At 43.8% G+C, this 72,089-nt stretch overlaps 1 protein-coding gene across 1 annotated transcript; it reads right to left on the bottom strand.

Annotated features, from left to right (window-relative positions):
- Window positions 1-30,862: 30,862 nt before the first annotated feature.
- On the bottom strand, window positions 30,863-34,174 carry sox4a (SRY-box transcription factor 4a). Its single transcript, XM_070921299.1, has one exon. It carries the CDS (start codon window positions 33,964-33,966, stop codon window positions 32,851-32,853), a length of 1,116 nt encoding a protein of 371 aa, XP_070777400.1. The 5' UTR covers window positions 33,967-34,174; the 3' UTR covers window positions 30,863-32,850.
- Between the last annotated feature and the right edge of the window lie 37,915 nt (window positions 34,175-72,089).

Genomic DNA, 72,089 nt, shown 5'->3' with positions numbered 1-72,089 from the left:
CTCCATCCCAAAAAAACACACACACCATGGGACACAAGCACCCCCAAAGGGGGGTAACGGGAGGGCAGTGGGAGGGTAAAGTTCATCTAAAATCGCCTCACCCCTGGGGAACCACCCGACAGGCTGCCCTGAGGACACACACGGGGCAGGGACGCTGGAAGTCAATCAGAGTTGGGGGTGCTGAGAGAAAGTCCGTCTATATAAAGAGGTCATAATAAATGCTGAGTGACTTTCATGGTTTTTGAATTGAAATTTAAATGGATTATTTATATCTAATAGTTGACAACGTTTCACATTCGAGAACACTCAAGCATGAAAACGGCAGGGAGATGATGAGACAGCGCGTGCACATGGGCGAAAGATGATTGATCAGTTCATCATACAGTTACAATAATGCAGGGTAGTGAGGATACAGCCATACACACAGGAGACGAGTAGACGTGGATACCACCGCTCGCTACCCGCGTCGGACCCGTTCATATGAGACCGTTGTCACTCTGCTTGTCCCTGTTGGCAGAGAATCCAGTTTAAATGAACTCCACTGATAAACCTGAGAATTTACATTTGGCTTCATGATCGGAGAAGGTTTCTCTTTCGAGTTAACCACCAAACACCTCGATGTGAAAGTGAAACCTCTTTCCCGCCACAAATACTGGTGTAATACACTTATACAGGCCACTAAAGAAGGGGGAGAACAAGTTTGAACAGATTTTTTTTATTATGTCTGATTTAAGGGGTAGCTGCAGCCCCTCAGCACCCCTACCTCCCAAGTCCGTGCCCCCGGGGGATCCATGAGCACAGATCAAAGCAAACAACATCTTCGCCTCTCAGGTCTTTACCTTCGATAAATTCCAAAGGCATCGTCTCTCTTGTCCTTTTCTGCGGAAACAAACTGTCGTCTGTTTGACCTCTGACCTCTCTTCCTCCCGATGTCACACCTTCCCCCTTCATGCTCGCTCCTCTTTTTTAATCTCTCTTCTCGCCGTCTCAACTTGGAAAGAGAAGTGATGGAGGAAAAGGAGGACGAGGGGGAGGAGGAGGTCAGAGGGGTTTAGCGTGTCGGCGCAGGCCTCTCCCATAGGGCTTACCTCATCCTTCTTTCCGTTCCCATCCCTCCCACCTCTTTCTCTCTGCCTTTCTTTATTTATATTGCACTTTTTTTCCATCGCTATCCCTTTCTGGGTTTTTTTCCTTTGCAGCAGAACTCTTGGCTGCATGGCTGATAGTAGTGATGTCGTAGTACATGAAAAGAACAATCCCTGACTTTCGTCATCAAGACCAAGATCATCTCCAAAGGCCTGGTCACACCAGCATTTAAAATCAAATCTTGTCATTCCAATGGAATCACCGCAATTAGTGGAATTGGTCACGGGCCAAAATAAATCCAAGATCAACTTCAGTGAACCTCAGTGACAAAATTGACCAATGGCAAGTCGTCTTGCCAGGACTGACCTTTGAGGGAACTGAGAGCCGGAGAGTCCAATATGGAGGGAGCTATCATATCTTATTAGCTGTGTGTCACCATGCAATTTCATTTATCGAACTCGGAGTACACAGTTTTCCACAACAGAGATATGGTTTACATACAGTCCTGAGACGGGAGTCGATGGTGCAAATACATGTTTTGCATAAACTGTGCGAATGTATTTTTACATTAGCGACCGAGCAGATGAACTTCTGCTAACTGTTGGCTAGCTGACAGTTAAAAAGCAGTTCGCAGACTGCTACTAGCGCTACCATGTCCTGGCTTGCTTGCTAGCGTGTTAGCAGCTCACCGGGTAAACAGCGCGTCCCATAAAGGTTGAGTCTGTACCGCAGCAGCCCAGGTTGCTGCATGTCATCCCCTCTCTCTGTCTCCCATCTTTCCTGTCACTATCAAATAGAGGCAACAAAATATCTTTAAAAAATGAAAAAAAATTCTGGTGTGACAAGGCATTTAGAAGAAAAAAAGAAAATGTAATAACTAAGAAGTAGTTAATCTGAGTTCAGGTGGGTTTATCCTGCGCTACATTCCTGGGTGACACTAAAAACAATGAGCTGCTTGAATAAGTTTGGCTGTGGTTGCACCTCTCTGAGGAGCTTCATTATCACTCTTCAAAGCAAATGTCACTACAAACAAAAAAAAACATCATTAGTCTCTTTTTTCTTTCTGTGGCAGAAAAAAAACATAATCATTAGTGTGTTTCGCTATCTTTCTCTTTCACCATGCCTGCAAGACAGCTTTTCTTCTCAGCCTCTACTGTAAAAGGTATGTTGAACATCTCTCCTTTCTGCTCACACACACACACACACACACACGCTAACTGATTAAAACCATCACAAACTACTCACATTTGCATAGATAGCAAAAACAAGTGATATGAAAAGAAAAGTTATTGCTGCTATAGCTTTCACCCTGACAAAACACAGAACGCTATATATGCTAATTAGCCATTTAATATGAATGTCTAATTAATGGTATGCAAATGAGACACTGCCATTATTGGACCTGTTTGATATGGGGATGGACGCGGTATTGAAAATCCTTGGGAAAACAGACATCCGATGGCGCCGCTCAACACACACAGGAAATCAATTTGGTTAATTGTCAAATATGCAAACATGTAAATTGAAGTCATGCATTGCCATGGCCGAGGCACCTAACCATTGTCCCTGGAGCATGAATGTGAGCATGGGAGCGGGAACACACACACACACATACACACTCCTCTTATCTCATCAGCCCTTTAATGTCGTTGGTATTCAGTGCTCTGTCCTCTGACACAAGACATGCCACTAATTACCAATTCCCATGATAAGAGCATTGCCCATAGAATACATGATGGAAGATGAAGGGTCTGCCTGCTAGGCCACAGCTATTGAACATTCTGACTACACACCACTTTGAAAATTGGCTTTCAATCAACATAGTGAGGGCTGCTTAGCTCTGCCACAGTTAGGAACCCTGTGCTGTCTTCCCACAATGGCCCTCTAAAACAGCTGCCATCCAGCCCATACAGACAGCCAGTGGCAGAGGACAAATAACTGACAGTCTCCTTCATAAAGTGTGAGGGCGCAACGTTCTCATTGTCCCAGAGCAAGGATGTCTGGCTGCGCTCTGAACTGCATCACCTTGCAAAACACCATAAACATTCATCAACAAGCATGAAACAGAGAAAGTCGCAGCATCGTTGGCATTCTCCTCCACTCACTGTGACTAAGATGAAGATAAAATGCAGGAAGAGTAGACATCACACTAAAGATTTGTTTTCTTTCCTTCCTTTTTCTTTTCTATTTTTTTTTTTGCAGTGAAAGTTAATTGAATTTGTATGTTAATGAGGGCTGTGCATAGCTAACGAGCTCAGTGTGCGACCCATTAACACATTGAATGATTGTTATGCCCGGGGCAAGAATCACCTATATAGGAGCTCAAACAGGAAGACAAAGAGCCAATCTGAATACATTACGGATTCATTTACATGTTCATCTACATTACGTACATGTTACGCTGATATTTGTCCCTCAGTTCAATCACAGAGACCCGACTTAAAAGATCTTGGTGGGCTGAGAGGGCAGAAGGAAAGGAAAGAAAGTGTAAGGAGAGAGGACAAGTGGGCCAGAAAGCTGTGTGGTCATTCAGAAATCCACAGTGAAAATTTCACTCCTTACTCATTGAGTGTTTTAGCTCAATGACAACAAGTTCTCACCTTGTTGGAGATGAGGAATTGGTGTGATTCAGTCGCCCTCCTCATCACCATGACAATGTGTGAAGCACAGTGAGATCTCTCAGATACCATTACGATGAAAGCAACACTTCTTTAAATAGCCGCTCGCTGAGGAAAAACAAACGCATTGCTGTTTATGCGTAATCGCAGCCACTTACTTATTACCACCACTGCCCTAATAAATACCAGGAAGTCTAGTAGTAGAGGTGTTATTTTGTTATCTAACATGTCATCAATGTGGAGTGTAAAAAGGCCTCACTTTTCAGTAGCCGGCAAAAACAGGCTTAGATGTTGGCATCTTTGACATTTAAGTCCAGCCATGCAGTCCTTTCACTGAAGTTGTAAAACCATGGCACATTATCAAAGATATAATAAAGACCTTGCTCACCATGATGTTCTCTGTTCTGTGTTCTCTCTGAGGTCTGTCCACCACATTGGTCCATATTGAAATATATTGCCATGATGTTCAAGGTCACCAGAAGATGAGGCCTAAAGAGTTTGCTGAACCCCTGACTTTTCCTCCAGCATCACCATAAGGTGGACAGATTTGTTTTTTAGTGAAATGTCTCGATGCCTGTCTTTGATGGATTGCCATGAAATTTGCTAAAGATATCCATGGTCCCCTGAGGATGATCCTGACTTTGGTGATGCATCCTTATTACTTTGGTGATCCCCTGACTTTTCCTCTATCGTCATCATGAGTTTGTGGTTTTGGGTTAAATGTCTTGACAACTATTGGAAGGACTGACATAAACTTTGGTACAAACATTCGTGTCCCCCTGAGGATAAAGTGTTTTCATCCAGCATCATCATCAGGTCCAACGGCCTTTGGTTTATGACCAAATACCTGCAAAACTAATAACATTTCCATCAAACTGTGCTTTGTATTTAATGCTAATTTGCAAATGCTAACAAGCTAAACTAGTTGAACATGGTAAACATTATCCCTAAACATCAGCATGTTAGCATTGTTATTGTTAGGATGTTAGCATGCTGATGTTAGCATTTAGCTCAAAGCACTGCTGTGCGATTGTGTTTAGACTCTTACTCTTGCACAAAAGTAAGACTACATTTTGTCATGTAAAAAAAGCTAAAGGTCACTTTACTGCCGGAGATAAACAAGTCATTTTTCATCAGCCTTTTACTTGCTCCAACATCTGCCGCAGTGACAGACACTGAACGCTGTACAGATATTCCGTTTGAAATCAAAGAACAGCATCTACAGTGTAGCTGTTTTGTTTGTAAATGAAACTTCATGTGGTAAAGAAATTAAGGATATCCAAATATAATAAAACATGCAGCGTAGAGGCCTTTACAGGCTGTCAGTCATCACCGCAGGCGTCTCCTCTGTTTATAGGAATTACTCTAATATCTCCTGAATGTAATCAAATGAATATCAAATGACTGTAATCAGTGTTTTTTGTGCTTCAAATGAACTGCATAGCATTAGGACTGACAATGCAGTGTATTCATATGTAATGTATTCATGTGGAAAAGCTAAACCGAAAATGTGTAGGCCATATACAGAACCATTCTCGCTCTCTATTCACTCTGCCCTCATCCACTCTCTTGTGTGATGACTTGATTGGGATTTGACTCCTGCTATTGGACTGTTGCGTAAGGCCACTGCAGCACTTGGATTGCAAAGTGAATATGAGCCTCTTCATAGTTGCTGTACAGCAGATAATAAGGCTTCCTCTCTGAATAAGTCTAGACATTTTTGCTCCCCTGGGGTCTTATTCATATCGCGGAGACATAGACAGGCTAATCACCACAGGCTTTCATAATGCACACACTCAAAGCACATCAAGAGGAATGGAGTACATGGAAAGTTCAGATCAACCTGGATGTATCATTCATTCCTCTCCCTCTCTCTCACACTCCTCCCTCGCTGTCTCAGCTGTTATATAAATTTGCTGTGCATCCACCGGCTCTGCCTCCCTCCCTCCCTCCCTCCCAGATCTCGGTTTTCCAGCTTAATGGCCGAGTGTGTATGTATTGACACAACTCCTCAAAGCCACACAGCAATGTGAGGGCAGTGCAGTCCAGCTGGGGGTCAGCTTAATGATAAGGTTAATGAGGGTGGCCGGGACTCAGGCATGTCTCTGAGAGCTATTACAGGAAGAGGGGAGGAAATGAGAGGAGAAGACAGCAGAGGAAAGGTAAGAAAAGGAGGGGAGAGGAGAGGAGAGGAGAGGAGAGGAGGTGAACAATGGGGAAAGCAGAGGGAGCAGTGGGACAGGGAAGTAAGGAGAAGGAGGGAGAGGAGGATGACGGAGGATAGGAATGGAGACGAGACGACGGGAAAAGTAAAGGACAGAGGAGGAGAGGAAAGGAAAGAAGAAAGGAAATGGGGGAGATGAGAAGAAAAGGAAGGAGAAAAGAAAAACAGAGGAAAGGAAATGAGAGGAAAGGAGATGAGAGGGGAAGAGAGAAAAGTAAAGAAAAAGACAGGCAAGGGTTGAAGGGACAATAAAGGAAATGAATGGAAAGAAGAGGACAGGGAAGGAGAGAGAAGAAAGAAGAAAAAGAAGGGAGGAGGAAATGAAAGAAAGTTGAAGAAAGGCTTGGGGAGGAGAGAAGAGGAAATTAAAGAAAAGACAGTAAGGACAATGAAAGAAGGAAAGGGAAGGGGAGGGAAGGAGAAAGAAGGACGGGGAAGGATAGGAAAGGAGAGAAGAGGACAGAGTGGTCAAGGAAGGAGGAAAGGAAAAGAAAGGAAAGGAAGGGAAAGAAGTGGACACACACAGACTTAATCATTCACTGTCAGTAAATACCCCCACTATGCTATGAACTTGTGGTTCATTTTACTGGATGGACAATAGAAGGAACTTAATGAGCACATGTGTCTCTTAATCATCAGCCCAGTTGCTGGTAAAGAAGCTGTCATGCTTCCAGCAAGATGCTGGCAGTCACACACTTGAGCTGACAAACACACACACACACACACACACACAAATGTCCGTTCAGTGCACATGCTCCTCTCCTTACAGAGCATATGCCCCTGCCCAGACAGCCCTGTAGGTGTAAATCCTCAGCTGACAGACATATTGTAGGTGTCCGGACAGAGATTAGCCCATTTCCTTCTTTAGTCTGGAAAAAATCCTGAATCAGCTTGAGAATACTGCTGATGCTCATCTCTAATAGCCTAATCTGCACTGAACTCTTAGTCTGTGCATGTGTGTGTGTGTGTGTGTGTGTGTGTGTGTGTGTGTATGTGAGGGTGTGTGTGTGTGTGAGTCTCAACTGCCTCTTTTTTTGTGATTAACCCCAAGGAGTTGTGGATGTGTGCTTCAGATTTTAGTGAAAAGTCTCTCAAAACAGCTTATGCTACGGATCAGACCAATGGAGAGCATTCAGGGATTTTCTGTTTTTTTTATTTTTTTATTTATTAATTTCCGTTTCCATTTAGGTATTTGGCTGATGCTCTTAAGTTACAAGCAAACAAAGGGCAAAGTTCAGGACACGGGTGGCCTTGTAATATTCCACATTTGAGAAAAAGCTGATTTATAGGGAAATAAATACTGTAGAATAAGACCAAGATCAAGCAGGGGAAGTGAACAACAGCATAACAACAGGAGTGCACATTAACAACACAGATATATCTAATCACAAACAGGAAAAAGTCACCTAAGAATTTATTTTTAACAAATGGTTAACAGACTCACTGACTGTGGCTGCCCTTCCTTGTCTGACAGCCAAGATGAGTGAAGCTTGTCCATGACCGCACTGACAGCACTGACAGCACTTCCTCCTTGACTACCCTCTATCTTTTGGATCAATAACTCAAAATGTTACTATCTCTTAAAGTCATGGTATTGAGCTCTCAGTTGAATTATGTGGGGGGGGAAGACTGAATCATCTGTTCATTTCTACAGTATCATTTCTGTTTGTCTTTTCCCTTCATTTGCTTTTTCATTCCTCTGTTATATGATATCTGAAACCTGGACCATGATGCATCGCAACATTACAATCAAGGTGACATATTGGTTGCTGATTGGCCCAGAGGTCGATTGTATCACATGATGACGTGTTTGCTGTTGCCACGGTCATGTATGTGACTCATACACCTCAAGGAATTTAAAGTGTATTTGGGTGTAAAGGCTGAAAGCATGAAATCAGGTTCACATAGTTAGTGTTAGAGGGATTTCTCCATGATGTTTATGAGACTCAAACAAATCTTTAGACAGGCATGTTGAACTGTCCTTGCCTTTGGTACATCTCATCAGCATGATGTACCAAAGGCATGTAGAGATCTCTTAGTTCCATTTTTGGTGTTTTCAAACTGGAGGGTAAGATAAAGGATTAGATGGTCATTGTAAAAGCAATGTGAAAGCATTTCATCATCATTCCTGGGAATGCTTTCAGAGATGTTTTTTACCCACAGTGATAAAAAGAGTCCTTAAAGTCAAACTGAATTTTTTATCCTCCTCACTTTTTGTGAAAGAAAAGTTAAACAATGATACTACATCTATTTTATATATTTTTTTGAAAAGCCATTTCTGACATTTTTGTAGAACCAGTGTGTAAGCTTCAAGGTGTTTCCCATGGTTTGTGAGGCAAGGAGGGGGTCCAGCTAGCGTTAGCAGTCTCTCTTTTAACGGCCCAGATGTGGTGATGACAAATGAAACTATCAAAACTCACAGCAACGAATAGTCCTGTAACCACAGTGCATCGTGCATTAACCACTGAGCAGGTGAACGTCTGGAGTCATGGAGAACTGTGAGGAGTGCTCAAATGAGATGGGACTAAGCAACAGCTAACAGCTAGATAACTGCCTGTGTGGCCGTTAGAGTTGATGTGAACAAAATGCTTTAGTGTCCACCCCGACAGATATTGCATCTATCAAATTACAGTACCAAAAATGTACACCCCTTTGATTTTTAAATGTCTCCTTTTTTGTAATTACAATTTTGACCAAATATGTGAAAAGTCAACACAAGCACTGGGGACATATTGATTTTCTAAGCAAAAATACATTTCAGTTCACCTTTAAAATTGGTGTTTTACTCTCCTTCAAACAGTTTTGACCTTGTGATCAGCTGTCGTTTGAAATCCCAGGCCTGCTGCGAAAGTCTTGCCAGGAAGGGGAAGTTAATAAGGAACCCCACTCCGTCCTCTCACCAGACACTTGTGAATGCGTCCTTGAGCAAGGCACTTAACCCCCAATTTTAGCATGTGAGTGGCTCGGCGGCCCGAAATGAAATGCAGCAGGGAGCTGCCTGGTATGAAAGTGTGAAACATGGCATTGCTAAAAAAAAATAACATGCATGTCAAAGTTTTCTCCATTATATAAATTTACTTTGATTGGACCATTTGACATGCTACCAAATGTGTGCACAAGCCTGACTGACCAGCCTTAATGCCCAGGCGGGATTACACACACCACCGGTCTGTTGGCTCCACAGCTCTGGTCAGGGCCTATTGAGAGGAGATAATTGAGTGTGTGCACATAGACTCGTATACAGTGACACCTCATATGAGCAAACATAAAGCCTGATCAAACACGTGAGCACGGCGACACAGAATGCTGAATGGCTTGCTATCTGTTATCTTCTGAGTGTGTGAAAGCTCCGCGTATCATGGCGCTTTTGCTTTGTACGTGTTAATGGGACTTGCCGATCAAATATCCTCTGATCATTGCGGCAGGAATATGAGGGTGACGTGAAGTCAGCTGACCCTCATACATCACAGTGTACACTGGCGTCTTTGTCTGCAGGGAGGTAATACATGCAAATTTGTTTTTTACCTTTACTCAGTGAGGGTAGATATACATATACTACGACACTTTTTCACACATACTGCAGCTGTTGTGCATATTTTTTCCACTTTTCAAAAGAGGATAAAACATTTTTTTTTAAAACAGGGCTGGCATTACGAGGAGATCTGCTGTCAACTTTTATGGTGAGCTAATGAGTGGAGCACATCATATCCCTGTATAACCTACAAACACTGATGTAAGATGTTTGTGCCTCATTTTCCACATAGCGTTGGTTATGCACCGTTGATTTAAGACGTCTTTCCCATTATAACACAGTGTAGAATGGAAGCTAGCAAGCTACCTAGTAGGGTAACTACCTTTCAATCAGAAGTGGAAGCTCGCTATCTTCTAACATTAGCACTGAGAACCCCTGGATGTTTCCTTTCGTTCATGTTATTTCATATATATATATATTTGCTGATCTGCTGCTGCTGCAAACTGTTGTGTTCGTCCTACATTATAGAAAGAAAGGGAGTCTAGCTAGCATTAGCTATCTCTCTTTCATGGGTCCAGATCATAGATTGGATATAAACATGGACGACATGACAGATCCCCAAAAGTGAAGCCAAAACATCTTGATCGCTCCCTGGTGGCTAGCTACTGTATTATTCATAAACTCCGCCCCCTCCATGTTAGCGGATGGGACGTGGGCCAAATTAAGAAATCAAAGTACGTGTCAAATACATTTTTCCCAAAGAAGGTTTCTGTCATTTTGTGTAGTTCTTATCATGCTGGGTGTATGGGCAGGACCTCGATATCGCCCACTGATCGCTACTGCGCGGACTCCACATGATGTCACCATATATTTTGGCTTCATTTTTGTACAGTGGGAGGAAGTGGAGATGCGTCGTCCATCTTTATATACAGTCTATGGTCCAGATGTTGGAACAGCAAATGACCAGACTGTCAAAATTCACAGCAAAGGTTAGACCTACCTGAGCACTTCAAACCAAATTACCCAGTGATGAATCCCGACAGAGTAACGTGGGGGGTTCTCAAAAACAGATGGGAGTAAGCTAATAGCTAACAGCGTAGTTAACCGGCAGTGTGGCTGTTGGAATTTAAGTGATATTTTTAGTGCCCACCCACACATATCAATCAGATTACCAGTATCCACGTTGTCAGTTCTAACCAAAAATTCACCCCTCCTGGAGAACAGTAATGTGGAAAAATAAACAAAACTTAAATTTCTTCTTTTTTTTGTAATTATAGTTTTGACCAAATAAGCATACAAGCCAAAGCAAACACAAAAATGTATTTCAATTTTAGTTCGACTTTAAGCAACTGTGTATAAGTGCCTTGCTCAAGGGTGCCTACGTGGTAGCTCTTTATGTGGAAGCCATCATTTGCATTTTCCCTGCAGTTTTTGGGTTTAAAATCAGTGACCTTTTGATTACAAGTCAGCCTTTATAACCATTACATGGCCCCATATGCAGTAGGTTCATGCGGCATAATACCATGAGAAATAGGAAAAGAAGGTCAGGGTTAAAGAAAAATCAAATATCCTTCCTGGTTTGGAAGCTCTGGGAGCAGCAGTGTGTTTGTCCACTACTGTCAGCGACAGGATATGACAACATAAACTCGTTGTGTGAAACTGATCCTGCCTCATCACACTGCTGCTGAGCAGTAAGAGCTAGATGAGTGAGCCGGATAAATATTTATGGCTCCATGACTGGGCCTATCCTGCTCACCGGCCATCGGCAGACGGGGGTGTGAGAGTCTGATGTGGGAGGAAATGGACTTAAAAATGATTAGGGTTCCCAGTCAAAAAATAAGACTGTATAAGGGGACCAGTCTAGATGAATTACACCCTCAGGGATTTCACTCCAGCCTGGATCTGATAGAATCAACTTTAGCTGTTACAGAGTCTGAGAGGAGGTAACTCAGTCTGACCCGGGCATCCAGAGGACTTGGAGTGTCTTCAAAACCTTTAGAGGGACAAAGACAGAAACATAACAACACAGCATAACAGCCTAAACACAGGGAGAGAGATAGATGAGGAGAGACGGTGAGAGAGAAGGAGGTGATGAATGGTGTTGTTTTTCTCTGTAAGGAGGATAACTGTATCCTCCTCTGGGAGCAGCCGAGCCAGAGAGCGTCTGTGAGCACCAGTCATGTGTCTCGGAGACAGCCAATGGAAATGTGGGGATTTGGTTCATACGCGAGTTTACTGGGTCAGAGTCAGAGCGGCGGAGGAGGCAACAGCCAATTGGAATGCGCAGCAGCGTCTGGAGGATTAGCCAATGAGGTTGGAGTCTGGTGTCTGGTACCAGTTGATGTCTGACAGTTAGACAGACTGTATCTAATTACCACAGCCGAGGCTCAGCATGGGTCTGTGTGCACGAATGTGTGTGTGTGTTGGTGTAACTGAGGAGAGAGGGAGTGAAAATTAGAATTAGAAAGGAGGAAGGTGGTTTGGAGGTTTTGGCAAAAGTTGAAAACAAGGCATCAGATCTGGAGAGCTGCCACATGAAAATGAAATTGTGCCAAAAAAACAGGATATAAATATACAAGCCCTGAATTCAGAATTAACTTATTAAATTAGCCATATTAGGTAGCGATTCATCCCATTGCTCTACATGCCTATTATTGAATAAACTCTGGTACAGTGTGTGAACAAAGGAAATGTGTAATGGCTGGATGTGTGTGTGTGTGTGTGTGTGTGTTGTGTGGATTTCTGTATATTTCTACATTTCCTGTATGAATGAATGGGCTCTGAAAAGAGAGTCCAGTTTCCCACAGTGTAATGGTCTATTATTGTCTCTAACACATTGTTCCTCTCACTATAGGCAGCTTCACCCCATTCAGCCACTCTGTCAGTGACTGGACAAGACAGAGGCTGCCAGGTGTTAATGGCACACACACATACTGTACGCACATACATATATTATGCATACACACACTCATGTGCTCAACCTCAGCCAGAGGTGAGCAGAGGTGACAGACAAGTGCAGCTGGTTGCTGGGTTTTTCCTGTTTTGACTACTTCTGTCTGGGCACAAAATGCTTTACACACACACACACACACACACACACACAATGCTACTGTGTCACACAATGGCATTACGTGGAGGCTGCCGTGGCCTCTTTTTCCCGTCTGCTTACTTGCAAGTTTTGATATGTGGTTCCTTAGCTGTGGGAGAAATGACATCGAATCGAGATAAAACAAGCTCACTTTACGCACCCTGAAGTGAAAATACTAAATTCGCTTTCTTGCCAATAGTTGGATGGTAAAATTGATACCACTCATATTTAAGATATGAAGCTACAGCCAGCAGCTGGTTAGCTTAGCAAGCAGAGTGAAAACGGGGAAACAGCAAGCCTGGGAAGTGTAAAAAGGACAACACTTTATAAGATGAAGATGAATGATTGTGGGACTTGTAACAAGCCTACCTTCCTCCAAAATATGACATCATATCCAATTTCTGTATCAGTTTTGTTGCCAATCAGAAATGTCAGATAATGAAGAAGACATGCCATCGTCATGAACAGACAACAAATTCAATAATCAATTCCTACTGAAATGTATTAATTTAGAACATTTCTTAACAAAAACTCATAAAACAACATTGTCAGACCGATAAGAAGCAGCAGTAAACATACAAGCAGATTAGCTTGTAGGGGCCCATTAAGAGTCTTCCATTTCCTGTCTTTTTGCTATGCTAAGCTAACAGGCTGCTGGTTGTAGCTTAGTATTTAACAGGCAGATATGAGAGTGGTATCAATGTTCTCATCTAACTCTCAGCAAGAAAGTGAATAAGCATATTTCCAACTATTCCTAAGTTAGTATTTTCACTTCAGGGTGTGTAAAGTGAGCTTGTTTTCTCTCAGTGCAACGTCATTTCCCTCAACAGCTAAAGAAGCACATATCAAAACGTGCAAGTGAGCAGAAAAAAAAAACAGTCTTGACAATAACTGGTGTAACTATAAGAGGCACAACTGGGGTGGGTGGGGGGGGGGTGCATTCAAGTGAGAAAAAAACAAAAGACCATGTGTGAACGCACATTTATGTGTTCATTTGTCTTCCTGTGTGTGTTCCGACTTTGATCAGTGACAGTATACAGAAGTACCACATCCTAGCGTGACAATACTCAATTTGTTGTGGTGAAGTGTAATTAAAACAAGCTTGTGTTTTATGCCGGCCAGCGTTGGCATCAATGCGTCAGGGTTCGAATCCATCTGGCCGGGGATCTTCGTGTTAACTCATCTCCCCTCTTTACCTCTTTCTTCATCTCTCTCTCTTCCTGAAGAGAAACTTGGACCATTACACTAAGCAGCAAAAAGCCCTGATCGAGGATCAGTATTAGAGAGATGAAATAATAATAATCCTGTGTTATCCAGTCAGTAGAGAGAATCAGTACTGGTAGTGCTCCAACCCGGCGAAGGGCTGTTGTTGTTATTCTTTGATCAGACCAGCAGGGATAACAATCTATAATTCATAATGCTCAGTCTAGTCTGGGAACACTAGGCACTGCACCTTTAATTATTGATCAAACAGAACAGATTTAATATCAATCACTGAAGCATAGGCAGAAGTGAGCAAAGTAGGAGAAATGGAGGAATCTCTCGGGCGCTGCCGTCTAACCCTCTAATGAAAACAAAAAAGAAATACAGTACAGTTAATACTCTGGTGCTGGTGTGCAAACAGGAACTCAGGCTTAGCTTGGACACTGATTCCCTGAAACTACGACTCACAGGATACACGCTCTTTGAAGGCTGATACTGAGAGTTGGACGATGTGAGCTGCCAGTACTGAGTACTTTTACAAATCATTCTACATTATTCAATGTTTTCCATTAATCTGATACCAAAAGAGGTGGAAAAACCTCACAGGCAACATACTAGCCACTGAAAACAGATATAATACTGCTACTGATACTTCAATTAGTATGGCACTATAGTACACTACCACTACTAGTACTATAACTACTACTACCGTAACTACTACTACTACTACTGCTACTATAACTGCAGCTTCTACTATAAATATTACTACTGTTACTATGTCTGCTACTACGATAGCAACTACTAGTGATACTATAACCAATGCTGCCACAGCAACTACCGCCACTTCTTTTACCACCACTGCACTGCTATTACAACTACTCCTACTATTACTACTGCTACTACTAGTGCTAGGCCTACACTACTACTGCTATTATTACTTCTGTTATGAATACTTGTACTGCTGCTACTAGTATTTCTGCCTCTGCAGCTACTATTACTATTGCCATTACTACTAATACTAATACCATTATTACCACTATTAGACTCCTACTATTATTACACTCCGACTGGTACTCCTCTACTACAATAACTAATACAGTTACTATTGGTACTACCACCACAACTTCTACAACTACTACTACTACTACTGAACTTACTGCAACTACTTCTGCCACTGCTACACTAAATATCATGTAAACCCACAGTATTCCTGTGCGTTGCTTTAACTCTAAATTGAGACATCAGGACGGAGAGCAGCACAGCAAAATGGCTTTAGTCCACTGAGTAGAAGAAATGTGCAGCTGAAGTATACTGATTACACTGGGCCTGTAAGGGGCTTGCAGCTGTAGAAGTAATTGAACGCACACACACACACACACACACACACACACACACACACACACATACACACACGCACATACACAGTGCGAAACCCCAACATATTTGCAGCTTCCTGCCTTTTACTGTCTATTGTTATATTTAGTGACACAGCTCTCACAGACCACTTTCAACACTGAGGGTGCAATTAGAAACGGACAGACGTTTTCTTACACTCGCAAGTTTGACACACACACACACACACACACACACAAACACAGGAGAATTCCTGCAGAGTTAAGGGGCCCTTGCCGTCCACTCAGTACAGGAATGCAAGGAGAAAGAAAGAGAGAGAGAGAGAGAGAGAGAGAGAGAGAGAGAGAGAGAGAGAGAGCGACTGGGACTTTCCCCAGGATCCCAGAAAAAAGGAGGGAGAGAGGAAGCAGACAGTGGGAGCGACAGAGGACAGGAACAAATACAGGAGGAGGGAAAATGGATGGGTTGTCTTGTGTATGGGCTCGTTTCTGTTTCCCACAGTGGAAATGACCCAGTTATTACTGCAAACTGTGTGAAATAGGCCTTACAGCATGAAACAGAAGAAGATAAAAACCATGAGAAATGTATCTGAGAGACTGTATGGCAACTTTCCCTCCACTGCACTGAAAAGCCGGGGAAGCTGTAGGAAGCTGTCTCACTCTCAATCTCTCTCCCCACTGCTGTCTGGCTCCCTCTCTGTGTCCGTATGTCTTTATGTCAAGGTTAATGGTGTGTCTCCAGAGCTTACTGCAGTTGCCACCGGTGTTCCCATTGATCCCACACACAGCCACCGACGCTGCGCCCCATATGGCACCGCTGAGGGTGTGTGCGTTTGTGCGATAGGGATCAGTAGCCTTGATTGTGACTCAGTTTGTGGCATGCGTGCATGAACGAGTGTGTGTGGTCTTCTCTGTGAGCCAGCTGCTGGCATTCAGGGCTGCATGTATGTGTGTGTGTGTGTGTGCGTGTGTGTAACAGTAGAAGAAAACCTCTCTGACATTAGCAAACTTGCCATGTCATCTCAATCCAGGGAGGCCTCACTGTGATAAAAGAACAAGGAATCCTTTCACCCTAGTGTGTGTGTGTCCACATTAGTGCATAAACATGTGTGCACATCAGTACGTGTGTGTGTGTTTAAGTGTGTGCCTTTAAATATGTGTATGTGTGCATGTCTACTGTATTTCCAGGTGCTTTTGAGTGTGTGTGGACAGGTATGTCTATGTGTGCTTCTGCCTATGCATGTCTGTATGAAAGTACGTGTGTGTGTGTGTGTGTGTGTGTGTGTGCCTTCAGTGAGGGTGGTCTCCACCTGTGGATTACACTGTGTAGGCCTGTATGCAGTTGCAGAGGGAGGGGGGGGGGGCTTCATTTCTCTTCAGAACACACAGTCCCCCCACTAAATAAAAGTCCAAACACTGTAAGTATGTTTGAGCTGACCTATAGCAGCTACGATATCAGAGAGAGAAGCAGAGGAAGTGAAAGGGAAAGGAAAGTCCCTCATTCTGCACACACTAGCATATCTATTTTAATCCTGTTTGACAACTTTAACTGATTATAAATCAACTGATTCACACAGGAATGTGTGGGTTAGCTAGCGCTAGCTAGTGGTTTGTGCTGTGGGTGTTCTGCAAGGGCGCAACATGAGAGCTGGGTGCTGTGTTCCAGGATGGTGTCCATTCATCCCGGTTAAAGTTGATCACCCAGCGTGCACTCAGAAATACTTTCTGGTTTGCCTCCACATTGTGCCACTCACAACACATGCTCATTAAGTAGTGTCTTTCCCTGGCCCCACCGGCACATCCCGTATACTTTACATTGTGATGATATCGGTGTTATAGACAAAAAGAAGACTTTCCTATGTAAGTACTTTTTTAACATAATGGCCTAATTCTCACAAGTAACGATCAGCCTTGCCCTTCAAGGTGTCCTGTCAACAGACTTTGATAATGGCTAGTAGTCAAAAACTTCACAGGGTACTTTTAAGTACAGAACCTCATTGAACCCGTACATTTTCAGTCTTTTTCACAAAATAATCTTAACTCAAGGTCCTTTTATTGGCTTTTATCAGAGATTTCAAGATTTTTCAAGTGGACCTTGAGCTTGTGTCAAGATAATTTTGACGAAGTCATTTTTCCAAGGTCATGAACTTTCAGGCTCAAATTTCAGTCTTTTATTTATATAAAACTGACAAGGTTTTCCATTTTTACCGGCCAGCCAAGTATCACATTTCAGCTGTTGACAAAGAATGAATCACATCAGCCCTCTAAGAGAAATTACATTGAAAAATAAAAGCAATAGAAGCAGAGACTAACTGAGAAGTAAGCAAAACTTAGACTTTATGTGGAGTTTGATTGACAAAACTGACAATCATTATCATCATGATGTGATCATCCCTGAGCACGGTGTATATATTTTGGCTTATTTCTATGATAAAACATGTCAAAATAACTTAAGTGTGGTGTGGGAGGATTAACAATGCCTTAACAGTGGTCCGAGTCTGTACTGGGAATTTCTGAAACTGTTACATTAAAGGCCCAAAAATATCAGTATTGGCCTTCAAAAACCCATATCAGTCTAACCCCAGCTGGCGTGTGAAAGAGAAAAAGAGGGAGACTGCAAACCACATCTTAGCCTGCCAAAAATCACATTTCCCCTCTACAGTATAGCTGGTTTACATTAAATCTCACACATGCATGGCGGAGCCCGAGTCCACCCACTTCACATTTCATTACCAAGAAAAGCTCCAACTGTTATACAAGCCTCTCCTATACGGCAGAAACCTCTAATGTGATTTCATCAAAACTTAAGATTAAACAGAACTGTAAAACGTGTTATTTAAGTGGTGAGAAGAAGGTATGGGAGGGGAGTGAACCACTATAAATTCATCCCGTGGGATTAAGAGCTATGGAAACTGGAGAATCTGGGGTCAAACATGGCCCCTACATGTGTGATCTATTGGCCAGAGCAGTACAGTACTAATGGCAAGGGAATAGCCACATATCACATGTCCCCACTGCTGTACTGCAATATGTTCACTTAATGAAAGTGGTTCTTTAGACTTGCAAGACAGCAGCAACCTATTGAACCAGGTTTAAAGGGACCAACTCGAGCTTTTTGGTGGACTTGGGAACCCTTTCAGATAATGGTGTATTTTGTGTTTAGCCATGTTAAAGATGCCGTGAACTCTATGTGACCAAAAGTATGAGGAGATCCATTACATCACATTATTCCCATTGGTCATTGCTGAACATCTCATTCCAAAATCACTCCGAGATAACCCGGATGATGTCATCAAGGTTGTCCCAGCGTGGGTTTGAGGCTTAAACTTTTAACCTGTTATAAACCTGGGGCATGACGTTTGAAAGATGTGTAACAAAAAACACTACTGAGTTGCATTATGGATCCAACAATTTGGACTTCGACCCATACTAGACATTTTTAAACCCGTCTCTCAAAAGTATCCCCAACAAAACAACTGGGACAAACTACTAAAACACAGAAAGTTCGCAGCCTTTACAAAACAGTAAGCTAACACAAGTTTTTATCAGGTGCTGTGGATGTGGCTGTAACGTTAATCTTACTTTCAGTCGGCTATCTTTCGTGTTGCTATCGGAAGGAATGTTCAAGAATTAACGTCGGCGGCCAACCATCTAAGAATTCAAGCTAAACCCACTCAATGAACTTAAGCTTAGTGAACAAGTGAGTGAATCAGCTTGTGAACGATTCGCTGCTCTGCAGTGGAGAGCACAGGTGGCAGCGGTAATGTTCAAAGTTCAGAGTTTGGAATCACGCGAGAGACGAGTACGACACCTGTAACCGTTGTAACTGTACACAACAGAGGTGGCGAATGCTTAGAAGACATAGGAGTTTTAAATATGTGACAAATTTTAGGCTATAATTTCACTGACAAAAACTAGACTAAAGCTGACAAAAACCTGCCTGGAGGGGATCTTTAATGAAAGTGCAATGCTAAATTGCTGGAGTATCCCTTTAAGAGTTCCCGTAATTGGAACTAAGGGAACTAACAGCCCAGACCACAAAAAGAAAAAAAAAAAAACTACATGCAAAGAGGTGCTTATACACTCTTGGCCATATTGTGTATATATCCTTTGGAGTGATACCAAAAAAGCTCTCTCTTGTTCTGTCTACTGTCTCTCTCGTATGGACTGATTCATATATTGGCATGTGTTTTAATCAGAAACACTACTGCCAAAACAGTGAGTGAAACCTAATATTTCAAACACCAACATACCAGCTAATACAGTACTGCTATATTTCAAACTGTATTAAGATGATAAAGTCTCTCTCCCTCCCTTCCTCCCTCTCAAACCCCATATGGATCAGTTTAAACACACCCTGGTTTGGCCCACTTTCAGAATGTCACAGGACATTTATCTTTATTCCCTTCTTCCTCTCCGTACCTCATAGAGGAATGGCTTTTACAGATGTGCTCTCTGTACACTCTCTGTACACTCATCTACCTCTCTCTCTCTCTCTCTCTCTCTCTCTTGCACTTTACTTACATGGTTTTCTGCCTTATGCCTTGCACCGTGCCTGTGTACACTTATAGAGCTTTCCATCTGGAAAATATATCCTTCCACTCGATGTATAGAAGCATAGGAGGAGAGGATTTTCTTCTTCTCTCCCGGCCTCCCTTCATCTCCTCTCCTTCTCTAATCAGAGATAAACAGCAGGGTAAAGCAACTAAAACCTATTATTAACTAACATTTGAAATTAGAGGAATGTACCCAGGTATGATAAACATGTATGATATGATGATGAAAAGTGTCAGATTCACAGATTCACTATGCTAGTATATAAGTACATCTAAATACATCCACCACATTTGTCCATTATCATCTTTTATTTTTACCATCAGTTTCCTCTACAGTCAATGGTTAGCGCACACCAACAGGATACGAGTGGCCTCTCTTGACCTCCTCAGACACCTTTCATGGCATAATCTCATGTTAACTCTGTTATACATTACATTTCAGATTTTCACAATGTTTAAGAGTGAAAATGTTGATGTTAAAATGTCACTTCAGTGAACAAACATAGCATTTGTAGTAAACCTATGAGGTATGTGTGTCACATAGTTCTAATCTTTATGGTTGCAATATTAGCAAAGGCCCGCGGTAACACAGTCTTGCCACAGGATTAAACCCACCAAACTAGAAATGAATCATATAAACTATTACCCACACAAATACTTCCACAAGAACTTCTTCTGTAGTAAAAGCGATCTAAATATTAAGAGCAGAACCAGTAACCTACTGACTTATGCACAAGGCAGTGCAACAAAGACCTAATGACAAACTTCTAAGACATGAGAGCACATCATGGAGATGCTCGTGAGAAGTTGTCATGTGCCTCATGATGAGCTTTCTGTACTGTAGGCCACACATAACAGTCTTTTTCTTTATCTGCTACCTGCCTGCTCATACCCAACCTGAATGCCCCTGCTTTTGCTTCCAAAAAAAAAAACAAAACAGGAAAAACACAAAACTCTGAAGAGCCGCTGTGTCAAGTCTCCTAAGTTTGCCAATATTCGACCTTGATCAGCGTCTAGACGAGCCGTGACACACAAACAAAACCCCGAGTGCTTCTCCTGAGTGCACTGTATCAGATGTAATGACCCCGCCTGCCTCCAGTCCACTTATATAAGGAAAGATTACACAAGCAAAAAAACACCGCAAGGAGCAGACGAATATAGCTCGCTGAATCTCCGTGTATATTTGATCAAGCGTGTGAGCTACAGTATATGTGAGGGGAGCAGTGGAGTGTGTTTGAAAGCAAGAAGGATGTGCATGGGTCTATATGTCATGGAGGGGTGGAGGCAGACAGACAGAGGTGGAGAGGAAGGAGGCAGGGGGTTGCACACATTCTCTGGGGTTTGGGGGAATGAGAACAATTTATCATCTCAGCGCGGCTTGAATGTGTAAACTGTTTGGGCTGCTGGAAAATTTACATTTCATACAACTACTTTGGCAGCATTGTCCCTGATGAAAGTCACAACAGTCAAGTTAATGCACTGAATTAGTGTGAGAACAAAAAAGGGAGTTGGGAGTGAACAGGAGACAGGGGGAAGAAGAAGAGAGGGGGGGGTATGGGAAGTGGAGGTGCAGGTTTGACTTAAGCAGCAGAAGGACTGCTGGAGCTGCTTCCACACTTCAAGGGCTTCAGTGACAGGGAAGCTGCTCTCTTCAGCACCGTCAGCAGTTTTGCTCGCGCATGTGTGTGTGGTGCATGTGTGCATATCCACAGGGAATAAAAACTCCCTGTGTTGTTCTTCCATAAAGCAAGGACACTTCCCTACATAGGCGCAAAGGACAAATACACACATACTATTCAGCCACATACTATTCAGCACACTGAAATATTGGTGGGCAAATCGACTGTACTAATAGAGGCCTTTTATTAAAATTCAGATATCAGCCACTCATTTCATTCACCTTTAGTGTATATGATGCAATATATCTAATGATATTTCATGTAATATTATTCAATACTTAATTGCTAAAGCCCTTAAATTTAATTAATTCTCACCTGACATGTATTGCAACTACTCAGTGTTTGTAGTACTTGAAAGATTTCTCATTACATACTACTAATTGAAAACATTACTACCTCCTGACTACGACAGCAGAAGTAATTACTTACATTTCAGCCCAGTTATGTCCAAACGTATTTGACGTGTATAAATATAAAACATTGTGGTTTAACAAGCTACCAGTCCAGAGTTAGGAGGTGGTCACTGGCCAACAGCTAGGCAAAGCTACTGGTGGCTAACGGGCAGGTAAAACAACACAACATCTAAATGAAGACAACAAGTTAGCGGTAGTTGCAGTTCTCCTCTTTCAGTAGTTGTTAACCTTCTACGGAGACCAGACGTCCCGGTTTGTCCGGGATTGTCCCGGTTTCAAGCTGGGTGTCCCGAGTCCCGACAAATATCGGTAAAACACTAAAATGTTCTGGTTTTAAACATTCACGTCCCGGTTTCACCACAACTAAAATAATAATTACAACATTACACTTATACAGACGTTGGTCATGTTCTGTCCCAAAAACATAAACAAAGCACCACGTGTCAGAATTCAACACCGATTGGTCTGTTGTGTGTGTCAATCAATCAAAGTGTCATTGTCACGTCATTTGAAAATGTGGTCACCCTACAACCGTCTCCCCACATCTCCAGCTCCCGCACTAAGCTAACGCGTTCCGCAACAGTCTGTTCTCTGAGCAGACGTAGGACAAACTGATATCAACTCTCCGTTTAACTCCTGATAAGACATCAAACAAGCCAACCCCCGAGTTGTCAACGTATTACTGGAATAAATAATGGAATTACTGAAGTTCAAAAAAGAATCACTATGCTATTGCTACTAGAATGAGAAACGTTGCTTTATTGGGATAAAATTCGGGGATATCACCAAATAACTGTAGTCTTCTTTGCATTCACTTTAAATCTTTTTAGTGTGATAATGCTCACATTTAGATAAAGTAAAAATCTGTTGGCTTCACTCCCATGAGACCCACAATGGTTGGACCCCATGCTGCACAATTCACAAAGAGACAAACTTCCACCAGGAGAAAATCCCCACCCCACACAAACTGTTACTAAACGATTGCAAAGGAACCATAAAAGAACACTTTGTATCATTCAGGAGGCTATGACGGGTGAAAAAAAAAAAAATGAACGTCAAAACACACACTTGAGTAGGAGCGAGTCCGCAGTACGGTGGCAGGGTGGCACCCAGCAGTAAAGTGCAGCCATCCCTGGCTGGCACATAGGACACCCATTCACTCTGTGACAGGGTGTCACACCACATGATTTATGACGGGTAATTATGGTTATGGAGGTGACATCATATCCTACTCGCTGGCTCCCGCATGTATCCCTACTGTGTATATGTGCGTCTGTGCATGTGTGTGTGTGTGTTCGTGACTAATTAGTTATGCTGTCTGGATCCAGCAGCGACCGTCTTTGTTTTTCTACAGAACGGAAGACAAGGCATGTCACAACAACATATCTCGCAGTTCCTCCAGACGTGCAGCAATGCACACGCGTTCACACACGCGCGCTTAAACGCTCAAGCACACAACATTTGTACATATGGGTCCACAAAAGAGAGCCTCTACCTCGCTTTCTGCTCAAATGTGAATGCTTTGTTCAATGCAATAACAGATTGGACTTCTTTCCACGGGTGGGCCAAAAGTAGCGACAGAACAGGAACGATCACTCACGTCTCTTGACAGAGCTAACCATCAGTTTACCACGGTCTGAAATTGGCGGCAGTGAGAAGCATACAATTAGAAATCATTACTCTGCACCTAACTGCGGCTGACAGGCATGGGCACGACAAATGAGAAAATGGAAAGATTATAACACAATTTCTCTCTCCTGTACACATCTGCTAATTCACTTGCCAGCTCTAAATAAATGCATTCATTTAAAAATGATTTGACAAACCATGCCTACCTCTCGGATTAGAGACACGGGGGCTGCTGAAAAAAACTGTTATATATTTACAGGAGGCTTTGCACAGTTAAGTTAAATCCATCATCAAGCCGGAGGGTAATTTTAAACACATATTTCTCATTTTTTTCCCAATCTTGACAGACCACTTTTATGTTGTTTGAAGAACAAACTCTGCACGGGTCACTGTGGGACACGAGAGTGTCCTTAATAAGCCAATTTGGAGGAAACAAAATAATACAAAAAGAGGAAAATAGATTAGACCCACTGCCCTGAGTCACCATAATGAGTAGCATTACTTTTTTTCTGTTGAGTGGACTCATTTCAGTATTCACTCAGAAGCATGGCCATAGCCACAGGGGCCTCATTTGGGAATGGGCTTCAAAAGTCCATATTTGAACTTTAAACTGCTATTAAGGCAGCGGCAGAAAATCAAAACCGCCTATTCCTCTTGAAAGTCACCGCAGATCAGCATTTAGATACCGTGTAAAAAATATATATGTCTCTTTGCTCCCTGACCCTGCAAATATTTGAACAAAAGTGACCTTTTGCAGCGATTCACCCTTGGCTCAAGCACGGATGAAAACAAACTGTCTGGCCCTCACTCGAGTTAAACAATGCGCACACTGGCCTGAATTCACGTGGTTGTAGGACCCTACAATGGTCATGTTAGAAGAAATAGTGTTCATATAGCACTCTTCTTTTCCATCCCTGTATTAGCATTGGTAGGTTAAACATTATAATTACCACATAAACCGTAAGAACCAGTCCACTCTACCTGATCTCGTCCAGTCCATCTCTGAGTGGGCAGGATGGTTCCTGACACAAAGATTCTGCTCTTCTGCTCCCTTGCTTTTGCTCTTACATGCATCACAGAAATGTTGTGCTCTTTCCCCCTCCTCTGCCGCCTGAGCATCAGACTGTGCCTCCTGCAGTGCTCCCGTCAAGCTGCGTAGTCTTGTGGACAGCACAAACACGAAACACTTACTGGTCTGTATAACACCTTGCTTGAGGTGGTGCTCACAAGGCATACACAGTATGTGTATCAGGGTACACAATACCGCACTTTGTAGGGTAAGTACACAAGTAACGGCATCTTATTTAACTAAATGCTGTTGCGCAGATGTTTGTCAGATTATCCTATTGAAAGAAAGAAACATCATAAATGCTTTTCAAGGGCTGTGTTCCATTTAAGTCCATTTATAGGAAGGAGGTGGACAGTCTCTCGCCGGGGGGGGGGAAGAATAATAACCTGCAGGACACAAACTCAGCCAAGTCTGTAATGTTTTGATAGTCCACCATCATCCCTCAAATAGCATGTGTTTGAAGTCGCAGGCTTTGTGGCGAAGCTGTCCACTCCAGGGACGGCGGTGTGGGGGGAGTCATGGTTTACACCCCACCACATGGTTCAGCAAAACCAGAGGACTCAACCTAAGCGATGCTCTCCTCGATGGACCTACGCTTGGGCCCTCACTCCTGGGGGTGCTGCTTTCGCCAACACAGTGTGGCCATTAGCGGGGATATAAAGGGCATGTTTCACCAGGTCCAGCTCCTGCCCAAAAATAAGCTCCTCCTGAAGTTTGTGTGGTGCGACCTGAAGAGAAACACGCCTCCCGACATCTATGAGTGGCGAGTGCTACCCTTTGGCACGACCCCTGAGTTGAAGAATCTTGCAGCGGCGACTCGAGGCGAACGCTCGCTCCCGTCCGACGCACACGCCACCAATGGAGAAGTCCACCTAACCAATCTCGGGGTTTATTACAGCAGGAGAACATCTCCTAAAGCCCACCTCCTGAGGATTTTCTTCCAGAGGAGCCCGCAGGTAGCTCAGAGCTTCACAGCCAAGTTCTTAGGTTTAGTAATCAAAAGCATCTTCATTCCTGTCTGCCTCTGCTCTAAGCCTCGCTGTATTGCTGCTCAGTGGGCAGCCAGCTGAAGGAAAGGACAAGAGAGATTGCCATCACGTCTCCTTTCGCTGTGCTTCATGAAAAACTTTCATCTGAGAGACAGCACTGATCCACTGAGAGCAAAACAAACCACAACACCTGAACAGTTTGCTCAGGTGTTAGTCTGTCTGCCTCCGTCTGGTATTGACAGCCTTCCAACCACCTCAGGCCCCTATAGAGCTGTAATCCTACTACTGGAGCTGTTTAGCATATCCTATTTATTAGCAGTCTGCTTTCACACCTCCCTGCCTTCTGCTTAATTGCTTCCTATATCTGAGTTTGCTTCTTTCAGGGTGTAACTCGTAGCACTGACTTGAGCTGCTAACACAATCAAAATGACACATCTCTGCAAAGTAAAAGTAGTCACGCGTGTTTTTGAATCTTCAGTTTGCTTCTTTTTCCACTCATGTTTTTCACAGGACGGTTGACGCACTGTAGGTCTGGGCAAGACTCACAGGGAGCCACCTGCTGCTTCTTTTTACCTGCAGGCAAAGAGCTTAAGCAGGTCTGGAGGTTCACACTGCCTATGTGACAAGGACAAGATCCCTCACTGGCTTCCCACTGCCAACCTGCCAATAGGAGGCACAGCCAATCTGGATGTACCACTGCTGGAGACTGAGCGCACAAGCCTTTGTGTTTATCACTACAGTGCACTTGAGTTTTCTCCCACCTGTGTGTGTAATTGGCTGTATCATGTGATCAAAGTTTCTGATGCAAAGATGTTTTTTTAAACCAAACTGAGTTGAATCGACTTAACAAGTCGACACGATTTCCTTTTTATTTCATTATTCATGTTGCTGTCCTCCATGTTGGCACCGGCTCAGACAAGCTGAGCGCCGAAATTATGACAACTGTCCAAGGAGATGATGTAATTTAGGTTGTGTCACAGCAACAATGACACATTCCAATTTGAGCATTTAAATTCAAGCTGCATGTAGGTCGCCTGTCTCGGGATGCGGTTTTGTGTCTCAGTTCCATATGATGAAGATCACAACCGACCAAGTACCATGTCTGTGTCATGTCCGAGGAGATAAATACATACATGATTCAGTGAGTGTCTGTTTCCTTACACAACAGTGTTTGCACAGTGTTGTATTCTGCACAAACCAGACTGTACACTCTGCCACGTAAGCCTTTAGAAATTATGATCCAAGCCTCAGTGTTCTCAGAACTTGTCCCTATCTTTTCAAGCGTACTACAGCACAACACCTACCACTATGACTCAGAGTTGCTCTATCATGCTAAACTGTTTCAGCACAGTGCTTAACAATGAGTTCTCTCCGTGTAGTACACAGTGTGCCACGATGTCTGAATGCTCACTGAGGCCCGAGTCTGGATGTAGGTGGAGTGATACCATCTCATGTGTGTTCTACAGCGCTCATGAGCACATAATGTGAGAACCTGCTGCTATTTGCCACTTGTCTATACTCACGACTTCTCCTCTCCTTTGCACGCGTGTCACTTAGATAAACTGTTATGAACCTAATGTACTCGCAAAACAAAGTGATTCAGACCCTGATGCAGTAAGGGACCGTGTGAAAATGGTTAGGGGGGAAGATGTGGTGAGAAAATTAGGGTTATTTTTGCTTCAATCGAAGACAACACCAGGGTTTACTTTAACTAGCACTGACAGACGTGCTGATATGTGACATGCGATGTGTGCATTAGCTGCTATGACAGATTTTCAGCTTGTTTGTTATGAAAAGCATCTCACCGTTGAAGAGCCACAGTCATGTGTTCACAACTGTTGCGGCGCCATGATTTGTCAATTTGTGTCAGTCCGCAGTTTATCTACTGATGGAGGTTTAATGGGGGCACTACCCTGTTTATCCAGCCAGCAGCCCCAGGGCAAACATGTCCTATGCCCCCCTCCCCTGCACTGCCAGACATCATTTAACCCTGTCCTGTAACTGTCCACTGTATTGGATTGTACTGTGATGTGCTCTGTGCATCTGTCCACTCAAGTCCCCCACCCATCAGATAGGTTAGGCAAATAAGCTGTAATCATTGCTCCATGCACAATTGTTTTAAAGACACACACACACACACACACACACACACCATCCCAGGCAGCCGCTGTCCAGCCCTTGCTGTGCTGAAACCGGGCAGCCAGCAGCCACTCCAGACTGCATATAATTACCACAATAATGAACTGGACCAAACTTTGCGGTCGTATCGGGTACTGGCTGCAGCTGCCGGCTAGAAGTTTACCTTTACAGTCCAGATTTAGCACCAGACACCCTCGGATCTCCTACAAAACTACCGCCACAGCACCTTTTCTTTTATACAACAATAAAAGCGCGCAGTCCCTCCTTGGAGAGCCAATGTTTCTTTACTAACTTCGAAGCCAAAGAAACTCTTAATCTTTAAGGTGACAGCCGTCTCTATAACAACAAACTTTGGTGACAGGAATAATAAAGAAGACGTGGACTTTAAAATGGAAGCGGTATTAGAGAGGTGTTTCACAGCCTACCTGCCAAAGTCCTGCTGGCTTCCAACTCTCGCTGGTTTCCTTTGTCTGCACTCACACCGCTGACACACGCACTCGGGATCAAAGTTTAGTCTCACTCCTCAAACTTTCTTCACCTCCACACCTCTTCCGGATGCATCACTGTCCAACTATCTCCGTGTTGTATTCGACCCTCGGAGCTGCAAAGGCGGCAGGAGCGCAGCTGGCCGAAATCAATGGCGCAAAGTTGGGCTGCGTGCCACGGCAGCGGTGTTTGTATATTTCTTTGTCTGCATGCCTTATGACTTTGTGTCCCGCCTTCAACTTTACCGGCAGCGTGCAGAAAAATCGCCATAAAGCTCCTGCGTTATTCCTGCAGGGACTGTGTAAAGTCTGAGACGATCACACGTGCGTTTATATGGACTTAATGGTATTTCTATCTCCTCAACTATCAATATAATATTCTATATTATTCCCTTTATATTCCCATAGGGACTCGGGAGGGTATCAGCACAGCAGTGAGCAGTGATCTCTTCTCACTTAATGGTATGTTCATCTTATATGTTATCACTGTAATATTCCTGGGGACTCTGATGTGCCACTTGTGTAGTAGCAGTTTAAATGAAAGCGTTTCCTGCTCTCACATAGTGGAAATACACTAGAGCACACCTCAGAATGTAATACAGCAATGGCACGAGATCAAAAAAAAATAAAAACAAACAGACATAGCATGACTTCCAGCATGCAGTTTCACTGAGCACAATAAAGTCACTATTGTGTAACTCAGTGGTGGAGTATTCAGGCCCTTTACTTAAGTGAAAGTAGCTACAATGTAAAAAATACTCCATTACAAGTAAAATCCCTGCATTTGAAATACTATGTAAGTAAAACACAAGACGTTTTATCAGCAAAATGTACTTAAAGTATCAAAAGTAAAAGTACTCGTTCTGCAGAATAAATGCCCCTGGGTGAAGATGAGTTGTTGCTATGTTTAGGTAGTTTAGACCAGTGGTTCCCAATCTAGGGGTCGCGGCCCTCCAAAGGGTCACACACACACACACACATCATCGTGAGATGATTGATGGGATAGAAAAGAGGAAAAAAACTTCTGCGACACAAATTTGATTTTCCTCTAATCTTTGCTTTATTTGGGAAATATTGGATAATTTAAACTCTTTGGTCCTCAAACAGTTGGGAAGAGAAGAGTTAGGGGAAATGTTTGGTGGAACTTCTAACAACTCATAGACATGTAAGGGGTCACAAGCCAAAAAGGTTGGGAAGCACTGGTTTAATCTTTAAAAAATACAAAATACAATTATCATATGTTTTATCAAAGCAGCTATTGCTGACATTTAAGTGTAGAAACAATATTCCTCTCTGAAATGTAGTGGAGTAGAACTATAAAGCAGCAAAAAACTAGAAATACTCAAAGTATACTCAAAGTACTCAAGTAGGTGTACTTCAAAATTGCACTTGAGTACAGTAATTGGGTAAATGTTTGACTGTTACTTTCATCGCTGGTGGAACGAAACACGCTGCCAGTGTAAGAAACATCCTTTGGAGTTTAAATTCTTTGGAAAGCAAATTCATTTCCTATCAAACCTCAAACAACCCTTTGACAGTTCTTAGAGTTATAAAACACTTCATTCTGCTACTAAGTAAAAGAAAAAAAAAGAAAACTTTTGTTCTGAATTGCAGCACTCTAACAGAACTGTGCTTGTGTTCTCGGTCTGTATTTTGAGCAGAGAAACTCACACAGGTTAACATGGGAGACAAATAAGTTGTTGCGATCAGCCATGAAGGTCAAGTGTACGGAACCTGCGGTCCTCTCATGCATGTGCCTTTATGTGGGTCAGTGTGTGAACGTGTGTGTGTACGCGTGTGTGTGTGTTTTATCTCCCTGTGTATCCATCAGACTGGGGGTGATTGGACTTTTTTTCCCCTCTAAAACAGGGCACACCTCAAACACACCTCGCACACTATTTCCTGTGAGATGTCAAGCTTATTGCAGACATCTGGGGGCCAGCGTCTCGTCTTTGGGACGGTGTGTGTAATGACCATGCCTTATCTTTCTCATTACCCAGCCCGACATGTCAGGGGAAAGCTGGAGACGACCCTGCTCTCCTGACAGAGACAGAGAGATGGAAATAATTACCAATGTCTCTTGTGGAATAGGGCGTAAATTGATACACACTAAATACTGTACCTTAGGGGTCTCTCGCTCCCTTTCGGCCTCTCTTTCTCGTCAGATGTACCAGACAAATGAATGCATCCAGAAGGAATTAATTGGATTTGGGAGCAGTCTCCTGCACGATCCACCAGGACAGACAAACACCCCCCTCTCTGCACCCTCTCCTCCCTCCCTCCCATTGGCACACACACACACACACGCCTCCTCATCCTCCTTTATTCCAGTCATGCCTTGCAGAAATGTCTGACACCCCCCCCCCCCACCCGCCCCTATGGATCAGTCTGTGTCCCTTATCCCTCACACACACACACACACACACACACACACAGCGGATTGCAGCCTCTCTCTTGGATACAGTGTTTCCATGGCAGCCACGTTTCCTGCACGTGTAGAATCAGACGGAGTAAGAGAGGGAGAAAGAGACCACTCCTATCGATTCACTGGCTGGCTATTGATTCACAGTCTGCAGCTGCACACTCACCTACAGCAAACACGCACATGCCCGCATGCACATGCACGCATGCACAAACAGAGTGTAAACATCCGACATCAGATTGGATCTTTTGAATAAGGCCCAGCCATGGAATGTGATAATGAGGGCTCACCTTTTCAAGAGCACGCTTTCAACTCTGAAAAGGGGCTTCAATACGTTATATCTCCCCATATTGTTCACCGTGTTACATACAACTGTTACTGTTACTCTTTTAAAAAGGTTCAGAGAGTGAAAAAACCACAAGAAAAAAGAAAAAACACTTTTCAGTTCCAGCTGATTTTATTTCCTTCTTGGAAGAAAAGAAAAACAAATTAAAAAACGACAATCTGTACAGAGGTCTGAGAGGCAGTGATTGACCCAAACATTGGCTGGTTTTGAGCTATAAACATCAAATGATATTGGCATGATTGGACAAAACATGATCATACACAGCATATTGCACAAATGAAAAAATAAAAAAGGACGATAGAAAAGATGTCTTGAAGGTAAAAAAAAAAAAAAGAAAAGAAAGAAAGAAAGAAAAAAGAAAGTCCTGGACCACAATCATCTTCAACATAAGGATGTCCAAAGATGGCTGTCCTAGTGCCTGTCGTTGATCATCATCATACATAAAACACACAATCTTTGCTTATAGTACAGTCAGTTTACATAAATATCTTCATGTTATTATTCTTTTAAAAATCTTAAACACAACAGCTATAGCTACATATACCTGAATCTGAAATACAAATGCTATTTGCCATGCCATAATATAGGAAAACAATTAGCCTGCTATACTTAGCCAACAGGTACAGAAAGGTTAAATACTATTTTTTGATGCAACTTGCGCAATAACAGATGAAGCACTTCATACATCTCCCTCCCTCCAAAGTCTAGGCAAAGTGGAATGAGTGTGAAATTCCATCCAGTGGTTCAAATAAAACTTATCTTGATAAAAAGCACACAGAGGTATTAGCTCTATCCAAACAGTGACTCTCTGGGATCTTTCACTCATATACTTTAGGTCTATGTATACTGGAAACAGCCACCACTCAGACTGGGAGCCTCAGTGGCGCTTTGTTTACTTGGCTGGTGAAACTGGAGTCACTGTGCCATTAAGAAGCATGTGGGTAAATACTGTAAACACTGTGTGAGGTCAGATTGTGCCAAACAACCCCCCCTCTGCACGTCTAAACACCAATGTAGATCCAAACAACAATGTTGTAGGCTACCCACTCGCCGGAAAACCCCCTTTCTATAGATTTTGTACAAAAATACAAGTAGAAAATCATGACACACTCAAATCTCCTTAAAAGTGAGAGACGTCAGACATTTTTAAATAAGATACACTTCTAGCCCTTCCGCGCTGGATACAGACAGGTGTGTGCACAAACACAAACGAGACCTGTACGAGGACAATACTTCTATGTATAAAAAAGTTTGGCCGGTATAAATACATCAATATAAAAAACGTCATCTGACACAGAGGAACTACAAAGTTGAAGCACTAGGCAGAAAGGATGCGCGTCGGGGAACATTGGTCCTGAATTGTGCACTGAGTGTTTAAAAAGGTTCAGAAAAAAAGGGTTTCTGAAAGTTTGGAGTCAGTCTTTGTTTTAAGTCCTGCCGTTGAAAGAGAAGCTGGTGATAGTGAATTGTGTCCTATGGTCACACAAATTGCGTAATTACGCAGCAATGAACATTTTTACGCATTTAACAACAACAAAATCCTCCTCGTATCGGAGGGCATGCGCGTTGAGATTGAAACTATTTTGAGTTTGGAAAAAGAACTACACCTGAATAGCAACTTGATGGTCAATGTGAAATTGGCTATATCTTAAACAAAACCCAACATGACGAGCTCTCCAGTAAATGCCCCGTTTCCCCGACCCGAAATAACATTAAGATTCAAAGTTCAGTCTCAGTCCTCGTCCTCTGCGGATCGGATCGAACATTTGAGCTCAAGTCCGTGTGTCTCACTGCTCTCTGCTTACATTCACTCCTCCTCTGTGTCCAAATGCAAACTAAGCATTTCCTCCGTCTGCGCGTGCCCGTCAAGCGCACTGAGCGCTGTCCAAGTCTGTGAGCGGCGCGTGCCTGGGCTTCAACGCGCACTCAGGCCACCTTTTCTTTCCCGTTTTCACTCTCCCTTATTCAGTGAAAGAATGGCGGAAATATTGTGGTCTGGACGCACACACGCCTGTCAGGGGGGTTGAACAGTTCAAAACGTGGGGGGGACGTCACGGTTCCTCTCCACCGCGGTCCTTTTTCAGTAGGTGAACACCAGGTTGGAGATGGTGGACTCCAGCCAGTCTCCTGAGATCATCTCGCTGACCTCCGGGGTGCAGTAGTCGGGGAAGTCGAAGTGAGATCCCGCCCCGCACTCCCCGAAGCTCCAGTCCAAGTCCCGGTCCAGCTCTGCGTCGGAGAAGCCCATGCCGCCCAGGGACATGCTCTCAAACCCGGGGCTCGGGTTCGGGTCGAGACGCTCGTCTTCAAACTCTTCATCTGACGATGAGGATGACACAGATGAGGAAGAGTGAGAGGCTGACGGCGTTGGGGAGGAGGCGCGAGCGTACCGGAGGCGCGCGGTGTGCGATGACTCGCTGGCCGCCGGGCTCTGCTCCTCGTACAGGCTGAGCGGGTCGCTGGAATCCGCCGAGCTGCTCAGGGTGGGACTGGCCGGGACTCCCACGGAGGGAGGCCCGCTCTCCAGGCTGCCTGCCCCGCCGAACATGTGACCGCGCCTCGCCTCTCCGGCGCGCTTCTCCGGGATCTGTCTGGCCCCAGACACTGACCTGGATTTGAAGAGCGCCTGGTGGTCACCGGGAGAGGCATAGTCCTGCCCCGGAGCGCTCTTCGTGCCCCCTTGTTTGTGCGTCCTGCTCACTCCTTTGGACGCGGGGCTTCTTTTCACGCCGGCTTTGGCGCTGCGCTCCCCGCTCTTCTCTCCGCGGTCCGCCTGCTTACTCGCTCCGCTTCCCGACTTGACCTTCTTCCTGGGCCGGTACTTGTAGTCTGGGTAGTCGGCCATGTGTTTGAGTCTGAGCCGCTCCGCCTCGCGGATGAACGGGATCTTGTCTGTGTCTTTCAGCAGCTTCCAGCGCTTCCCCAGCCGCTTGGAGATCTCGGCGTTGTGCATGTCCGGCGACTGCTCCATAATCTTCCTCCTCTCGATCTGGGACCAGACCATGAAAGCGTTCATGGGTCTCTTGATGTGCCCCGTCGGAGTTTTGCACCACGCCAAGTCGCTCCGCACCCCGGAGGAGGGGGACTCGGGGGTCGGAGATGCATCCATCTCCAAGTCCATTTCTCCCGTGTCCGTGGAGTCCCCGCCAGGGGAATGAGCGTGGGCGCTCTCTGTCTGGCTCATGTGCTGCACCATCCCCTCCTCTAAGTGTCTGGAAACACCGTCCAGTGCAGTGCTTTGACAAAGTTCAAGTGCGCAAAAATGCCTGTTAGGCTTTCACAACAACAACAAAAAATAGTCCTCACTTGTTCTTAGTTCAGGCGCTTTAAAGCCAGACCACTTCTGGATACAGGTCTAAAAAGTTCATCCACGTCTCTTCTTTTCAGGTCAGCCCGTTTTTGGAGACGCCTGCTCTCTCAACTTTTACCAGAGCGCTTCACGGAAACCAAAAAGAAATCCCGAAACTATTCAACAGCAACTTTCAACTGCCTGTGCGGCTGAAAACTCGCCCTGCAAGGCTCGAAACGCGCCGCTGTGGGCAACAGCAGTGCGAGTCCCTTATGTGAACCTGGCTGTCTGCAGCGCAGCTTGTCTGTGCGGTTGAGGAACCATGTGGTTGAATTGAGCAGCTGCGCTTTCTCATAGTCTCCCTGTTTCCTGAGCGCTCTGTAATATTACTGTAAACACAACAACGAGAACCTCGCCGTTTTATACCCTCATCGCGAGATATAAAAGCCAATCAGCGTCTGTCTCCATCCCGATTTTTCAGTCAAGCCACTCCCCCCTGGCCTCCCATTGGTTGAATAAAAAAAACGGGTAATAATAATAATAATGTGCAATGAGGATCGGTGTGTCTGACCTCATTCCTGTCAGACTCCTGGAAGAAAGACGAACTAGGTGTGTGTGTGTGTGTGTGTGTGTGTGTGTGTGTGTGCGCGTGTGTGTGCGTGAGTGTGTGTTTTAAAGGAACACAGTGTCCTTTCCCCCTGCTGCAAGGGGAAGCTTGCAAGGATATACTTAGAACTTCATTACTTTCATGTGGATGAGTATTGACTAAATTTAGATTATGTGTAATATGGGGGGCCAAGGAAATGCTGAGGAAACACAAAAGCAGCCACAACATGTTGTGTTAGTCAGACTGCAGTGTGGTGAGCAGGGATGTAGTGGAGAGCAAACCCACCCAAACATAGCTCACCCAACCTGTTATTTACAAATCATTACGACACCAGCTCACATCATTACATCACAGCAGGCCGCATAAACAGATGCAAGTGAGGTGATGATAGCTTTTTTTTTTATTTACACTCAGTGCATTATGGTAAACCAAACTTCTTTAACCAGTAATTATGAATATTACAGAAAAGTGTGCAGAATGATGCTTTCAGGGCCACACAGAACTAACAAAGTCACACTCACTCCGGCAGCTTTCTGTTCTCCACAATGCACAGATTCCTCCTCCTCCTCCTCCTCCTCCTCCTCCTCCTCCACAGCCCCATTATGTTAACATGTCCGTGTCATGTAGGATCACGTTACAGCCTGTGTCGCTAGATGTCAGGCTAGAGCCAAAGGGAGCTGATGAAGTATACATTGTGTGCATGTGCATGTGCATGTGTGTTAACATGAACAGCAGATCTATCTGCATCCCATGATCGGCTGCTTTGAGCCGCCATCATTAAGTCATGCAGGTGATGTCATCAGCTTGCAGCGAAAGGCTCCCCTTGATCCGTGAGTGTTTTTGGTGATAAACAAAAAGTGGGCAAACTCTGTGCTTCAGTTGATGGTTGCCGAAGGAAAAATGAACAAAAAAATCTTTTTATTTTGTCTGATTATATCTTCATGTAGTCCAACATCACTTATGTACTTATTATGTGTATTCTTAATTTATGACAAGATCTATGTCAGGCTAAAAAAAAAAAAAAAAATCATAAAGTCTTTAAAATTTCACAACCTCTTCGCCCCCCCTCGATGCTTACATAAATCAAACACATAAATAATAATGAGCTCCTTCATCAGTCTATATCTTCAGCTGCCCCAATTACAAGCGTCCACCTGCCACTGGATTAAGTTTGCTATCTCGCTCTATCTCCTTCCCACACACACACGGCGGCATGCGTGCACGCGGGTTTGTTTGAACAGGTGTAGCAGGTATACCTGTAATCTTATCTGATGTGTGAGAAGCAGCTGTCAGGTAGCTTTCCACTCTGTCACCAGCAGATGCGAGGCTCTGGCAGCTCTGGCAGCGCTGGGACGCCGAGCCCCCATCACGCCGGCCTATCGCTCTGTCATCTTCAGAGCTGCCGGAGCCATGTGTTTACCCCAAATACACCGGCGCTTTGTCTCGGCTCTGTTGACGCCTAAAGGGATGGTGTCATTATGAGAGAGTGCTTTGGGAGGCTGGGGCTATTACAGCGACTTCTTAAAAGTGTGCGCGGTGCAGAGTTAGACTGGTGTGGGGGATGATGTGCTGATGTTGATATTTCTGTGTTAAATCTGTGATACTTTCATGAACAAAAACAGTAAAAAGTAGATGGGTTTTTGCCAGAAGTATGTTCTTATCACGGTGCAAAACTTGTGACATAGCATTTTGCTAACGCTGGGACACTAAAACACTCCATTAAAAGCTGTAGTGGTGAAATTATTTTAGGGGCTTTAAATAATAACATTAAAACCAGATTTACTCGCGTTCCATTATTCCGGAGCTGACTGACACTGTGTTTAATATGCGATTTTTAATAAAACATTAACATTAACCTGATGCCAGGCTAACCCTAGAGCAAACTGCAGGCTAAATGAGCGTACAGCATGTGACTGTGTGTGTGTGTGTGTGTGTGTGTGTGTGTAAGTGTGCCTCTTTGCAGGGAGTTGGGTTTATTATAACCGAGGCTGTTGTCGACCAGCCTGAATAACAAACGGGAGCACAGTCATCACAGTGTGTCGTAAAAGTATGGGGGGGGATCCAATAACAGAAAGCCAAGAGATGGAAATGGAAGACGCAGGGAGCGAGCTGCTTTGAGGAGAAAGTGTGTGTGAGCGTGTGCGTCTCTGCATGCAGTCAAACAGAGGTGCTCATTACCATGTACTTGCCTTTTTCAACCGCCTAGGAATGACGTGCCACTTTGACCTGCCTGCTCGTCACCCAGGGTCAAACACAATGAGGCCTTTGTGTGTGTGTGTGTGTGTGTGTGTGTGTGTACATGTGTGTGTGTCCGTCCCTAACTGAATTGGAGCCTTTCCAGGGATTGAAAGTTTGAAAGCCAGTGGGAAGTCCCCCTCCAGCCCGCAGTTAAACAGAAAAACTGAAGACTAAGCACCGATTTGCATACACACACACTCTTTCTCTTTTTCTTTCTCCCTGTGTGACTCATCTACAGGCAGTTTGTCCTCCCTGTGTTTTGTGTGGATGTGGCAGACAGTACAGGTGGCCATCTCACCATATCACCCACCTACTGCTGTCAGCCCTTACACAACAACGCTAACAAAGTTAGTTATTTTTAAGTTGCCATGGAACACACAGTACCTAATACTTCATTGTGTCCTTCTGTGTTTCTTCCTCAACTTTGACAATCAGGGCTAAAAACAGATACACGAGAGAGAGATAAGACAACTTTGAAATGGCACAAAATAACAGGAACATCCCACAATATAGTGCAATCCAATATAAAAAAAACCCTGAAATTAAAGCTACCGGGTCACATCTTTTGTAGTTTTTGAGGCCTTCATTTTTAGTGTTGTTGCATTGGATTGCATTATATTGCACAGGTGTTACTGTGTATCCCCCCCTGAAAACCCTCTCTTGATGACCACAAGTCTTCTACTTCCTTCTTTACGTTTGGTAATAGAGCTTATATTCGGAGATGCGAAGACAATTCTTTTTTCTTTCCATCCTTCCTTGCTTTCTTCCTTGATCCCTATGTCCTTCCATCCTTCCACCACATTTAAAAATCCTGGAGACACACAGAAATAGACAGAGCGGTGCAGAAGAGCAAGTGAGTGTCACATAGATGCAAAAAGAGAGAGCGTCCTTGACGGCACAACATGAACAAACCAGAGGCGAAATAAAGAGCGACTGCAAAAGAAGAGACAGCAAACGAAACACTTGTTGTTAAGAAGGGGATAGAGCGATTTGGGAATCCTCGCTTCCTCACTTGCTCTCCCCTCCATCGCTGCTGTAATCCAGAGGATTCGCTCGTGGTGGGGAGAAAAAAAAAAAAGCGATGGGAGTCAGATGAAGGGAAACGGATGAATGAATGAGCGCAAAGACGGAGGTGTGGTCAAGACGGCGACGCCACGCCCCGGGAACTCCCAACATCCCTCGCCCTGGAGAGTGATGACGAGGCAGGTCAGATGATTGCTGTGTCACAGCAATGCAGACAAACTTACATGTACACACACACACACACACACACACAAGTGCATAAACACACACAAACTCACGGCGAAACAGAGCCAGCTAAGTACCAGTGTACCGCTGCAGGACCCAGACGTACTGCAGAGTCAAATCGAGAGCGCAGACACACACTCTCTCTCTCACACACACACAGCAAACTTGCTCACAAGCGTACACACACTCGCTCACACACACACACACACACACACACACACTCAGCCACTCTCACAGCTGCACTCTACTACAGTCAGACACTCTGATACAACGATCGTTTTTTTGGGGGCATTGTCTAAAAGCCAGAGGAGTGGGAAGGAGCGGAGAATGAGAGCAGAGGAAAAGGAGGGGGGGAAAGGGAAGGAAAGGAGAGCAGAATCAGGAGATGGAGAAGTCGTCAACAGAGGTTTTTGCTCTTTTTGCAGAATTTGACGTCCTTGCGCTCGTTGGCTTCCATCAAAAGGGCATTCGACATACGACGGGGTGGAGGACGGACACTTTCAGGAGAGGACATCTCTCAGACCTGGATCTGTATGGAGCGGCGCAGGAATGGATATACTGCAAAAGAAGAAAGAAAAGACATGCTTCTTTTTTTTCTGTCTATATATTTTTGGGAGGGAAGTCGCAGCAGAGTTTGGAGTTTGCTGCGGTCGCCGTGGTTGTTGCAGAAACATCGACGGCTGCCGGGGCGCGGAAGAATCGGGTCTGGGGAAGAGACAGAAAGCATCATAAAGAAGTTAGGTAGCGAGTGGAGACAGAGGCAGACAGTGTGGAGAGTGCGTAGGAAGGGGAATGCGGAGGCAACATTGCATGAAAATTTTTCCCCCCAAAAAAACCTCTCCGTAGTGCCGCATATCATCGAGGAGAAGGCAGGCAACTGCAACGCCTATCTCCTCTCAATCTCCTGCGTTTTTACCTTTCACTCTGCCTCTCCCTGTCTACATATACATCTACGTATGAGACCCACATGCCAACAACTTACGCTGACTAAGCTTTCGATGGTACACAGAGACCCCATATCACCTCGCACCCCCCTCCTCCTCCTTCCCCCTCCTCCTCCTCCTCCTCTGTTGTAGGCACATCATCCTCCAGGCAGGTCAGGTCAGGCAGGGCTGGTTGTGTCCTCACGTAGCCCAGGGAGCGGTGTCCTCAGCTCGGGCACGGACGCAGCCGCAGCAGGGGTCGGCGAGGACCAGGCGTGGAGCTCTGAGGCTCTCTCTGCAGCTCCAGACAGGCTCCAGACGCACTGACCTACATCAGCCTCAGTCAGACTGGGAGAGAGATGGAGAGAGAGAGAGAGAGAGAGAGAGAGCAAGAGAGAGAGAGAGCGAGAGAGAGAGAGGGATGAGGTGGGGGGTGTGCAGAAAGAGGGAGAACGAGAGAATGATTGAGAGACTGGTAAGCAGGCAAACGGGTGGAGAGGCTCGGTTTGCCAAAAAGAAAAAGCAACGTTTATCAAAAAAAGTGCAAGACGGTGGCACGATGTGAGGAGGAGGAGGAGGAGGAGGGGGGGGGGGGGTGGAGGAGAGAGAAAGAGGGAGAGAATTAAAATAAAACTAACTCTCAACCCTCCTTCCACACTAATAACGCTTAAAAAATCCCTTTTTGTCATCATCTCACTAATCTTTATCCTCGCCTCACTTTTTCCCCTTTCGCCTCTCATCCCTCCCCATGTCGACTCCCTCTTCCTCCCTCACCCTCTCCCTCTCTCCTTCTGTCTGTTTAGCTTGATTTTCATCATATACCATCCGAAACGTCTCTCACTGTGGGAGGATTAGTCCGTCTCTGGCTGCCTGCTTATCTGTCTGCTCTGGCTTTCGGCTGCAGAGAGAGAGAGAGGAGGCGGAGGAGGAGAGGAGTTGGTGGAGGAGGTGTGTGTGTGTGTGTGTGTGTGTGTGTGTGTGGAGGGGAGGGTTTGGCATCTCTTGCTCAGTTGTTGTGGCTATATCAGCTCGACTCAGCTTATTGCGAGTGTGTTTTTTTTGCTGGGGCTGTACAGCAGAGGCTCTGCAGTGCGGCAGGAGTAGAAAGAGAACATTTTGTACTACTGTGTGTGTGTGTGTGTGTGGGTTAGTGTTCAAGCAGGTGTGGATATGTGTGTGCGTGTAGCAATTCACCATGCCTCTCCTTCCATGCTTTGACTAATTGTGTCCATTCCTGCAACGCTCCGCCGGTGTGTGTCCGGCTGGTTGTGTGTGATCATTACTCCCCAGTGCCGGCATCGACACTAAACACGGATCAATACCAATATTGAGGCAGATAGATCAGGCTAACGTTAGCGGGCTCCCCTGGGACCTCATGTGGCAGTGGAAGTCAGTCTCTAAAGCAACATACCTCAGTCACACTAACAATGTCTTTATCCTGAGGTGAACATCTATAGGCCCCCGGGAGCTAGAGAAAAAAAGGCAAGTATATTAGAGGGTACAGTAAAATCCAGCCGGGTCAGTGTATCCTGGTAAGGTCAGCGACTCACAAAGAGATTTGAAAAATTGAAGATGGTCCAGGCATTTAAAGGGTTGGTTTAGTTTTCTTCTCTAAAGCCCACCTGATTTATTGGGAGCTGTCAGTCCTTGCAGTTCATCTATGAAAGACTAACCCCTGTGTTACGGCTGTGGACACATTAGAAGAAGTGGTTGGCTAAGACTGAAGAGATCAGAGCCAATCAAACAAAACATTGGTGGAGAAATCCTCCATAGGCACCTCTACACGGTTTCCTCAGTCAGTCACACAAGAGAGCTTTAAAATATCATTTTTCACATAAATCACTCACACTGGCCATACTGGCTATGATCAGTCCTAACATCATATTGTCCTTGGTAAAGACAGTCAAACAGTCAACAACATACACAAACATAAATGTAAAAATGACAAGTTGTGATTTTATGGGGAGAAACAAAGTTAGGTTGCCAGGCAACTAACGGTGACTTAAGGAAGTCACTACACCCGGCAAGAAATACTTACACAGCATGTAACTCCTCATTAAACCACAACTTGTAATTTTCACACTTCTGTTTGTGTCCTGATTAAACACAGGAGATAATTGTTAATGTTGGGCTTTAGAGGTGCTGATACATTTATTTTTCAACTTTAGACAGAACCAGACTAGCTGTTTCCCCCTGTTTCCAGTCTTTATGCTAAGCTAAGCTAATCACATCCTGGCTCTAGATCGGTCCAAAGTGGGTTCGTTTTCAAGCACACACGGATGAGAGTGGTATTGATCTTCTCATCTAAGCCTTTGGCAAGGAAGTGAAAAAGAGTATTCCTTCAAAGTTCCACTTTGTTAGGTCTTGTGTCACACAGGCATTTTTAAGACAGGAAAAGTAAATTTGCAGGGCTTTCGCGTAAAGACTATAGCAAATAGCAAACCGTTCTCGATAGTGCTGACATTTGAGGGAATGGAGAGAACCGAAGAACACAAAATGGATGTTGGAAACAGTAGCTGATAAAACAATCTCTGAAGAATCAACTGTCACGCTTCTTTTAAGCTGACATGTCCTAAAGGTGCTCAGAATAATGGAAAGTTTGAACATCTATAATTCCATGACAACTGAGCAAAGCCATCTGTTTATAAAGAAGTCAAGAGTTCTGGCCCAAGCAAGTAACTGGACATTAAGTTGCAATTGATTCAATAAATGCCAATAGAGCTGTCCTTTGTATCTACAAACAAAACTAGCCACGACCAACTGTAGCCACTGTACAACTTGCAAGAAGTCACTACGTCACCAAGCTCCCAGAACCACCCATTTTGTGAGTAGGTGCGAACAAATCAAGCTGTGCCACATTCTGGTGTTACTAAGCACTTCAAGTGCATAATAGTGGCCCAAATCGTTGTCCCAGAGGATTGTTGATGCTCGTAATTAGCACCATAAACTCTGTGATTTGAAGGGGCTTTTGGGTACTATGACAAAATCAGGGAGTGTACCTTCAAGAAACAATTGATTTCAAAAATGAACAACTTGTTTATCAATCCACTCAAGACAAAACAATGGCACATTTTCTTTTGGGATGGATTGAAAGAGCTCTCGGTTCACTCCATATGAAATGTGAACCATCCACTTAGATCTCAAAAACCAAGAGCAGCTTTAAAAACAGCGCCAGTCCATGCTGTAGCTTATGTGTACGTTTCTATCCGGGGTGGCGAGGACTGTGTTCCTCATTTCTTCACAATCCCTGCTGTCTGATTATGGCTGAAACTCTAGGCTGCTGCAGCCAAGTTCCAAAGTCAGTCCAGATAGAGACAGATAGAGATGTCACTGTCTCGATCTCTTTCCCATTACTGCTGGAGAGGGAAGTTATCAGGTCCAGATGCAAAGAAAAGTGGGTCACCACGCTAAACATGTGCCAGACCCTATACTTCCCCATATGTACAGGGGCACACTGCTTACACTAGTGCACATATACACTTGCCAAGTCAGACCGTTTTCTTCCCCATCTCCCAAAATAGCACAGAGTGGACTAAGAGTGAGTGTGTTATGTGTGTTTGTCTGGTTCCATCTGGCATATATCTTACATCTACACATACATCCCTGCCTGTATGCACGGTTCCCCTACAGTAAACCTCACTATTTTATCATAACTACAGGGTGTGTTTCACATCAGCTTTCAAGTTTTTTTTGTTTGCCTGCAGTCTTTTGTCTCAATGTCCTTCTCGTATGACATCCAAACTAGTAGCTGCCTTAAACCCCCAGACCCTTTCATGCTGTGCTTCTGCCATTGCAAACAACAGCCTTCTGACAGCGGTGGAGGAGCGCGGTTTGGCCCATGGATCTTTTTAATGGAGAGTTTACAGGCGAACAAGCAGTTTTCTTTTTTTTTCACTGAGGAAGTTTAGTGTTTCTGTGCTCCAGAGGTCATGAGGAATCTGTTGGGACGGGGCCCGGCTCGATTTCAGGGGGATTCAGCAGGCTAAGCTCTAGAAAAGTGTTTGTTGGGAAATTTGAGGCTGTTTGAGGAGGATTTATTTGGGTTGTGAGCCACGGTACATCATCAGAATGGCTCAAATGGCCTCAGGCAGACTATTTATGAGCATGAATGTATTTAAGGCCAAGAGTGCTCTGTCAAAGCATTCACAGAGTTTTCCAAGTATTGCCCAGCGTGACCCTTTTCTCAGAAAAAAAAAAAATGCTGCGCTACCCGGTTGAAATCCATGACACATTTTTTTCTCCCATCCTGTTGCCTTCAGCTTTTTTTCATTGCTTGACACTTTACAAGTAGTGACAAATTACGTTGCGGAAAGCGCTACAGAATAACAGCAATATCTAGATGAACTCAGAGCATGTAAACACTCGGGCGCAGACAAACACACACCGCTGGGCCGGCTGGGAAGGGTAATCTGATTGGACTGGACAGCGAGTGTCAACCCATGGGGCAAATCAGCTGTGTTATGATGCGTAATCGGTCTGCTGTCTGAGGAGGTGTGTGTGCGTGTGTGTTTGTGTGCATGTCACACTGCCACACACACACGGGTCATTCCCTAGCAATGCCCAGGGTGTATTGCATTGATTAGTGTCTGAGTGTTGGTCACATCTTGAGCTGATGGTGTGGCAACGTTGCTGCTATGACAGGGGAACCCTTAGAGAGGCTGCCTGTTGTTGATTCCTTTGGGCTCATCTTCCCTCCTGTGTGTGTGTGTGTGTGTGTGTGTGTGTGTGTGTCCATATCTGTAAACCTGCCTTCTAATGCAGTATCATGCCGGTAAAGAAAAGTGTAAAGAATAATTCTGGTTTATTAAAACTTGGGTATTATTACGGTAGTTTTTATGATATTTTGATGACAAGTTAATAGCTTGGATCTGTCAGCATGGTGACATCATGACAGGGCAAGAAACAGCCATCAGACAGTGTTGCTGCTGTAACTGCTAGCTACGACTGTAGCTAGTGTAGCTTACAGTGACCAGACGTCTCGGTTTGTCCGGGATTGTCCCAGTTTCATGCTGGGTGTCCCAACAAATATCTATGAAATACTAAAATGTCACAGTTTTCAACATTGACTGCCAAATTGTCCTGGTTTTCTCCACAATGAAAATAATAGTTTAATATTATTCTTGTTTTCAGCGCTTACATCAACGTTTATCATGTTCCGTTCCACTCGTTATTACCTAACCCAATATAACAGCGTCTGATTTCAACACTGATTTGTCTGTATGTGTGTCAATCAATCAATGTGTAGCATTATTAGTCCTCCAAACTGCAGTCAGATGATCAGAGAAGATAAGAGGTAATAATTGTGCAGTTTTCCTTTCTCTTCTCTTCCAGATAAGTTTGTCTGTGCTGGAGGTTTGATCATAATCTACATGATCGTCCAGCATTTCAAAAATAAGACCCAGGTTATAAACTGTATGTATCCTTTCAAAATACCCATTCTGCCTTGTATTCTAGTGATGATAATAGTGCTTAAATTAGCTTTGTGGTGAAATAATTTCACGTCACTTATATAATTTTGTTCAGTTAACTTTTCAGCATTCATAACAATAACAGAAAAAATACCTCTGAGTCATTTTCAGACCAAAAATGTTATAAACGCACTACGCGGCTTATTAAAATGGATATTTCCTTGCTCTGCTTTTAGAACGCCCTCCTCTAAAGCTCTGTGGGAACGGTGGATTTTTACTCATTAATTTGACCACAGTGCTGTATGTAAGGTGCTGAAATTAAACAATTGCCAACATGAGAAAAGCAGTGGGGAGTGAGTCTATCTGTTTGTTACACAACACTGAGTCAACGGTGTGGAGCTGTATGTACAGTAATAGCAGACTGTTGGCAGACAGAGAGAACAGGTGGAATAAACACTTTTCTGATGACAATTTACATATATGAGTGTGTGTGTGTGAGTGTGTGTGTGTTTGAAGGAGAAGGGGCCAACCAGTTCACGTTGGCCCAGACTGACCGAACAATAATAATAATACCAAAACGACACAGAGGCCTCGGGGGATTCCACAAATAGGAACTTTCTAAAAGAGAGGAGGAGGAGAAGGCAGGGAGAGGAAGGATCAGACGGGAGAAAGAAAATGGGTTGTCTGTGTTTGTCACCCACACATGTGTGTGTGTGTGTGTGTGTGTGTGTGTGTGTGTACCACGCGCATCGCTTCAGAACAGCACATTCTGGTTCTTGTCTCCGTACTTTAAACTTGCTGAATGTTTCTGTGTGTCAGACTCTTCTCCCCAGGCTCTTTGTTGCTTTTATAGCCCAGGCCGTCTTATCTAACCGGGTCTCCTGAGGAATCCAGAGACAGAGAGAGACAGAGAGAGACAGAGCGAGAGTGGAGCAGAGAGGCTGCACACTGTAGACAGCATGCAAGGGAAGTGGAAGAATTGAAAGTCACATCAACAGTGCTGCTCGGCAATGCAAAAATATCCATCCTAATGAGTCACATAGTCTAGTCTTAAATGAGTATTTTTATTCTTAGAAAAGGCAACAATCTTGACAACTGCGCAAGTCTAGCGCAGAATTTGCTTTAATGACACGAAGGTCACTTTCTTTTTCTCTCTCGACATATTGGTGCTTGTTTGTAGAAAATCGCTGGAGGAAGCAAAACTGCTTTTATAGCAAGTGGAAACAGGTTCACAGGGAAATATGAGCCAAGTTAGTCAGACACTTTTAAAAGGGGGGAATTCAAGGATGTGGCAATTTCTGCACTTTAAAGAGCGATTTGTTAGGTTTATATGGACTTGTGTTGGAGACTGACCAATCAGCTCTAAGCTACCTCTCCACCTGCCAATGTGGCTGCCAATCACAGCAGTAGCTCATAAAAAAAAGGCTGCTTATGCAAAATGGCCTGGTCACACACACACAGGTGAGAATGGAGCCCTGGGGCAGTTCTTGTGCTGTTGAGTCAGACTTTTTTATTAAACTTCCCTACAGATGAAGATGGTGTTAAATTCTACTGTAAGAAGCCAGCACTAAATCCTTTCTACTTTGGATAGTCGGCAATGATCATTGAACACACAATCAGTGTTAACTTGCACATGAGATGGAGCTAATTACCAGGAACACGTGATTTGATTGGTAATCCTCTAATCCTGTATGATATGTGGTTATGGCATTAAATCCAAATTATGCTTTTCGTGTCCACGTCACCCAAGGTTCGGTGTAACGTACATTCAGCATCTGTCCACGTCTGCAGGGGTCTGCACAGATCAGTGACGTTTCTATCTGGCACTTCAGCGTGGAGATAAGTTGCGCACAGTTCAACTGAATAGTGATTTATTTTCCTCTCAGGCTGTTTCATTCAAAGGATTTTTTTTACACGCCTGAAGAGATAGCCAAATATAAACTTTTGAAATCACCATCAAGAGTTTGTGAATTAGAAAATTCTGGTTTAAAAAATGCTGATGTACACTAATGCAAGATTGTTGATTGAATGGTTGATCGTTTTGTTTTTTTTTGTCAGTGACACCTGCTGAGAGTTTTGCTTCTGTGGTGGAATTATCTCCCTCATTGCCTGACATTTCCCATGGCTTGAAGAAAAGAAAACAGACCGATTGACTGTTTAGGATGGACATGTTTTTAAGGCCATATGTGTGTGTGTGTGTGTGTGTGTGTGTGAGTGTGTTGTGGGGACAGTGAGTGCACTGCAGTAATCGGACAGCTATCACATGCAAACATCTCTAAATATCCTCATGTTTCCTCCTCCTCTCGCTGAGATGCACATTTATGTTAATGCCACACTACTGTACCACAGTGTTGCCTCAGCATCACATTACTGGAGCGTGATGTTCCCTGCTCCAGGGCCAAACTCTCTGACTCCCTCTGTGTGTGTGTGTGTGTGTGTGTGTCTGTTCTCCAAATCTGTTTGCAAACTGCTGAGTACAAGCCAGGGAGTGGGTTCACACTGGATTAGCTCTGAGTTGGCTAAACACCAGATAGCAGAGATAACAGTGTTTGTGTGTGTGTGTGTGTGTGTGTGTGTGTGTGTGTGTGTGTGTTGTGGAATGGAGGGGGCAGCTGATATCAGCAAGAATAGGGGAAAACACTGATAAGTCTTTTTCAGGATATGCACTTCTAATGGTCATGGCGGTTAGATGCTAACGAACAGGGCTGATGTTTATTGACCTTTATTGTGAAATCTTTGTTTACAGAAAGCAAAAGAGGAAGGTAAGGAGGGAATAAGGAAGGAAAGAGGAAAAAGAGGAGGAGGGAAAGAAAGAAAGAAAGCAATATAAAAGGGAGGGGGGAAGTAGGGGAAAGAGAAAACAGGAAAACAACAGAAAAACAGGAAAGAGTGGGGAAAAAAAGGAAGGAAGGGAAAGCAAACACACATAGAAAGGGAGGAAAAGAAAACGTAGAGGGAAGTAAGAAAAGTAGGAAAACAGGATGGAAAGAATGGAGTGAGGGAACACAGAAGGAAAAATAGATGGAATAAAGGACAAGAGAAAGGAATGAGCAAATGATGGAAGAAAAAACAAAGAAAGAAAAAGTCACTCAACAGGAAACAGATTCTCAGTCCACAGATTTTGCCTCTTTTTCTTCCTCCCACCAGCTGGAGCCAAACCCAGTGGGAGGAAGCCGTCATCTTCACTTTCCCTCCTTTGTCCTTCCTCTCTTTCACCTTTCCTCCATCTTTTCTCCCCAGAATTAAACCCATCCAGATGAGGCTTCATCTCCTCTTTTTCGTAGGAGGGGAAGGTGAATCTATAAAGGCTTCGCCCGCTCCCCAGCCGATCGATTGATGTTGAAGTGTTTAACTCACAAAGGGCTGCATAAACGGCTCAGCAGCCCGCGGTTTATGCAGAACGCCAGGCAAATCTTTTACAGGACTCCATTGATGTTGCTTGTTTTACCTGAGAAATAAGACGCTAATCCCCTTGATGTGCACCAAACGGAGAGGAGGTGAGATCTGCGGGGGCGGGAGGGGCGGACCTCCTGTCTGTCACCTACGACAAACAAAGCTGCCTCTGCTTCGCCTCACAGCCAAGCGGCATTAGCCAGAAAAAGCAATGCCAATAGATCTCCTGTAAAACCTTCAGCGCTGGAACAGGAAAAACATCTCTTTCAGAAAGTCAACATATAACAAAGATCCTTATTGACATATGAATTATGGTACGGAATTCACTACAACTTAAAGCAAACAAGAGGATTAGCAGCCTCTATGGCCCTTTACGCTGCATGTTAGGTACTATGTTACACATGTCATTAAGTTTGCATTAATAAAGAAATCTGCCGCATTGCTTCACGGCACAAAAGCAGTTTTGGGGCAGTTTTCCCTCTAGAAACAGAGCAAAAAGTGTCATAATCCTGCTTCCATTAAAGGAACTTTTCCAGGAACCATTTTAGAAACTCAGGAAGCTTACCTGCGTTTCCAACAAAGGAACCAGGGTTAAGATTAAACTCCTTTGCCGTAGTTCCTGGCCCCAAAATAAGGCCCTAGTCTGGTGGTGGTGCTTTCTGATGGCCCAGGAACTATTGGGGATCCCATTTGTCCAGGGATTCATGTTTTGTTTGTGTGTTTGTGTGTGTATGTGTTGTGTCCTTTGGTGGCTATTTTACCCGTTGGAGAAACAGTTGACCAATCAACTCACCCTATATAGCTGCATCCATGAAAAACAAGTAGAGAGGCCTCAAAGATGGTGACAAGCAGTGATAAGATCAACACAACTGCACACAATGCTAGTCGACCTACAGAAAGACCATCTCTTAAATTATTGGACTGTTATTAAACTCGTTTCCTTGATTTAGTTCCTGGAAATATTTGGTCGAAAAGGCACAAGTTGGTGTACTGAAAGATGATGGAGTAAAAGGGCTTTTTTGTTTATCTCGTGCATGAGGACAAATAACGCACGCAGGTGACGCGATACACATTCCTTCCAACACTTTCCCCTGATCAACAGGTGGCGGTAACGTGCCGAGATATGCTGCAATGCACCAGCAAAGACAGTGGTGAAGAAGACTGCAAGCTAGAAAACATGGATGAAAACAATGCAGGATTTGAAATACTAAAAAAAAAAATCTGCTTTGCAAATGTGTTATGAGGAAGGAAATGCATTCAACACATTTCTGAGATCTTAAGGGTGCACAGTACATTTTGGTGATTAGCACTGAATGTAAAACATAACTTTTGTGTAAATAAAGTGGATACAAAAGCAACATCCTCTTGGCAAAAGGAAGCAAGACACCAGCCAGCACTTGTGGCTTGTTTAAAAGGCTTAAAAAGAGCTGTCTTTACATTCAGCAGCGTAGAGGAAGTAGCGTGATGTCGTTATACCTCCAGAAGATTCATAGGGAGGGGGTCAGGGTGGATGTTGGTTTCTTTCATTCATCTTTCCAAAACCATAACCATGACCAAGGGCCTTCCCAAACCCTAAGTATCTGTCTTTGTTGTCTCAATTTGAAAACAGAGTGCTTCTGTTGTGTCGTTGTCTTAAAAAGACAGATCAGCAAAACATTCAGCAGGTTATTTCTGGCAAATATTTTGTTATTTAAGTATGATGCTCATGGGAAATGTAGTTTTAAATCTTTAGAAACACCAGCACCGTTGGCTTCCAAGGTTAGCTGAAACTGTACTTTGTATCTTTGTCACCTTCAGACACACACATGACACACACACACACACACACACACACTCATCTTTATGTGTGAGAGTGGGAAAAGAGAAGGCTTGAGTCTCCACCAAATCCCTAAAAGCTGTCATTGACTTCAAACACTGTGAATTCTTCACAGTGGAGTGCTTCTGCCGGGCGACAGAGCTGTCTGTCTATATTTTTCTATAGGGATCCTTTTGATACGGCCTCTGCAGTCCAGACCCTGCGCTCTATAAGGTAAACCGGGGCTCTTTCAATTCGTCTGAAATAAGTTTAGAATCTAGAAGTGTGCTTTATATACAAAAGCAGGCTGTCCAATCTTTTAATACACAGCAATTATATGACCGCCTACTCAGACAACAACTCTTATAGAATTCCTTAAGATGGCAAAACATATATGAGTGAATGTTGAATATTCATATGGCGGAAAGAGAAACACTGCTGCACATACAGTACATATCAATCTACAGAAAGATCATTTACCAATTTAAACAGTGCATTAATTTTCATGAGACATGTGTAATTTATGAATGCATGTATCTATCAGTGTCAGGGTGACATGTGTGGGGTGATAATCTATTCTGTGACCCAAATTTATGTGTTGAAAGGCTACAAAACCGCACTCCAGCCCTCCCATCTGATTTCACAGCTCATCACTGTCAGTACGATATACTGCATGTGTGTATGTGTGTGTGAGGGAGAGAGTATGATAAAAGGAATGTGTTATCCATCTTATCCAGAGGAGATGTTTTGAAAGGAACTCTGTTATTAATAAATGCATGAGAGCCAACAGAAAGAGGAACATTCTGCGGCTTTGCAAAAATCAAAAAGAGAGGAAAAGAAGAAGAAAAAAAAAAGAAATCGCTCCTTGTTAGCATTCTCTCAGACGCTGCCTGCGCTAGGAGCTACGTCCTCAATGAGAGACGTATTATCTCTGGTCAGCTCTCCTATCTATTATTCACAGCTCTGTGAGAAGCACTGGTGGCGAGATCAACAGCAGTCACTTACAATGTATCCCGGAGCAACGCCGTCCTATTCATGTGCAAAAGAAACCTTAATAACCGCGGCTGGAGATAGTGGAGAGGCTGCAAAGTTGGCAAAAGCTCGTGGAAGAGCGGGGCTTTGATTGTCAGGGCTCGTATGGATTCAATGCAAACTAGATTAAGCAAAAAAAATATATATATATATATATATAATAACGTGTTTTTGATGTATTATTCAAAAGCAGATAATGTATAGGCATTGTATACTGGAGAAGTTCAATAAAAGAGAACCTTGTTTGTCCTTTGGGGGGAATATTGTCATGTTTTGTCTTTTTTAATCTACAGCTGACTTTACAGACAACAAACAACTTCTGCAGCTTATTGCTTTATTGAAATCTCCCAACCTGCTGGACACACAGGGAGCCATGCACAGGACATATGCACGCACGAGTGTCCGCGGATTGAGGATTCACGTCTGAAATGTTAATAAATTCAAGGGGAAATTGCTTTGTGTTTATCTGTAATATGACAAAACGCCTCGACTTTGATCCCTGGCGCATGTTATAAGCCCACAAACACACAAATGGCATTTCAAATGCTAATTCCCCATTGTGTATGGGCTTATTAGATAATATGGGAACGCAATATGCGCCTTCCTTGTGGACAATGAAATATGTGACTTGATGCCGACAAACTCATCTTTTTGTCATATTGAATATTATATCACAAGCGACTGGCCATCTCCTACAGATGCAATCACTTTTTTGTATGAATAAAGGATGTGCTGTATTCATGTCCATGTTTGATATTCTGCAGATAAAAATGTCAATAAAGTCACAGTTTTGAAAAAACAAAAAAACAAAAAACAGATGATCTGTTGGTTTGTGTACAGCTTTCTCCTTATGTGCTTTTTAAAGCTGCATTTCTAAATCTGGTTCTATGGAAACGCATTTGGCTTTGAGTGCTGTCCTGGCAGGCAGAGAATATTTAACAAGCCAAATAGCCTTGCTTTTTTTTTCCTTTTTAGGTACCCGGCTGCTGTCTGTTGCTATGCAACCGCATCCTCCAAATTGTCAGATTCAGGGCCACATTCCCCTCCTTTTCCACCCCCTTTCCTGAATAAAAAAAAAGTGCAGAGGGAAAGGTACTTTGTACAAGAAGTGAGGCGTGCACGGTGCAACACCACCCTCAGGATTCCTCATTTAAATAAACCCCAATATTTGAGTTCCCCATCACACATTAGAATTTTCAAGAGCTGCTTGTATTTTTACAACTCACCTTTGTTCAGCGCACACCCTGTTCATTCTGCATTCACTCATTCGAGCCTCGCGATTCCTCCTCTTGTTCTCCCCCTTTTCTGCTGTGTTCTTTTCATCAAAAACCTCTCCTTCACTGTGCTCGTCTTTGTTTGTCTGCTACACACACACACACACACACACACACTCTCTACCCGTGCACATACTGTATGTCTGTGAGGCAGACTGTCTCTATAATTGGGTTATTCTTCTCTTCACCGGTCTGATGCACTGAGACACACTCGCATTTGTGCACGCACAGACACACACATACAAATGTGCACAGACACACAGACACACACACACACACACACACACAGGAGTTTGATGTGTGGAGACGTTTTCATACAGATTGTTGCTGAGGTAGGAGAAGCGCACCCATGCATGAGTTTTATTGAGGCCTATAAGGGAATGTAGGGCCCCACGTTGTGATTGGATACACAAGTTGATATCAAAAACGACAACAGGGACAGCTTGAGAACTCCTCTGATCGATGCATATTGTCTATTCTGCATGTGCAGCATCGCCTTTACCGGGGTGTATTCAGTTCTGATTCTCCCCTCATGCGGTGTAACTTTGAAACCTCTCCAAACAAATCAGCCCAATTTATGTGACAGCATATCGTGACCATGTACAGTGGATGTGTTTTCTCCAGAGCTGGGGAACACAAATACATATGGACAGATGCACATGAGAATACAGTGATGAAAGGGCACATTTTCACAAGGTATAGTGAAGAGGGCACTCACATGCAACCCTCACTCCCATCTGCATCTCCCTCCTCCTCCTCCTCCTCCCCTCCCCATGTCGCTCTCCCACAAACCTGTATCTCAGTGAGGTGACCCTGCTTTAATGTGTGTTGAAAAGGTCGCTCCGGTCCTGTCCACTGATTCAGAAAGGCCCTCCTAGGCCTGTATGCATGGCTGCGCTTCAGTGTAATACCTCCAGACACCGGGAACATTCACTGTTTACACCACTGACACCCCTCTCACATGCACACACACACACACACACTCAAGTAAAAAAAAAAAAAAAAGAAAACACAACACAACACAAAATCAAAGGCAATAGCACGCCTGAGTGGGTGTCAACCCTAACCGCTCGGGGAGTTAAACCTGTTTGAAATCATCCTGACACAGTAAACTGCACTGTGTGACGGACCATCCTTTACACTTGTGTTTTCGGTTAATGAGGAAAAAGAGAGAGGAAAAATAGGGCAACCACAATGGAGCCAAAATGTTATTCGGGGTGCCAACAAAGTGTTCACATTATGACGAGAGAGGGAAAAAAAAAAAAAGAAGAGGAAAAAGAAAGAAATCCCTGCAAGCATTTGATGGATGGTATCATGCTGTACAGGGAGGTGGTCCACGTCCAACCCATTAGGTTTGTATGATGTTCACGCGACAGAAACATATTTGAGAACTGCTTTAAATTCATATCATTGGGACATCCAGCTCGTGATTTGAGAAAATGACACTGGCAGCAGCTACGGACACCTACAGACGTTGCATCAACTTTTCATTTTGACTCCGTGGATTTACCGTTCGCCGGCACATCAACATCTATAATTATGTTTCACAATGTAACCCTGGTCCATCTCTGAAGCCCTGCTTTGATTTACCCCACTCCTGTGTTTCAGCAACCGCGCTACGGAGTGCACGCGCCACGTCCGTGTCCCGCGGCTTTGATGGTGGCTGTACAGTGCAGCGAGAGCATTAGTATGTATTAGCTGGCAGATGGGCTTCAGTGCTCCCTTGGTGCTCCCTGTAATGATGAGCCATGTTCCTGTTTATCAGACAGGACACGCTCAACTCTCCCCTCATCTGCTTTTGTCTCAATCACCCATTCTTCTTCCTTCTGTCTTTATCTTTCTACCTCTACAAGCGTTGGCCTCTCTCTCTCGCTCTCTCTCTTGTTGCGTGCCACACACTCTGTCTTTCTTCAAACTGTCCCTCCGGTAAGCAGGGCCCCCACAGGAACGTCTCCCTCTTTACCTTCAAACACAATCGTCAAGTCTACGTGTGCAGCCGTCAGGTGCAGCTTTGGTTGCATGACAGCCTTGCAGAGCTCTGAGGGGACGCCAGGACTGCACTAACAACACGATCCGCTGCGTTAATTATCGACCAACCCCCCCCACCCCCCGCGAAGAAGGTGAAGATAGCTATGATAGCTTTGCTGTTTTCAGTTCCAAACTTCAGACAGATTTTGCAGTGTAACTGATGGTGCTGAGTCAGTTCACTGACTTAATGACTCTTCTGTCCTAGTGCTACGGTCAATTACGTTACAGCATTCATCATAATCTTGTAATTGCCTCTTGTTGGCACACTTTTACATGGGCTCGCTTTAACTACCATTCTATAGGTACCCAAGCTTACTTGCAAAATGCATTTAAACATAAAAAAAAGTTATTCTGCTTCCGGCTACAGTACCAGTAAACCGTCACTAGTGAAAACATTACTTACCATGTGTTAAATTGACTACAAACTAATTTGATCAAAATGGATGACATTAACCCAGCTTCCTGTGGCAAGGTCTTATTGTAAGCGCACAATGCACTCTGCGCAGATTTATTGACTTAATAACTTCACCTTGTCTGTTTTTTTTTTTTTTGGGTATATCAAAACACCTGTACTGTGGCTAATGAAGTGGATTAAGGGGCACTCCTCATACATTTGTGTCAGTGTCTATGTGATATGGTTCATATTTAGAAATTTGGCCTTGCATTTCCTTGCAGACCTATGTCCAGTACAGTAAGAGTGTGTCTATTTGTCCATACATGCCTGTGTGTCATAATCGTGCACTCCCCCATCTCGCACAAAGTGGCACCCTAACATGTCGTACAAGCGTGCACCCCCCACTCACACATTTTCTCACCCTTCACCCTCTTGACCTCCATGAGCAAACTACTCGTCCTTCCCCCGCTCTGAGTAACGGGTAAACACCCCGGCTTTGAGTGATTATCCAGAGAATATCCTGACATGCTTCCCAAGGCTACGCTTGAGACAAGCCATAGAGCTGCTGAACCCGCAGCCTATACCTTCCCTCCATAACACACACACGCACCGCCCTCAGGGCTCTTACTTCGAACCACCAGCCCTGCTTACAGGAGCCAGGAAGTGGCCTGGTAACAAGTGTGTAACGCCACTGCAGCAGTCCCCTGCAAACAAAGCGGGCCATTGTAGACAGTGGGGAATACAGAGACAGTCGATTATGACAGGAGAGCTAAATTAGCTTCATTCTGGGACAGATGGTGGATGTAGCTGCGGGTTGAAACATATGGACATGCAAACTCGCAACGATTGGCCATCAATTCAAACACAACCTGTGCCACGCTTCCAGCTTGTACACAAGGGCCTACACACACATATGCGCACAAACACGCGCATAAAAACACATACACACACACACACACACACACAGTCGCCGTCTGTCACTTCAGTTACGAGTGCCTTAGGGCTTGAGGAATGTTGGGTGGACAGATGATGCAATAATGTCATATTCTGGATCAGAGTAATAAATGTAGGCCATACAGGCTGATATCTCTGTTTCTGCTATGTAAAACACACGCCAAGAGAGTATTAACAGCTGTGTGAGAGCAATCACATGTGATATATATGTGACAGTAATCTTGAACAATCTCAAAAATGAAATGGGAGAAATGCGATTTGCCTTTGAAGCTCGGAGACAAGTTCCATTTCTATAATTGAGATCTTCCCTTCTTTCTACCCTTTTCCCATTCTTCTCCCTCAATTCTCCTCCTCTCTTTTTATAAAGTGTAATTGAGGGAAAGTGATGGTAATCCATGGGTGTCTCCATGATTGACACAAACGCATTTAACCCCACTCCAAGCCCATACCATTTCTTACTCACGCACACACACCATTAAACACACAGGACCTATATATGTCACAACGATTGAGCGCTCACTCTACACCTTCAACATATACAGAGGAAAAAAAGCGAAGTGGAATCTAAAGCGAGGCGGCCGTCGCGGGGGGTGTGATGTGTTTGGCATCTATACGTAGAGTAGCTAAATGGCAGGGATGCGGTGGATTGGCGTGTGTGCGTGCGTGGCAGCTCCAGCCAAGATGCCTGGGCCTCTTGCTGGGGAGCTGGAGATGATGTCTTAGCCTAAGGCCTGGAAGACGGGGTGGCACTCGGGCCTAATGGCAACGTTCCTCAACGTCTCATCACGCACTTCCACGCGGCTGTGGAAGAGATCTGACATTTCTCACAGCGCTTCAGGTATCTGAATACGTCAGAATCCGTGCTAACAGCCATGACATGTACATGACAGGAAGTGGGTGTTGGCTGATTGATGAAAGAATGGGAACAGGGGATGTAGGGGAGAATAAATCCAGAAAAAAAAAGATTTACTTAGCTTGTTGTTTGCAGGAATAGCTTTTGCCAACCTTTAAAGGACTGTCATAAAACCTCATGACCTAAATTCTTGCAATACATCAAAGTAAGAGGCCTTAACAGTAATGGAAAGTGTTATCAATATCGGATGTTTTAGGTTCTGTTCACCTAAATAACAAAAATATACAGTATGTACTGTGTATTTTCTTTATTATATTTTATTATATATTATATTTTATTTTATTCTTCACACAAGTACTTCCGTCGATTTTCGTGTGGCCACCATTATCCTCAATTGAAAGATATTTTTGAATTTAGTCAGCCCTGAAAGTGTTTAGTTAGCCCAGTTTAAGCTAGTGTCTGATGGCTAATGTAACAGAAACAGACCTGGGATTGAAGAAGAATTACTGTCACAGAATGTCATGATGAGGAGAAAAATTTCATGCTTTTGCTTTTATAAAAACACTTCTAACAGTTCAAGTAAAAAAAAAAAACATTTTCATATGGTCTTTTTCCAATAACAGAGGGGGTGTTGTCTTATCATCATATTCGGGCCACTGCAGGTAGTTCGTTTCAACCATTCCACGGCCTAAAAAGTGAGTATTGCGTAAGGACATTTGAAATTTGTTTTTCCAGGAACAATGTCCCAGATAATCCCCAGCTCTGTCTCGCAACAGTTTTCATTGGGACTATTCCTTTGGTAGAATGTTTCGATAAAAAATAAAATGTTAAAGGGTGAAATGACCCTACACTACATATGAATTGGAAAATATTCACTAGCACATCTGCGAGTGTGAAGGAGAGCAGCAGATACAAAAGGTCAAAAAATAATAAACAGTAAAATCCCATACATAATAGCCCTCGCCCAAATTCTCATTCCACATCACCTCTAAAACGGCCAAATGACTTCTTCCAAACCTGAATCTCATTGGAAAGGTATTGGCCACTACTGCACCTACATATATGCTATACTGTATATATTAAAGTTTAATGAGCATGCATCCAGAGATCAAGCAGACCCACACGCACACACGTGCACAAATTGGGCAGGCCGCCCTGACCATGTGGAGGAAATATAAATAAAGAGATTGAGGAATCAAAGCATAAATGAGGCTCGACACTCCTTTCTCTCACAATCCATTTCCCCATTACGAAGGGGGACATGGGCACCAAATGATCTCCCTCCATCTTTCCACCGGCTCAGAATAGAAGTAGACACTAGCAACAATACTCATTTACCTTCCGTCTATCTTACACAAACAAAGATGCAGGCCACTGTTGACCTCCCACACGAATTCAGAACTCACTCAGCCACTGAGGAAAATGAAAGATAACTCGCTTGAACCCAGCGGACAGTTTCCAATTTTGTTTCAGACAGAATTTTATATCATAAACACATCCAGCTTGTTTATGAAACCGAATCCTCAGAAAATGTTGAAATAGAGAGAAAGTGCTGGAGTAAAAAGGAAAATGTGTTGGTGAGAGGCAGGAGAGCCGTGGCCTGGCAGCTCTCACCCTTACAGATTATGGCGTGACATTTGGAGTCAGAGCCAGTGAAATGTCAGACAGGTTATGACAGGAATGGTGATAGGCAGATTATGACTGACCTCTGACCTGGAAGTATGAAAGGTCACAGCTCACTCAACCGTCTGTGCGCTGATGGGCTTTCAGATCACGAAAGAGAAGGTAATCGAGCCAAACAGAGGATACAGAGGAAAGTTTGCCAACAACAACATTTCAGAGCAGATTTATTTCTTCCAAGTGAGGTTCTTTTCATGGAAATTGACTGATCGCAAAGCCTGGCCCCCTGAGTTATTGTTGCTGTCAAGCATCCTGTCCGTGCCTAGAAATGCATATGCAGTTTACAGTGAAAACGGTGGGGATTTATCTCCCAAAAGTCATAGTCATTTTCAAGTTGGACATATACAAGCTTTCATTTCTGGCTGGTAACTGTCATTTTGTCAACTGTTATAGCTATAGATAAGCTAACGCTAGCTGTATGTCTTGGTTGAAAACGTTCTCCATGTTTCCAGCTCACTCATTTTAAAATGAAAATCGTGTAAAAGGGAACTTAGACATGCATTTGACTGGAAATACATACATGATATTGTGCTAAAAGACTAAAGCCATTTGTCCCAGCCAAAACATTGGCATCCTTACTAGTTGATGATCCATGTAGAAGACATGGAAATGGCTCCCTTATTGCAGTGTAGCTCATAGTCTCTTTGTCCAATTCTACTAATGTAGTGTGGCCTTGGAGGTAACGCTGGTTTAGATGACTTCTGTAGGTGTAAGAGAGTTAGAGCAGACAAACACACTTTAATCTACTCTTCACACTTTTGCTCTTGTGTTTTTGGTTTTGGAAGGGCAAACAAAAAAAGAAAAACTAAACGAAACCACAAAGCCTGCCGTGCCTAGGTATGGTTGCAAAGCTATGATTGGACAGTCACTGTTGGAGGGAGGGCTTTAGTGTATGGTCATTTGATTCCTGCTTAAATACCATAAAAGCATAATGTGCCAAACAAACAACTGAGGGATCCTTTAACCACTTTATGTTCAGCAGAGTTCAATTTACAGGCCTTCTCTCCCTCAGCGCCATGATACTAACCAGATTACCTTCTGCCATTACGTCAGCCTCCAGCAATCAATATGTACCCATTAGTGCTAATCACTCTTTAATTAGTGATATATTCAAGGCCTCTTGTTTGCCTCGTGCATATTCGTTCTTGTGTGTTTAGTCGGAGCTTGCCGTGACATCCACCCACAGTGAACACTTCCAAATGCTCAACGCTGTTATCATTGCAAAGCAGTAGAACACCCTCTATCAAATTACGCTTTAAAGAGATCTGAAGCGCTACCTGTTTCACCTGGGGCAGTCCCTCGCCTTTATCTATAAAAGCAAATTAACAAAACCCACGACGCTCTATCATCCAGCTAAGAGATCTCCTTTCTGGTGGTGCTGGAGTTCCCACCAAGACACTGAAACAACAAGGACCGACTCAAAAGCTCACTGGGAAGAAAAGGAGTGTGTACGGGCTTCTCTTGTTGCTCATACAGCACGGCATTAGTAATGCCTTTTATACACTATGAATGATCCTCGGCACAGACTGAGAAGGGAGAAACCACTCGCCTTTGGGCATAAAGACGGTGAGCTTTGATTATTGATTCACTGTCTCTCTTCTTTACACATAAGGTACCATTTCGACCTGAAAGAACTCACGAGCTTAAAAAAGAAGAGAGAGAATAGAAGAAAGGGGGTGAGTCCTTCGAGGGAAACGCACATCAGGGGATTTAAACCCAAGCTGAATAGAAATTGAACAGTTTGGTGGAGTATAGGATGAAAAAGGAGAAAGAAAATACAACAGATCAACTTGAAGCTCCTGTAGTTTCAAAGCTGTACGCAGGGATATTCATTCATTCATTGAAATTAGCCAACTTACTCATTCTGTTTCTGTTAAAAGCACATGAATGTTGCAGGGTAATTTTATATGAGAGTGTGAAAACAGAGCGCATCTCTCCTTAATTTATTATGTCTTTGAAGAGGTGGTAATGGTCTCTGGTTTTCTGAAGCTATGTTTGTGCATTTACATAATATGTTATGCCAGAAGATGAAAAAAAAAAAAATTAGCTGTTTTTCTTTTTATGGCCGAGACTAAAAATACCCAGCATGTTGCAACATAACGGCAACACTCGCTGTTTTTGATTGTCGGTATAAGCTGCCCCCAAGTACAGACCTGGGATCGGTTTTCTCCCTGACAACAAACATCCCAAACCTCTGGAGGAGCTGAAATTTAAAACTGACCAGATATCAGTGTCTCTGCGTACACCCCCCCCCCCCGAATTGTTTGTTGTAAAAGCAGCCGGGGAGGAGATTAAAGTGCTCAAGAGCGCCCGTCCGATTCAAAAAGCACTTGAAAACAAGAAAATGCTCACCAAATTCCCTGCTCCCGTTTTAATGCCAAGATTAAAATACATTCTCATTTGTTTAAGACAGGTTTTTCATCCTGGCCATGAAAAATACAAAATATCCCCTTGGATTGTCGGATGAACAATGGAGAGCCCACGTTCTTACAAGGCTTTAACGACGCCACAAAAGGCCGCGGCTCCTGGCTCCACAAAAAGAAGAGCTCTAAATTAGATTTGCTCGGGCAGAAATGTGGTGGTCTTGCTTGTGTTTATTTCCTCCATTCACTGCGGCTCAAGGTCACTGTCTTTATCTGCCTCTTTCGCAGGGGATTATTTGATATTTCTTCTTGACAGTGCTGTGTGTCTGTGTGTCGGTGTGTGTGTGTGTGTGTGTGTGTGTGTGTGTTTGCAGGCTGGTCACTCATTTCTTCATTGTGTGTGTCTCTCACACAAACGCAGTTACAAAGGTATCAACAGGGGCTAAATGTGAGCGGCGAGCCAAACCGTGTTGCTGAGCAGAACTGTCTATTATGTGTGTGTGAGGAGGAAGTGTGTGTGTGTGTGTGTGTGTGTGTGTGTGTGTGTGTGGTGGGGGGGGTGGACGTCAGTGCAAAACCTATTAGTATGTCTGAGCCCGCATCTCCAAATCTTGTTACTCTGAACTGATGCAACAGGAATGCAATACAAACTCCCTCTCCCTCTCCCCCAGCCTTCCTCTAGCTCTCTCGCCCACTTACTCGCTACCTGCACTTCTATTGCAGCTCTTCTTCCTCGCCCCCTGGACACACTCCTTTCGCTCTCTATCGTTCCAATTCCCCGCTGAAAATCCCCTCTTCTCCCTCTCTTTCTCTCAATCAAAATCACTGTCTCTGGGTGCTTTCTAATCTTTGTTTCTGTTTAGGTTTTTTTTGTCTCCCTCCTCGTCTTCCTATAACGAAACATTTCTCCTCTTTGAAATTGTTTTGTGCTGTCTAGAGCTCTGCATCATCTTGTAAAATCACTCCTTTAAACTAAAAATAGTTTGCTTCTTTGATGTGATGTCTTTTATCCCATTATTTTTTCACAATTACATGTTTTACTATCTATCCTTTTATCTTGTGGCTACCTTCCTGTTATGTTTCTTGAGTATGATTACTATTGATTACTAAAGATCCAAATGTGGCTTGCTCAAGATAGCCCCGCTCTCAACACAAGTGTTGGGAAGAAACACGGGACTATCCACCCATGAGCCCCGCAGTCAGTAACTGCCATTGACGGGAAATCACTTCAGCCCCAAAGGAAGCCACGAATCAAAACTGGAAAATGTATGTTTGTGGGTATGTATGTGCAAATAGCAAGCTACCTTCAAGAAAAAGGAAAACAGTTCCATGTTTTGTTTCCCTCATCCTGCAGGTGGTCTTCTCCGCGGAGTGACCACAGGCCCGGCCAGGTACGTAAACATGACCGTGCTGAGTTCAAAGATGTCACATTGAAGGATTTCCGGGAACATCTATCTCTGGCTGGAACATACACAGTGCAGCTTTAACATGGTGAAAAGGAGCTCGAAATATGAGCTCTAAATCTGTCGGCTCTGCGTGTTCTGTTTCTATGACAACATTTAATTCGATTAGGTGACTGTTTGTACCTGATCCTACCTGTTTTGATAAGTTCTCATGCCTAAACAATAAAACAGGTCGTTGTCATAACCGTTGTCAGCATCGCCTGACCTCATCTCAGGAACCTTTTCAATGAAGGCAGGTGTGCCGAAATGGAAGACGCCGTGAGTTACAGCTTTTCAACCGCTGTGTGTTTTTGGCTGTTTTCCTTCGTTTAATCATAGCTTGCTTGTTGAAATGTGTTTATCACCCCACTTTCTGGTTTCTTTGTAAAGGCCTGTTTATTTTGGTGAATGTTTGTTCGGGGTTGTTTTGATTTCGTTTTCAGTAAAAGTGTTTGTGACCTTACTTAACAACTCATACTATACCATAAAAACAACCCTTGGACCACCCGAACCATCGTGGATCATCAAAAAAACTGTGAGTTACCAAACAACCTATTTTCATTTAGTTTAGGAGCCGTGCCAACTGTGTGTGGCTCCTTTGTTCATGATTGGCCCGTTGATCTGGGGTACCCCTGACCCAATCACCTCCTCCTCCGCCTCCTTCCAAATACATCAGCAATCAGATCAGTGATCCGTTAATAAAAAGAGCTCTAGTCTGGCTCTTATCTTTACCCAACAAGTCTCAATGGTGTCAAAGTCACGTTGGTGACATATCCATCTTCCCAGTGGGAAAACCAGTCAGTGTGAATCCCCCCCCCCCCCTGCACATACAATAGACTCTTCTCTTTGTCTGGAAAGTCTCCCCACCACAGGGATTTTTCTAATACTCTGTATTCCCAACATGGATTGTCACTGTTTCTTTAAAGCACATGAATCCCCTTGTGGGGGGGAGCATCCGCCCGACCCGCCTTCCCCTGTCACCAAACCCTGAGGATGCTGCTCTCTCCCTGGGGAGCGCAGGACTTGTCTCCCCTGGAGTTGGATAAGTTATGGAATGTGCCATCTCCTTTCTTGATAAGAATTCATGGGCTGCGTTTGCACTGGCGAGGCCTATATCTTTTTTATTGACACGTATCTAATATCTGTCCGCTCTGAAATGTACGTTTCCATTGTTAAGACCTGGCGTTTCTTTGTGATGAACTACTTCATCATGTTCGCAGAGGCTGTGATTAAATGTGTGTTGTTTTATGACGACGGTGTAATTGAGGGAGGGTGTAATAAAAGTTGCCTGGGGGTTTTTTTTTTCTTTTCTTTTTCAGCTGGTGAATGTAGAGATGGCTAAATAAGAGGTGGGCTGCGGGAAATATAGAGGGTTTCTCCTTACAACTCCCCCGGCTCGCCTGCAATGCCGTGGCTCTCAGATTTGAAAACAGAGCAGGTATCACACACAACAGCCGTGAATTGTGTCCTGTCTGGGGATTTGGTGAAATAACCCGACTGCAGAAGTCATAAATCTGGCTGAAATTGGTCTTATATGCGGCCAAATAAAGCATTCTAGTGCCAGCATCTGTGCATTACAATGTGATGTGTGCTCACCCTTGGTTGTAGAAGGGGCGGAGGGGGGGGGGGGGGGAGACAAACATGTAACATAATTTGGGATATGCATTATACATGCTGTGTGAGCAAGAAATCATGTCACATAGGAGCACAAGGCATGTAGTGACACACACAGGCAGAAAATATGAAGTCACACACCCAGACATCAGAAACTAAACAATAGCAAGGAGGTAAATCATTTACCTAACATTGCCCTTGAGAGGGTGTAAAATCATTTATATGAGGCCTAGACAAAACCTAGTACACCATATCGAAACGGAAAGCTCACACACTCTTGTCACTCATCCTCCACCGCATATCACAGAGGCCAGGAGTTAACGCAGCCCTGCCATGCGGTGCTATCAGATCCACTCTGAGGAAAGTGAAATGGAGGCAGCGGGTGTGAATGAGTGCTGAGGAATGACATTTTCTCTGAATTGGGAAAATATTATTATACTGAGTCAAGAATTTCCTCATTACGGAAAGATTTTCCGCTCCGGTCTTGCTCAGCCTTGCACATCGCCACTTCTGCCTTTGACTTTACTGTATGTGAGTGTGTGTGTGTGTGTGTGTGTGTGTGTGTGTAGGCAGCCGAGCCTGTCTTCAATTATTCACCTATGACGGCTTTTCAACTCAAGACGATCCCCCGGCTCTCTCTTCACCCCCTCATGTCGCGCTCTGCTCAGCCCAACTTTCTCTCTCGTCCTTTTTTCTCCTTCACTTCTCTTTTCCGCCTCTTTTCACCCCACGTCTGTCTTCCTTTCATGCCTCAAACCTTTCATCCTCTCCTGCACCACCACTCACCCGCCACCATCCCTCCCGCTTTACATCTCCCCCAATCTTGAGGTATCCCATCTCTACCCGGGCTTGACAAGCAATGGGTGTGTCTCTCCTCCTTTTCTCGCCTCCTCCTTCTGCCTCTCCAAACTCGCTCTTCCCAACACACAATCTCCTCTCATGTCAGGGAAACCTGTAGGCATCCGAGTGCTACTTTTGATCATTGCTTTTACTGGGAACCCTCATCGCCTTGCTCTGCCTTGGGGGATGGCAAGGAGAGGCAGAGAGTGAAAGAATGAAAGGCAGAACAGAGCAAAGTTATGTCAAGTCTGGCTGACATGTGCAGCCAGGCAGCTGCTGCATGCAGCGGAGAGCAGAGTTGGCACATGCAGCTCTCAGCCACGAGCAGAAAATAAACCTCCTGTTAGAGCTTTTGTATATAACACAATGTGGGGTGACATACGCGCTCTCTGTTACTGTGGTGACACACTTTTCCAGGTATTCAGGTGTATTTGAAGGGAAGATAATAAGGAAGAAGAAACGGGGACGTGTAAACATTGCGCTCCCACACAGCACCCAAATCAGGCCAAACAGTAGAAACTCTGACACCTCTTGTTTTATTTTTAATTAAAGTTCCTCCGCCAGCCAATAAGTGCAAATTTGACAAATGCTCAAATGCAGAAGAAGCGTTTCTTCATGTTGAGCCAAAATCGTATCTTTGATGTGTGAGATTAGAGCTTGGTACATGGACAAACAAGTAATTTAATAGTAGTAAAAGCACAGTAATGAGATGCATCATTCCTCAGTCTGATAGAACCTGATATATCTGATCCGTAGTCCAAAGATGTCATTAAAAAGTCACATAAAATCCTGTCTGCTTATTCAAAAAAGCAAGTCCACAGTAAATCTGCTGCTACTACCTCTAAGGGCGTGTCTACACAGGAGACATATGAATAGATCTTTCTACCAACCAACAACACACACTATGAATATCTTTTCAGTAGGTTTATGCCTTTTGCCGGTTGTAAAAGATTATTACAGTAATGTATATCTATTCAAATATATGTAAGTCGCACACAAATGCGCTACAGTAACAAAAACATTTTTTATTTTTTCCAAAACGATGCATTTTGTAACACTTTACATACCCAACGGGAGAAAACCAGGAAAGCAAATATTTTCAAAGCTCTAAACACAAAAAGACAAAAGCAATCGCAAAATTTAAGAAAAAAGAAATTAGGCTGCATCCTGCCTCTTATTTTGTTTCTGGCCACAGCATCTTGTCTACATCACTAATGATGTCATCCCTGGATAAACAGCAGGGAAAGAATCTTCTGGAGTGAAAGCCCCCACACCAACTCCACCTCGTGCATCCGCCATTGCCTAGAGAAGAGGCATGCGTGCACTATGCACTATGCTTGTAGTGTAGGAGTCGTAGGGACCAAGGTTGGCATAGTGATGGAGGGTGCCTTGCTGGCTAACAGCTGCGCACATGGCGATATTCCCTCCACGCTGTCCAGGGACATTCACAATGTGAACGTGGCCACTAATGTTCTGTCCCCGTCCAGGTTAAAGCCAGCCAGCCGTCATGAATAAAAATATAAACGTGCTGAATTGCAGTAGCAACCGGCTCCCAGACTCTCTGAAACAGACAACAAGGTAATATGAGAAGTGGACCCAGTGCAGTCAACATGGTGAAGCACAATACACCGGATTACAGTGCTGATATAGTAGTAAATTCACAGATAGATGCAACTTTGCTGAACTCTCTGCCCAGCCTCCCTCATACTAAATCCATGGTTGAGCACATGATCTAATCTGAGGCGACTGTCCTTCCTCTTCCTCGTCCCCCTCTTTCACTCACTCCTTGACCTCTGACCTTTTCTTCGCCACTGACCTCCGTTTTCCTCCAAAACAATAGACCTCATCTGCAGCCTTTTTATAGTGTTAAAGCTCTGATTTCTAAGTGAACAATTAAGCAAGTAGTGCTAACATCTGTGAGGAGTGGGTGTTGCCAATTGGTAAATAAAGCCTGGCATTGCGATTGGCACAAGAGGTTTTAAGTTTGAATGTTATGGCCAATGTAGAGAACTGTGTGTAGTGTTTTGCAAAAAGTGTGATTTGGTACATGAGTTTCAGGTTTCAGTGATCTGCAGCTCAGTTGAAATTGACTGTGTTTCTTACCGTTGACACAGTTCTCTTGCAGCTGTACCGCAGCTCTTGCAGATCACAACAGCAAGAGCTGTTTTTGCTAAGCTGAGAACAATGTCACAAATCGTACATGTGCTTGAGTTAATGCAGTGAAATTCCTGGCAAGTTCTAACGCTCCGGATACTATTTTGCTTCTGCTTGTTTGTCAGAAAACACCATCAACCAATGATATGGTCTTCTCAGAATGGAAAAGACTAAAATACAGCTATGCACTATGGGGAAAAAAGCACAGAGGGAATTGTTTGCACGCTGCAACACACTTCTGGGGGAGATCATTTACAGACATTTCTTTGTGCTGGCTACAGCCTGCTTGCATTTCTATTCCAACTGATTGCACGATATATTCATTATTATAATATGCCTTAAGCAAGTATAAAAACTTTTTTTTTTTTATGGGAGCTCTACTGTTTCCATTCAGTCGGTCGAATTCAATACCTCATAAAAGACTTGGAGGAAAACCCAGCTATTGACGTTATCATTTCTAATGGTCTCAATGATTTGCCAAAGGGTGGAAATTCAAGAAACATACAGAATGATCCCTCTTGATTACCCAGATAAAGTGATGATTAAACACTTAACACACAGGGAGGAGAGGATTTTCTTGACTTGAACGTGTTGCTGCATTTAATACAATTTAATCCAACTCAAAAATAAAAGAGGGTATCATGTACAGAGGAAACTACAGAGAGTTCCCTGAGCCCAGCCAGCAATAAGGAGTGAGTAAAGGTTCACACTGCTACAGTCACTGAGGCATTAAAGTCTAACAGAGGTGTTAAACTTTGGACGACCGGCAGGACACGCTGCATAAAACCGCAATAAATTATGCCAATGAGGAGAAGTGCAGACTGCTGGAAATAAAAAGTTATGGATGTGGCTGAGAGTGTGAGGTGAAAGTGTGCACATATAACCCTCTGGAACACACACACACACACACACACACACACACACACACACACACACACACACACACACAGTCCTCCTTTGTCTGTCAGGTGGAATAAAAGGTTATGAGTCCGGCTAAGGACAGAGTGATTGCCACAAGCCGAGCCTCTTTATCACATTCCTGGAGCGGGCTCTGCATCGCCGTCATGCTTTACAACACATTGAAAGTTCCTAGACTAGAACATAAGAAGTATTCTTCCCGATCATAAACTGCGAGGTTAGATTGAACGTAGCTTTGACTGCCAGTGCTGCTCGATGTCTTCTCAAACGTCTGTTCGCGTGACTTAACAATGACGTGAAAAGGGTTTACACGAGGGAGCAGACGATGGCCCCTATAGCTTTGATGTAGCACACTATACCTCACAGGAGAGACACACATAAGCCTTGTAATATTATTGAATGGAATTTATGGAACTGCCAAATCAAAATGCTTTATAGAAGAGCATCACACTGAATAGACTACTTCAGATTGAATTTCATTTGGTCTAAAAGTTAGATAATCTAGAGGTTGTGCGTGGACGTCCTGGTGGATCTTTATCACGTTATCCCACTCTTTCACGTCAATGAGCTTGAGGAAGGTCTGTGAGCTGTACTGCCCTCTTCTCAGAGAAATGGAAATATTTAACATTGATGGTCAACAGACTTCAAATAGTGACTAACATTGCTTGCATGGCATATGTTTATAGATATATAGTTTACACACACACATACACACATTTTTCCAAATCTTGTTTCTTCATTTGACACCAATTTGTACAGATAGGTAATTTCTCACAATAAACACAATTCGTCACACTGAATTTACATTATTATTGTGTGTCTGGGACCATTTTTGACAGCTACCCTTTGGTGGTGCTGGCGTCAAGATTTGAATGAGGGCTGGAAATCATTGCATTCATTAACTATGTTGTTGGGAAATTATATTCATCAAGAAAACTAATAAACAAGGGTGCCTTTAGGGTAACAATTAAATCACATGCGAACTTCCACTCAAACCACCAGTGAGGTCCTGTCCACAGGCTTAATTAGGCTAATTGAAATCTTTGCTTAAAAGTTCATTCGCAATCTTCAACTCGTAACCATAGGAAATGATGAAGTGGCTGCCTGTTGTCGCCTCTTTAACAAAAATATGTTAATGCACATCGACAAATAAGCACAATGAGAGTCACTCTGGTTGGTGACAGAAACAGTTACATGGCTGACTTCACACGTTTAGTTTTTTTTCTTTTTTTCCTCCCCTCTCCTGCTATTCTCCCTCTATCACCTCTCCTGTCTTGAGTGAGCCATTTAGCTGTCGGACTCTCGGAGCTGTCAGAGTCCCCGCTCATCTACCCCTCCACAAGACTGAAAGGCATTTATTTGCCGCCCCCTCCCCTCCTCCTTTTAGTCTCCTTCTGTTTTCCTTTCTGTATTCCACTCTCTACATCACCTCGTCCCCCCTTGCCTCCCATGAATTGCAGAGTTCACGACACAGCCAACCTGTTGTTTTTGTTCGACAGACGCCCGTCACTTGCCCTTGCAATCAAAATCAATGAGCAAAGACACAAAGACCTTCACACGCAATCAGCAGACAAATAGTGATGCTCTCCTGGTACGCACACACACACACACACACACACACACACACACACACACACACACACACACACTCAGAGCCTAAAGTTTCATGGGTGAGTGGTTTTACAAGCTTAAATGGGTTCTTAAGTACAGAGTATCTACGTATTGAGACCAGAACTACATCTGTCACTCTGTCATTACTGAGCACACACACGTCACAGCTGAGTGTGTGTGTGTGTGGTTTTTTTTTGTGACCATGATGAATTTCCTCCTCCCTCCTCCTTTCTCCCCCCACTCTATCCACGCCTCTGCTGTTCACTTTCCACCTCTCCCTCCATCCCTCCGTCCCTCCGTCCCCGACCATACAGAGTTCACTGTTGGTGTGGCTACTGTGTGTTTTGGCAGGTCACACTGAGCCTCTCCGGTCCAACCAGAGTCAGCCCAGCGTGGGTTGGAAAACCTCGCAGTGCTCGCTGTAGGCCATCTCACACACACACACACACACAAAGCAGAGTACACACACTCGTGCAACCTATACACACAGATCCACACACTCGCAATAGACGTACACACACTCTTCTTATTTTCACAACACAGCTTCAAAAGAGCAGGTTCCAGACTGACCCCTGACAGCTGTCATTCGTCGCCGTGCCACTTTGGCAAAGGATCACGGGACATGCAGTTTTTTCCAGAAATGCCACATAAAACCACACTCGGAGTCGAATCCCCGAGAGTAGAAGAGGTGAATTATGTGTAATACTTCAGCCTGAACCGCTGTGGGCTGTGGCCAACGTCAAGACCAGTCCTCGCCTTTCATTTAAAGAGTACGAACCTTGTGCTACGGTGGTGACAAATACCATTTGCATCATTTTACATGCATATGAATTGGCCATTTGTACCACATACATCAGCACATGTGTGGGTCTGTGAACGTACCGTATGTAATAAGAGCTAGAATTCGCGCATACTGGACTTTTTTGTTTGGATCGCTGATGACAAGTAACATTTTAAAGTCGAACTGAAATTTGCATTCTGCTCACGTTTGTGTAAGGAATTATTAACTTTATTGATACTTATATTTTTGATAAGAGGATTACACCACTTTTTAAACATGAGTTTTTGTTCCGAAATGTTCCTGCCTGACACCTATATAAAATATTATAAATATTCAATATTTCTGCTAGACATTTATTTTTGTCAGCGTGGGCAGAACTATGACACAGTGTTTACACCATCATGAACCAAAAAACCTCTCAAGTGAAACCTCTGATAGTATTGTACTTCACATGTTCTCACAAAGTTTACAGAAGCTGATCAAAAAGCTACATCACTGTACAATCAGCTCAAGAAAGAGTGTTTCCTACTGCCAATCACCATCATATTGATCAGCTCTACAATAAACTATCCGTAATCAAGCTGCCAACTGTCGGGGGGGGGGGGGGGGTGCAGACAGCACAGATTGCCTGATTTTGGACGAGACATCCAGCACCACATTGTGATTCACTCTCCGGAGATAAAGACGGACTCTCTGGCTGTCTGTTTGTCTGGCATCTTCAATGTGACAGACAGATGAGTCATAACTGTGTCCCAGAGCTGACAGGCTGTTGAGACGAAAAAAAGTGGAGATGTGGAACAAGAGGTTGGACAAGGAGGGGGTGGGGGGGGGGGCGGGGGGATGGGGCTGTCTGCTTCTTGCTATAGACAGTTCAAGGAGAAAATGAAGTGAAAATGAATTTTGCACCTTGTCATCTTATTTTCGTATCCTAATACAGAACATTTCATGCCAAAAAAAATCACATTTTCCTCCTTTGTACCTTGAAAGTCCAATACTCTACCGTACCACAGGAAGACGGGACGCTTTTTGTAGTTGTTACATCACACATCAGTAGACGTGCTTGAAAATTCAAACCAATAACCCCGACAAATTTTTGGAATTATCCCTTCTGTCCTGCCAGTCCTATAAAATGTTCTATTTCACTTCAGTGTGACATCAAATGCAACACTAGGAACAAAATATTTTACTTTTTCCTCATTCTCCATCCTCCATCTACTGATACTGAACACAGACAAGTACATTTACAGTGTGGACATATTATCTTGTATATATGGCGGGGGTACTCAGTACTCAGATCATTTACTTACCAAACACTCCATTACATGTGAATATCCTGCAATGAAATATGTAATATGTATTATCAGCCAAATGCACCTAATGAATGAAAAGTAAGTACTTATTATGGAAAATGGCCTATTTCAGAGTATTGTTACATATATTACTGATGCATTAGTGTATACGCAGCATTTTTATGTTGTGGTGGGTCGAGTTGGAGCTAATTTCAACTACTTGATATACTGTTGGAGAGTGTTGGAGCTATTGGTTTATCCTAGATATTTTCTTTATTTCAATGGGGTTTTGTTGCTTGCTAATGGCGAAAAAAAACAAGAAAAACAAGAATAACACAAAAATGGCTGCGTGGACAATGGACTTCATGGTGTATCAGTGGCTTTTTTATTTCAGGTTGTTCTATTTATGGAAAAATAGCCTCTATATGTAGTTTAATACATTACAATACATTGTATTTTATAAATTGATTATATGTTTTGTATGTAAAATCTTAATCTGCAAAATAACCAGTAAGTCAAGCTGTCAGGTAAATGTAGTGGAGTAAAAAGTACAGTATTCCCTTCTGACATGTAGTAGAAGTGTAGTCGTAGAAGTTGTAGAAGTAGCAGAAAGTACTTCCAAATTTCACTTAACTTCAGTACATAAGTGAATGTGTATCGTTACTTTCCACCCCTGTATATACGTTGGTCACCACCTTTCTGAGACTCACTGATTTGAGAGTCCTGAAGACTGTCTGTTGGGAACATGCGTCTAATTTCTTCTCGCCTGCAGGCCTTCTTTTCTGCCTCCGGGCCCGTAATATTACATACAATCCAATCTGTACTTGCCTCCGTGTGTGTGTGCTATACTGCTGCTATCTACATCTCTGTTGTATCCTCATTTGATTTCACAGCCATTGTTTGGGACGTTTACCTCGTTATGTCTGTGGCTTTTCTGCATGAGCGTGCATATGTGTGAATGTGATTATGTGCACTCGTGTGTGTCTGTTGTTACTAATCTCAGCGGATGTGCGAGTGTGTGTGTGTGTGTGTGTGTTTCTCTCCTAGCCCCAGGGCCAGCCGCAGCGAGGTGTCCCCCAAGGCCTGTTCCTCACAACCCCCCCCCCCCCCGATTTCCTCTGTCTAACCCCTCCTCCTCCCTTTCCCTCCTTCTCCTCCACCTCCTGCCCCCCGTTGCCCCTCCTTTTGCCC

The sequence above is a fragment of the Enoplosus armatus genome, chromosome 16, assembly GCF_043641665.1.
Source record: "Enoplosus armatus isolate fEnoArm2 chromosome 16, fEnoArm2.hap1, whole genome shotgun sequence".
NCBI classification, from domain to species: Eukaryota; Metazoa; Chordata; class Actinopteri; order Centrarchiformes; family Enoplosidae; genus Enoplosus; species Enoplosus armatus.
The sequence above is the reverse complement of the archived record's forward strand: the minus strand, read 5'-3'. Positions and strand labels throughout refer to the sequence as shown.

Coding starts and splice junctions, on each gene's coding strand:
- sox4a (XM_070921299.1), bottom strand. CDS start 33,966: ATGGTGCAGCACATGAGCCAGACAGAGAGCGCCCACGCTCATTCCCCT.